Source organism: Salvia splendens, chromosome 11, assembly GCF_004379255.2.
Source record: "Salvia splendens isolate huo1 chromosome 11, SspV2, whole genome shotgun sequence".
NCBI lineage: Eukaryota > Viridiplantae > Streptophyta > Magnoliopsida > Lamiales > Lamiaceae > Salvia > Salvia splendens.
The window spans coordinates 31,421,701-31,493,021 of NC_056042.1; the positions used below are offsets into that span (position 1 = coordinate 31,421,701).

General features: G+C 39.5%; 6 protein-coding genes, 1 non-coding gene and 1 pseudogene across 7 annotated transcripts; 2 read left to right on the forward strand and 6 right to left on the reverse strand.

Moving 5' to 3' along the window:
• Positions 1–4,678: 4,678 nt before the first annotated feature.
• LOC121756528 (protein CHROMATIN REMODELING 25-like) lies at positions 4,679–12,916 on the reverse strand. The gene is made up of 21 exons (XM_042152093.1): positions 12,689–12,916; positions 12,009–12,383; positions 11,596–11,682; positions 11,244–11,484; positions 11,050–11,175; positions 10,902–10,958; positions 10,739–10,825; positions 10,497–10,592; positions 10,246–10,296; positions 9,869–9,943; positions 9,674–9,760; positions 9,165–9,256; positions 8,945–9,077; positions 7,697–7,816; positions 7,315–7,428; positions 7,127–7,210; positions 6,970–7,041; positions 6,834–6,892; positions 6,144–6,318; positions 5,978–6,076; positions 4,679–5,224 (listed from the first exon to the last, which is right to left on the reverse strand). Exons 1-21 carry the CDS (start codon positions 12,871–12,873, stop codon positions 4,874–4,876), a joined length of 2,766 nt encoding a protein of 921 aa, XP_042008027.1. The 5' UTR covers positions 12,874–12,916; the 3' UTR covers positions 4,679–4,873.
• Positions 12,917–25,650: 12,734 nt separating this feature from the next.
• LOC121755221 (pentatricopeptide repeat-containing protein At2g15690, mitochondrial-like) lies at positions 25,651–27,954 on the forward strand. The gene has a single exon (XM_042150504.1). It carries the CDS (start codon positions 25,703–25,705, stop codon positions 27,704–27,706), a length of 2,004 nt encoding a protein of 667 aa, XP_042006438.1. The 5' UTR covers positions 25,651–25,702; the 3' UTR covers positions 27,707–27,954.
• A 2,287-nt stretch (positions 27,955–30,241) lies between these two features.
• LOC121754806 lies at positions 30,242–33,780 on the reverse strand (annotated as a pseudogene).
• A 127-nt stretch (positions 33,781–33,907) lies between these two features.
• On the reverse strand, positions 33,908–36,775 carry LOC121755222 (probable LRR receptor-like serine/threonine-protein kinase At1g67720). Its single transcript, XM_042150505.1, has 9 exons — positions 36,671–36,775; positions 35,917–36,466; positions 35,320–35,783; positions 35,119–35,254; positions 34,970–35,041; positions 34,494–34,562; positions 34,337–34,408; positions 34,171–34,242; positions 33,908–34,090 (listed from the first exon to the last, which is right to left on the reverse strand). Exons 1-9 carry the CDS (start codon positions 36,741–36,743, stop codon positions 34,081–34,083), a joined length of 1,518 nt encoding a protein of 505 aa, XP_042006439.1. The 5' UTR covers positions 36,744–36,775; the 3' UTR covers positions 33,908–34,080.
• A 722-nt stretch (positions 36,776–37,497) lies between these two features.
• TRNAR-CCU lies at positions 37,498–37,570 on the forward strand. The gene has a single exon. It is a non-coding gene; the product is annotated as a tRNA-Arg (tRNA).
• A 205-nt stretch (positions 37,571–37,775) lies between these two features.
• On the reverse strand, positions 37,776–40,825 carry LOC121755865 (protein CYPRO4-like). The gene is made up of 2 exons (XM_042151284.1): positions 38,963–40,825; positions 37,776–38,364 (listed from the first exon to the last, which is right to left on the reverse strand). The coding sequence occupies exons 1-2, from the start codon at positions 40,586–40,588 to the stop codon at positions 38,080–38,082; spliced, it is 1,911 nt and encodes a 636-aa protein (XP_042007218.1). The 5' UTR covers positions 40,589–40,825; the 3' UTR covers positions 37,776–38,079.
• Positions 40,826–44,362: 3,537 nt separating this feature from the next.
• Positions 44,363–45,360, reverse strand: LOC121753954 (ethylene-responsive transcription factor ERF109-like). Its single transcript, XM_042149261.1, has one exon. It carries the CDS (start codon positions 45,328–45,330, stop codon positions 44,530–44,532), a length of 801 nt encoding a protein of 266 aa, XP_042005195.1. The 5' UTR covers positions 45,331–45,360; the 3' UTR covers positions 44,363–44,529.
• Positions 45,361–63,955: 18,595 nt separating this feature from the next.
• Positions 63,956–67,082, reverse strand: LOC121756425 (abscisic acid 8'-hydroxylase 4-like). Its single transcript, XM_042151973.1, has 9 exons — positions 66,731–67,082; positions 66,314–66,638; positions 65,968–66,117; positions 65,627–65,875; positions 65,456–65,545; positions 65,065–65,143; positions 64,718–64,824; positions 64,427–64,545; positions 63,956–64,288 (listed from the first exon to the last, which is right to left on the reverse strand). Exons 1-9 carry the CDS (start codon positions 66,937–66,939, stop codon positions 64,180–64,182), a joined length of 1,437 nt encoding a protein of 478 aa, XP_042007907.1. The 5' UTR covers positions 66,940–67,082; the 3' UTR covers positions 63,956–64,179.
• Between the last annotated feature and the right edge of the window lie 4,239 nt (positions 67,083–71,321).

A 71,321-nucleotide genomic window follows, 5' to 3' on the forward strand; every position in this document is an offset into this window, starting at 1 on the left:
AATTTTCTTGTAAAATATAAATCATTTTATTAAGTGAACCTGCCTTATAAGAAAATTGGATAATGTACTGAAATTTCTTGTAAAATAAGTATCCTGTGTTTATTAAGAGAACCTCCAAAATAATTAAGAGAAAGGTAAATTTATAAATCCCTAAATTCTTATTTAAATGTACAATCTGAACTTTTATTACAATAAAAATACTTAGTATAATAAAATAACTTAAATAATCAACTAGTATCTAGTACAGAAGAGGCTAAAAGAGAGGAAAATCCAACAAGATCTATAATAAATTTACTTCACAGAGAAACCTAAACACAAAAAGGCAGCAATGTATAACAGAAATCTTTGAACAATATTGCATCCACCTGCACTTTGACTTTCACCTGCAACCAAAAATAGCAAACCAAAATTCTAAAGTGGGAAGGAAGTTGAATATAATCATGCAACAGTCCAAGAGAATCTAAGGAGAAGCAGACAGCAAAACAACAGATCTAAAACAAAATTCTTTATAATGACATAATTTCTTCCTTTTTCTTGGTAAAATATACAGGGAACATATTTTACATCTGACCTATAAAATCAAATTTTGAAATATACTCCATAAATTAAGAGCTAAAGTAGTGTAGAGCTCCCTTCAATCCAAACAAGGATCAAACATGGGTAACAGAAGCTCCTGACATATGCAATCCACAAATCAATCCAATTATATTTTGGATAGGGCTGAGGAATCCATAGATTAGCAGCTTTTTTTCACCAGCAAGATCCTTTTATTGGACTTAAGAGAGCTCCACTCACATGCCTCAAATCAACACAAGTCAACCCTTGAGGGTGGGAAAGAAATAACAGTAACTAAAATCAATCAGAATATGTACTAACAGATAAACCAGATCTATAAAAATAAGAAGAAATTAAAGCAGCATAGCATATAGAAAGTCTGGCAAAGATTAGTGGTTTCTGCTGTGTAGAAACCCTAAATTTTTGGAGAAACCCTAGTGAGAAGAGAAGAGAGAGCTTGAGATGGATGGATATGAACACTGTGAAGCCAATTTATAAAGTGTTGAGATATGGTAAATAGGTTAAAAAAAATGAAAAGTGGTTGGGGGTGTAGTTTTCCAGGTTACTGTTATTTTTACAGATAGACAGCGGTACAAATCTGTAAAGTCTGTCTAATTGAATAGATTCCATTTTAAAATCACATGCATTTGTCTTTCTAAAAGTTAACGGTAAGCCATCATCTTTAGAGCACCCACAACCATGCTCTTGCCAGCGGCACGGTTGTGGGCCCGGACGGTACTATTCATGTCTGCTCTCTGGCAAGAGCACAACACCCACAACTGTGTTCTTCCGCAAGGACGAGCACAATTAATATAAAATTCAATTACACAAAAACATTTTCATAATACTAAAATTCATTAAAAAAACCACAATAAAAATTACAAATTACAAATAAAATAAAAAGACATAATTAAAATCATAAAAATTAAAAATTACATAATTAAAATACTAAAAATTAAAAATTACATAATTAAACTCCTAAAAATTAAAAATTACATAATTATTGGCTAATATTACCCGAGGAAGACTACGCATCCGGCGGCACCAACCCCAATTGTTTTTGGAGACCCAATATCATGGACTCGTGCGTTTGAAGTTGCGTGGGGGTCATAGTTGACCTATCGGCCATATTGAGTTGGGCCAAAAGGGTCGGGAGCGAGGGCAGATGGAGTCGCGGCGCGACGGCGTTCGGCCACCGCCTTCTTCCTTCCTTGCTGTCGGCGTCGGGAACCGCTTGGTCCGGCGTCGGGGCTACCCAAGTTAGCTTCGGCGAGTTGGCTAGCCACTTCTTCGCCGGCGTCGGATAGGGATGCCGACCGTGAGCGTTTGGAGGAGCCGCTAGAGGAGGATGTTACGCCTCCCAGATACTTCGGGTGCGTCCTCGTTTCCTGCCAAACATTAAGGTACTTGAACGACTTACCGTTCATGGATTGGTAGGTGCTCAGCGCGGCAGTGATGATGTCGACCTCGCTCCGCCCGCTCCCGGCATTCCGCGACTCCTGGAGGAAATAGCCGTTGAACTTGCCAATTTCGTCGTTGACTCGGCCGATGCAGTTGCGCACCATACTCTCGTTGCGCTCGATCGTTCCCGGCGGCCGGTTTGCATTGTACCGCCGAGAGACGCGCCACCAAAAGTGATCGCCGGATTGGTTCGTGCCAACCACCGCATCTTCGGAGATTTCCAAGTACGACTTGAACAATCTATCCATCTCAGCCGGTGAGTACGGTGTGCGGACACCGGCGCGAGATGGAGGAGTCTGCGTTTGGGAAGGGACGGGAGGCCTAGGCTCCGGAGTCCACCCGTATCGCCCATCGGAGCCACCTTGGTCGTCGACCGGGTATGGCCGGTAGCCACCCGGAACGCCCGAATCTTGGGTTTGAGGAGGGGCCGAATATTCCGTATCCGGACTAGGAAACGGTTGCGAACCGAACTATTCGGGGTTCCAACCGTGGGAGCCGCTTGGGTTGTCGTCGTGACCGGACATAGTGGTGTTGTAGGGTGTGAGAGGAAGATGAAAATGGATATGAGAGATTGAAGATGAGAATGGAGATGAGAGAATGATGATGAGAATTGTGTAGTGAAAGTGTGAATTTTTGGGAGTGAAATTGGGGGTATTTATAGATGAAAGTGTGTATTTTTGGGGTAAAAAAAATGAAAAAAAAATTAAAAAGGTGTAAAAAACGGTTATAAACGGATATATTTTTTTGGGGAAGTGAAATTTTTTTTTATCGGTTTTTTTAATTAAAAAACCTATTTTTTTAAAAAATAAAATAAAATTTTTTTAAACTCAACGGCTATGCCGTTGACGAATGGGAGGGCGACACGTGTGCGTCCGCTGGCACGGACGTGCTCGATACATCGAGCAGCGCCGTGCCAGCGGCGCGGCTGCAGCGGCGGCGGTCCTTCGCCTTGCGGACGGCGGTGGCGACTTTCGCCACCGCTGCGGATGCTCTTAGCCACTGATGATCGCCACGTGTCCATACACCCATTTTTCATTTTGAGCAAATGGATTATTAAATGACTGAAAAATATATAGATTAATATTTAAAAAATGTATCACCACGATGTGAGGATGCAACGCCAAAAAAATGGAGGAACTTTGAAAAAAGATCTTCTCCCGCTGCGCTCCAAGATTGGAAACGGCAGTCATTGACAAGTGCGAAGTTGCAGTTTTAGGAATAATATAGCAAGGAGAAAATTTTGATGTTATAAAATACTACTACTAAAGAGTGATGAGCAACTTTGAAAATGCTAGAGAAAAACTGAAAATGTAGACATGTAGTGAGTAGAGAAGCTTGATCGAAAATTCTTGAATATTTTCGTTTGGAAATTTAAAAATCGACTGCATTTTTGAATTACTACTTATATAAATTGAAATTTAAAAATCTGATGATAAACTCCAGTAGATACCAAGATAAATGAATGAAATCCAAAATTATAGTTTGAAATAGTCCGGCCCAAATCTCATTTTGTTGGCAATCAGAATTTGTAGTCAGCCCGAATCTCATTTTGTTAGCTGTCAGAATTTGTCTTTGAAAAGCAAGTCAGCCAATAATATTTAACTGCCCATTTACATCTCTATAGAATCACAATTGTTTATTCAAATTGGATTGTTTATGGAGAATTGGCTTCAGTCTATTTGTGGTTCCCACCTTTCAAGTACAACAATATTCACACAATGAGAATTTTTACTAGAATAATTGATACTAGTATGTTTTATAGAAAGTTCACTAGGAACTTCATTTGCTGCAAAAAAGCAATGAGATAAAAAATTTGATATTCAAAATTGGACTAATAGTTGAATGAATGATTAGTCAGATGTTAATTGAAATGGGGTACATAAGATATTTATCAATTGCATTTCACATCACTAATCTTAATAGATTCAGCAATAATTTGTGCAGTAAACGTAGTTGACAAGTCTTACCACATGTGATATAGCTGTCTAAAATCTTAAACTAGTGTTGTATAAATTCAGCAAGATTCACCGCCCACTATCATGGGAGACTCAAATAATACAGATGTCACATTATATTATTTACTTATTTTCTACCTCAGTACTCCTAAGTAGCAAAAGTTGAGAGAAAAAAAAATCAATTATAAAGCACCATATGCACGTAAAAGTTCACAATGGTTTGTTTTGGGATGAAAATTATTCAAATCCTGTTATGTGCTAAGGATTTTAACAGCATAACTATATAATTCAGCCACAATGAACATACCTGGTTAATGGAGAAGAAACTAAACAAACAGATAAAAATTGGTACTTGAGCATGTGTATTCATAGCATTGATTCAAATCATAGAAACATGCAGGGCACAGAAACATGCCAAGCATGCTGTACTTATTTTCAAGTTTCTTATGATCTTTGGAGTTATAGGTAATAAGTCGAAGAGCAGAATCCGATCATAAGATAGAGATCGCAACCGGAACATTAATATATTTCAAACTTCAGAGGGCCTTCTATGTAAACTGGCTGCTTAGAATTACACAAGTAACTGAATATGTTTGACATACTCCCAAGATTCTAACTCTAAAAGTCATATAGGTAGTTGACTTCAGCAGTTAACTTAAGCAGTCAACAAAAAGAAAAGTTAGAAAGGAGTTATACAATTTCAAAAGTTTATCCAAAGAACAAAGAATTTATTTACTTTATTCATGTTTCCTTCTGTAAGACAACATTCTGTTGCTCATGAGAATTCTGTGTATCCAATGGGAAAATAGTGTGTATCCCAGCCTAAATATGATTACTGTGACTATTTTGTGATAAATTGGGGAAAAGCCTAGAAAAACAAGAGCTAGCAAAATGACTTAAACCTACACAAAATCATCATCACTGGTGCAAGCAGGAGATAACCGATTTGAAGGGTTTTGAAAACTCGCTGAGCTTTTCCGTGACAGCGAGATTTTAGTTTTACCTTCTAAAGTTCGCATTAGTTTTGTGTGTGGCTGAGGCAGAGTATTCAAATTGAATGAGCTTCTTGCATCTTTACTAAAAGGGATTGCTGGAGACATTTCTTTGGTCTTACATGGCAACACTGCTTGTGAGGAGAGGCCTCTTTTTAAAACAGAGAAGCCTTTGCGTTCTACCACCTCTATCTTTGCTCTCACTTTTGATTCAATAGGGGTAAGTTTTCCCTCTATTTGATTTGTAAAAACAAATGAAACCTGATGCAAAGAAAAGAAAAGGTTAATGTCCAAATATCATACAGGGATTACTTCAATTTTAATAACAATTTCATCCTGGGATTACCTTGGTCCAATATCCATAAAAGTCTTGACTTGTGAACGTAATTTTTAGGCTATATAACTTTGTGAAACTATCAAATTGATTTAGGTGAATGCCAGATGAGCAATTTTGGCAGTTGAGAAAATACATTAACTCTGCCTCACGGAAAAGAGGCATAAATTTAAATGATAAAAATTCTAGAGAGCCATAACAAGATAATAAAAACATATAAAGCGGAGACCATTTATAAACTAAGAAAGCATATAAAGAAATCTGAATGACTACTACAATAGGTCTTTCTGCTAACAAGAAATTGTTAACAGCTACAGTTTCGTCACAAACAATACAAAATTTTAGAAAATAAACATATAAAGAGGTTGAAACTATCTTATTTTGAGTTCCACCTCAACTCGTGTTTATGACAAAAACTAGTCAGCAGAACATATCATTTCATGCTTATTCGTGAAAGTTTTTTGATTGGAAGAAAAGTAGGTAATCAAAGAAGATAAATTTGGCAATCTGATTTAAGTTTCTTTATCAACTACAGAAAGACACTTCTAAATATTTGTAATTTTCTAGTCTCAGTCTCAGATATTATTAACTCTCCGACCCTGTCGTGCTAAAAATATGATGACAAGTAATTTTTGTTTTAACCAAATAAAACCAGAAACTGTTTCACTAAAAATCCTCACCTCATCTCCAGCGGAAGCCTGAAGTATGAGATCAGGTACAGATGATGGAGAATGATGATGCCCCCAGCTAGCTAAATCCTCTTCCTTGGGAATCCCAACCTTGAAAAAACGTAGTTTGAGCGAAAGAAGGTGGTCTACTCCCTAGAATATTTTGAACCTAACTTACCTGTTTTTCATGGATTTTCAAACTTCCGGAGCACCCGGCAATGCCTGCAAATCCCCCTATGTCCTCTTCATCAATTTGGCAGCCCCCATTCGTGCACTCAGGTGCGAGATTGCTATCAGCCATCATTTCTTCTTGTCTACAGCGGTTGCAGCACATCTTTTCATGAACTTCCGAACTACAAAAGGTAGACATAAGCAATGTAATTTATTTATTGATGTTATTTCAGTTGCAGTTGCCTGTGAAATCACAAGAAAATGCAGTGCAGGACCATAAAGGCACTTTTCAGAAATCAGCATCCAATTTAATTTTATGGCTAAAAGAATTTGCATCATTGACAACAATGTTATAGATGTGATCCCTTGAACACAAAATTGCTAGAGATTCAACAAGAAGGTAAGATTTTTATAATACAGTTTGCAATAAAGCTTATTATTTGAACCTCAATATCAGTATGCTGCATATAAATCCACAAATGCAGAAAAATCCAGCGTGGGATAATGCAATTCATTTTATTGATGTTATCTTATTTATTTATATATTTGAAGAGAGAGAGGAGGGGGGGTAATTCCCGCCTCAAACTGTTTTATGGAATTCAAGATCATGATAAGAACCCTGTAGCAGAAGTAGATCAGAATATGGGATTTTTGTGAACCTTCTGTGATTGGAAGAGAAGTTAAAACAGTAACACACCTTGTGTTCTCATGAAACGTGAACAGGTCGCGTAGATCTTCCGTTGAAAGTAGATTTCCCTGTGAAGACGAGTTCATAATGTACACACAAGATTACAAACACAAAGGAAAGGAAACAGAAAAATAGGGTATAGTACCATCTCCGAATCTACGTGCTCCTGTTGAATAACTTTTTGAAGACCTTCTTTTGACATCTGACGCTGGTAAACCTGCAGATATATACAGTGTTATGCTATTGATTTGCGAGATGCACATATAGGCAAATGAATGCAACAATAATTTACTGCACAGAACCTTTTCTTCAATGGTGCCAGTACTCAAAAACCTATAGATGTAGACTCTCTTCTTCTGGCCATCCCTCCAGACCCTTGCAGCAGCCTGCAAGAATCAGAGCTCAAGATGTCTTGTTGAACATTCAAAATTTTATTGATACACCCTTGAAGCCAATAAATAATGAACTTTCATACAAAAGGACAAATTACTTGTTTATCATTGGCAGGATTCCAATCAGGATCAAAGAGAACCAGTCGATTTCCACCAATTAAATTGAGGCCACACCCACCAGCTTTGCTACTCAAGAGAAATGCAAACTCATCCTGAAAAGATACGTTAATACAGCCTGATGAAACCAGAAACATAAAGACAAAGATTTTAAGTTTACTGAAAAGAAGAAAACTCATTTTGAATAAAAGAACGATGGTACAGAGATAGATCCACCAAATAAAAACAAGACTACAGCCATTAGAGAGCTAATGAATCTCTAAACAAGTCAGAAACAAAATAGTGCCTTAATCATTATGTCTTTGGATCCACGAGGCTATCCAAAACATGAGGACATATCTCAAAGGAAAAAAAACCATGTACCTTTGAAGGATCATTAAAATGATTAACCAACTTCTGTCTTTTGCTGATTGATGTACTCCCGTCAAGTCGTAGGAATGGGTATCTTCTTTCACGACATAATTGAGCAAAAAGTTCCAATGTCTGAAAAAGTATAATAGAATCTAAATGGCTACACTTCAATGAGACAAAAAAAAACACAAACATATATAAATATAAAGTAGAAGTATTCATGCAACATAAATGACAGCAATCTTCAAAACTGCTTCTATACTGAACTTAAGTCTGTCTAGCAACAGGATCATGTTAAGTTGATCATAGGCCATAAGTCCAAATATCTTTTAGGTCAAGGGTATGGAGAATTTTAAAAGGATTCAAGAGAGCAAAAAGGAATTCGATGTGCAACAACTTAAAGTATAGACAGGTGAAGCTTATGTGGAGCGAAATACTTACGAAATCAAGCACATCTAGAAAGTATAAGAAATTAAAAGTCCATAAGTTTATCACATGCTAGCCCTTTGGAAAATTAAGTTAATCATTAATGTATGGAACTGATTCGGCAAGCCACTAGATACTTTTATACTACTCCCTCCGTCCCAGCTAAGATGACACGTTCCTTTTATTCACGTGTTTTGGAAAAATGATAATAAATAGTTAAAGTAGAGAGAAAATAAAGTAAAAAAGATAATAATATAGAAGATAGTGTCTTCTACGATATTCTCTAACTTACTTTAATTTTTCTCTATTTTAACTATTTATCATCATTTTTTCAAAACAATTGCGAAAAAAAATGTGTCATCTTAGCTGGGACAGAGGGAGTACTATTCTAGATGAGAGAGTAAGCAGTTCCATTGTATAAAGTTATAACCATGTCCAACTTTTGCTAACAAATATCATGTCAAACAGTTGATCAAGTGTTTCTTTGGTCTTAATTGCTTTAAATGTGGAATGCTTAAGGAAGACTGATAAAAGTTTGGCACAAAACTGAAAATAGGATCTAGCTTCTTTATGTGTTTTCTTTGTCCACCAATTACAGAATAATTTCAAGAATGAGTATGGTCCTTTGTAGAAATGAGTAATCAAAACCAGACTGAAATAATCTTTTCAACATCTTCATTTTAATTGCAGTATCCATTTGCTCATCCCAGAAGGCATTTTAATCCAGAAAGTGGTACGCAATTGAAAATCCTCTAGTTAGAACATCAGTAAAATAAGAAGACACATCCCATTATCCATCATAGTATTTGATCACTTAAGGCTAAAACTTGGCACCTGAGTGTAATTTGAAACTAGAACAATCCTATCATCTGTTTTTTGACGAAGCTGAGCCAGTAACCGGGATAATACATGCATTTTTCCGGATAGCTCAACCCATGCCCCATCTCCACCAGTCCAGGATCCAGATCTGAGAGAAAATTAAAAAATCACTTAAATTGGGACCAGGTTAAATCAAGTTCATCAAAAAAAAACAAAATAATCAGACAGAATTTACCTTCCAGAAAACATTGATGGTGGGAAGAAACGCAAACAATCATCAAATCCTGATGTTCCCGGGCTACCACCCTTAATTGTATCATATATTAACTTCAAATAAGAATTTTCTCAGGTTAGAACTACTATATCAACTACATATGATAAAATAACAAAAAACGGAACTTCAAGACAAAATTTATGTCCAACATATGATGGGGTTGAGATTGATGCACTCATAAATCCTGGAAAAGTTTTCAGGGAAAAATGACATTATATGGTCACATGGAATGTGAAGAGACGTATCTGTCAGAAGAAACAAGAATCTCGGTAAACAAGTATATTGGTTCTATGTAAGTGATAGGAAACAATTACTAGTCACTAATTGCAGTAAAAGGTCTTGGTATCACTGGTTTTTAGTGAAAACCTGATACCTACACATTGATAATAGTTACTTTTTGAGAACAATGATACAATTAAATCTAAAGTTTACAATAAATCCAAGATTCATTAGTCCTGAAAACAAGCTACCTTTGGGTGATTGCAGAGCTTCTTAAGAGCAGTTATATATGCTAAGATCTTTGCTTGCTTTGCTTCCTCTGAAATTGCTCTTTTGACCTGAGTTTAAAGCTTGTGGATTTTAGATGCTCTTCTACTATATCTCATGCATTAAAGAAGAATACGCTTATGTTGACTGCACATATTATACAAAGAAAGGATAATTACATTTTTTGATTGGATAAAATGGCTGTAGAGCTGAGATTGGAGTGGCGACATTTTGCAGCACACTACTTCAACTATCTGTGGAAACACAGGGACTACTCTAGTTAACAAGGGCTTATCAGCACATCTGAATCAAGTGATTTAGATATCAAAAGGAAATAAGCTAGTGGACAGCATGAATAACTTTTGATCGGAACATTTATCTCTCAAATATAGTTTGGGAGCTTTCACATACCAATTAATGGATCTATGATAACCAAAACTCAAACAATGATGTGCGATGATTAAAATTTCCCACATAGTCATAAGGATCTTATGGCCTTTGTTCAAATTGTTGCATGAGTTATTCTGCATAAAACACAAACATAAAGTAATAGTACCTTGGGTGGTAGGTGGTTAGATAGTAATGCATTTGTCCTTCGCAATATAAACTGAAACACAAACAAAGACACTGTCAGAAATATCTTAATGTATTCTGTTTACTAAACCATGAATTCTACCCAACAAAAAAAGTTGTAAAAGAGGAGCAAATTTGTATTCTTATGAGATTTAATTGTAGATCTAAGATTCTAAAGTAACAAGTCAAGCTACACAAGTTCCAGGTGCAGGGAATATTGAAGATTATAGATACCTGGTTTACTTTTGCACTTAGTTCTGTAGAGCGCTCTGAGCCAAGTCTCTTTTCTTCTTCAGTAGCTGTTGGCTCTCGACTACAAACAATTGGCATCTACCAAAGTATGGAGCATAAATAGCATTAAGATAAACAAGTGTTTTCTAAAGCCCGGGAACAATCAGATGCCAACAAATTTCAAATCTTTCTTAGGCTCAATAAACATAAAGATGCCTAACTTGGTCCAGAGTTAGTTAGAGTACCTCATAATATCGCCGAAAATATGAAGCGTCACCCAGGACTCCTGGATTTGTGAAATTAACCATGGCATAGAACTCCTCCAGATCATTCTATGTTGAGATAAAATGGATAAGAAAACAAAGGGAACACACTACGAGATTGCAAGGATGCTTAGGAAATCCTTACTTGCATCGGAGTGCCGGAGAGCAAAATGCGGCGTTTGCACGATAGAGAAGCTAGTGCCTGTTCCATGTGGTTATGAAAGTAATCATGAATTCAGAATGTTATCATTCAGGAAAAATAAGGTGAAAGGAGAGAAGGTAATGCATCTTACTCGATTGGTCAATGTTTGGTCATTCTTTAGCCTGTGAGCCTCATCGCATATGAGTAGGTCACAGGATCCATTTTGATTGAATTTTGAAGAATGCATTCGAAATGTCTCATAAGAAATAATCAATACCTGTCAAAACGTGATTTGAGTGAATACTTCAAACATTTGGTGATAAACTAAAAACACCAGAAAAGCACCTGTAAAGGACTTGGGGACCTAGTAAAACTATCAATTCCAGAGATAACATCCTCCCGGGTACTCTCACAAAGAGCAACAAGCTTAACTCTTTCCCCGACCCATTTCTTGATTTCATCCTCCCAGTTGCTCACAAGACTAGTAGGAGTCACAATTATTGCTTTTTTAACCATTGGTTTCCCATCAAATCCTTGACGAAGAAGGGTATACAGAAGTGTGATCGACTGCAAGGTTTTTCCCAACCTGGAGATAAAAACCCCAAATTTAAAACATCAATGAGAAAAGATATAAATTAGAATTTTTTTGTTCTGGTAAACAGAGAAATAAGAGTATCAGTGGTTACTGAACTTTTACCCCATATCATCAGCCAAAATGCATCCATTGATGTTTTCAGCACTGAGCATACCCGAAACACAATCAAACATGAACTGCACACCTTCTCTGCAAATGAAAATCAAATGAGCCTTCACTTGAGCGGTATATAAAATGAAAAGGGTATTTATCCATATTGGGTTTCGCAACTTATTGTTTGATAATGAATTTTAACATGAATCGCTAACCAATAATAAGTATTGAATTAACTAATAAGTATCATGAAGCTACATGCTTATCCTCATTATAAATGCAAAATGATACTTAGATGCTAGTCACAACATATGACATATCTAACAAATCTTAGTGGTGGAAACATTTTGTGTGTTTTAGTTTCACGAACTTACAAATCTTACTCTCACATGTTGAAAACCAGAAAACCAGCTGAGATGTACCTTTGATGGGGTCTGAGAAACTTCACAAGCAGGGGATCTACAATTATAAAAGATTCATCACTTTGGTCCTTGGCCTCTTCTGGCTGCCACAACATCAAGGGTTCAATTTCTGGGGGAAGTGATTCACTTTCCTCGGGATCGTTCTCAACAGTCATGGGAGTACTAAAACTGTTCGTGATGTGGACTAGAACAGGCCTCGTGGACCCCCATGGCACAAACCGCTTGCGAGCAGAAAGCCGGCGTGCCAGCTGCTCTTTGTTCTCAGAGTATCCAAAGGAGGAAGGAGGCTTAAAGGGCTTTCTTATGGTGGCCTCTGAACCCACCACAGAATAAACTCGAGGAAATAGCGACTGCCGATTCACTTCCAGGTTTCCCCTGGTTTAAAGGATATCAGAGACAAAACCATGTAATGTGGTAACTGATTTCAATAAAAAGCATCTCCTCTCAATTGCAAATTACTGCATTTCTAGTTAGGAATTAAACCCCTAAATGAAATACTACCGACGCAACCAAAGAGCATAAATTTGAAATGCAATGTGATAGAACCGATCAAAAACCCTAGCTCCACACAATCCAAATATTCAATCACCTCTACACACTAACAGCCAGCACAACTTACTGCCGATGTAATCTCAGAGCAGTAGCTAATTATCATGAAATTAAGCTAACAGGCTACAAACCTCACGAGGGCCGCTACGTTTTGCGACTTCCGTCGGAGGTTAAGCGGCGGAGCCAAACGGGGAGCCTGAATTTCTTCATCTTCGGTATCACAGTCGGAGCCATTTGATTCGGGGGAGACGTGGTAATCGGGTTCAGATCTTGCAGAGTCGCCGGAATTGTAGATAGTTTCGTCTTCGTGTTCCATCGTTTCTCGATTTCAGCTTCGCTATGTTCCTTGCAGCATACACACACAGACACTGCCCCTATTTTGAATACATAAAATTCTGGCGGTAAAGTTGCATAAATTAAATAAGTTCAATAGTACTATGCACCAATTTTTATTCAAGTTGTCCATTAAAATTATGCTACCTCACCTTTTTTGTTAAAAAAAAGTCACATGTTTTACTTTCGACCATTTACTAAAAAACTTAAAATACATAATTTTAAATTACATATAATTATTTTACAAAGTACTCATGTTACTTTATATTCGTCTCTCATCGTCAACCTATCTCACATGATCATGGTGGAAAAAATCTTGATCAATGATGGGGTACGTACTAAACAAGCCCAATAGCAGTGACGGCCCATCAGCCCAAAGACCAAGGAAGAGTATCAGTTCGGCATTACCAAAGAGTTCGGCCCAGCCTACAGCTCGGTAAAAGCCGACCAATCAAGCTCTACTCTCAGATCGGCAAAAGCTGCTCGGCAATAGTTCAGCAGTTCGGTCTCAGTATTCGACCGAACTGGAAGATAGTCATCTCATGCAGGATAGTGGACCCATGCAGGATCTCCATGACCTCCACGACATTCACAACCATCATTAGTGGTGATGCAAGCCACGATCTTAGTTCAATGTATAAATAGAACTCAGATCAGATAAAGAAGGGTTAAGTTCTCTAGAGATCAAAGATCAAATAGCAAGTCTGTATTGTAAGCTGTAAAAAACAGATCAAGCAATACAACTCTGCCCCCTTTTGCCTCCCGTAGACGTAGATTTACCTCAGTAAATCGAACCACGTAAATCTCTGTGTCGTGATCTGTATTTTCCTGCATTCATCACCATCAAAAATTCGCCAAACCATCACTGGCGCCGTCTGTGGGAAGCAGAGAACCAAATTTGTGATAAAGCGAATTTTTGACCCTTTTTCCACCCCAAAAAAATGCATACCAGATCACATACTACCCGTAATACCGTTCGTGAAAACCATGAGGAAGCTAGTCCAGCCCGCAGGTCCGGAAAACAGCCTCGGGAGACATCTACTTCCAGTTTTCACGATGAAGGAACAAGCCGCTCAAAAGGTCCACACACCGAGTCTTCCCAGCAGCCTGATTTGAATGAGGCTGTCAAGCTGTTCTTGGCTGAGAAGCAGGATGAGTTCTTAGCCTTCCTGCAAAAGAGCCAAGAGCCGAAGACGAAAACGGTGGATTCTCCTTCCTCATCCAGACATGAAAGTCACTACCGCAGTAGTGCCGTGTCTTCCAGGAAGAAGAATCCTCAACCCCGACATGTTCCTGTTCCTCTTCGGTACCGGAATCACAGGAGATCTCCATCTCCTCCATACCGAAGAGATGTCGGGTTCGCCATGTACGGAGCATTGAAGACTCCGTTCTCGGACGATATCACCCGAACTCCCTTGCCACAGAACTACCGAACTCCGTCGATGACTTATGACGGGTTAGTGGATCCTCATGATTTCTTGGGACGCTATCAGTATAACATGGCGAACCAGGGTCTCAATGAGGTCCAAATGTGCAAGCTGTTTCCCGAGCTGCTTATCGGGAACGCAAGAAGGTGGTTCGATAGCCTCCCCCAAGGCAGCATTAGATCTTACCGAGATCTAATGGATGCTTTCCACAGGAGGTTCTTTCAGAAAGCGGAAGCCCGAATCACTTCGGCTCAGCTGCTTTCTATACGTCAAGGTCGCGACGAAAAGATCAGCGACTTTATGACGAGATTCCACAAGGAATGCCTACAAGTAGATGATCTCAATGATCTACTTGTCATTTCGGCATTCCAAATGGAATCCTGCCCGGAGCTCTCTACAGAAAGCTCGTGGAATGCAGTCCGCAAACAGCTCAACAGATGTGGGACATTGCGGACCAGTTCTCCCGTGCCGATGAGGCAGACCGTCGCAAACGGTCTTTAGACAGCTCATCCCGAGGAGACAGGAGGAAGCCCGATCACAGCGATCAGGGACAAACTCGCCGAACTCCTTTTGGCAATCAGGGACATCCTCGCCGAACTCCTTTTGAAAGGATTCAAAGGACTCCGGTGCAAGACCGATTGGGGCCACGTCTCAATTCTGAGAAGCCGCCCGCTCAGTTCGTACCATTGAACAAGTCAAGAGCGGAAATTTTCGAACTGCATTCCGATATGTTCGAAAAACCAAAGCGGATGACGAAATCAGCCGCGCGTCGACCTCAGGATCAATATTGCTCCTTCCATCAAGACCACGGTCACGATACCGAGGAGTGCCGACATTTGGCTGCAGGTATTGATGCTCTTGTGAAAGCAGGGACATTAAAAAAATACCAAAGCAAGCAGCCGAAAAAGAACAAAAAGCAGAGAGGTGCGAACTGCGCTCCTCAGGATCTGAAAAGGCAACAGGATCCCGAAGACGATGACGAGCAGCAATATGATGGAGTAATCCTGACTATTGATGCTCTCCCTGCCGGGAAGACTAGATCGTCCCTGAAGTCAGAGCGCAGAGGCTTCAATCGAGAGGAGCCAACGCATAAAAGGCTGAAGCAGGACGAAGTGATTACATTTTCAGATGCAGATCCCGTCCCGGCCATCTCTCCTCATCAAGACGCTATTGTCATCCAAGCCGGAGTGGCAAACAAACTGATCCACAGAGTGTTTGTGGATACAGGAGCGTCAGTCAGCATTCTTTTTAAAGAATGTTTCGATAAACTAGAAGTGGATCCAGCTCGGCTTAGTCCGACACCACTTCCTCTGAAAAGTTTCGCCCAGGAGGACACCCGCCCTGAAGGTATTATCAGCCTTCCGATCACGGTGGGAAAAGCGCCTACAAGCTCCAGTACGATGATCGAGTTCTTTGTGGTAAAAGCTCGGTCTCCGTACAACATCATCCTGGGAAGAGACTGGCTCAACGCAGTGCGGGCCGTTTGCTCTACTTATCATCTCACCATCAAGCTCCCCACTAAAGGGGGGGTAGCGGTCATCCGAGGTGATCAAAAGAGAGCAAAAGAGTGTCTGCAGATTGCGCTTAAAAGTGCCGAGCAATCAGATCGGCATCATCAAGCATAGCAATCACAACAGCCGGAGTCAGAGGCAAGCGAAATGACCGAAGTCACACCAGAGCCAAACTCAATGACCGTTCAGTTATACGAAGATGATCCATCCAGAACGGTCAAGATCGGTTTCGCGGGAACGCCTCTACTCCGGGAAAAGACCATCCAGCTCCTCAAGGAGTACAAAGATGTCTTTGCATGGTCTCCGTTGGACATGACCGGAGTGCCCTCTGAGGTAATCACTCATCGGTTAAATATTGATCCATCAGTCCGGCCTATAAAACAGAAGCAAAGACTCTTTGCGGCAGAAAGAAATCAAGTCATCCATGACGAAGTCCGCCAATTACTGAAAGCGGATGTATTATTCGAGGTGAAATATCCCTCTTGGGTGGCCAATCCTGTGATGATCAAGAAAAAAGAAGGAGGATGGCGGATGTGCATAGATTTTACCGATCTAAACAAGCACTGTCCTAAAGATTGCTATCCCCTTCCGAACATAGACAAAAAAGTAGAAGCTTTGATCGGCTTCGAAATTTTCTGTTTTCTTGATTTATACAAAGGCTACCACCAAGTCTTAATGGATGAGAATGATGCTCCAAAAACGGCTTTCATTACTGACTTCGGCATCTTTGCTTATAAAAAGATGCCGTTCGGTTTAAAGAATGCCGGAGCCACATATCAAAGGATGGTAGATAAGCTTTTTCGGCATTTGATCGGAAAGGAGGTTGAAGTGTATGTTGACGACATAGTCGTTAAAAGCAGAAGCACTTCGGAGTACGAAGACAATCTCAAGTCCACTCTCGACGTGCTCCGAAAAGCCAACCTCAAACTCAATCCCCAAAAATGTACCTTTTTGGTAGATTCGGGAAAGTTTCTAGGTTGTTGGGTTTCAAAGGAAGGACTCAAGGCAAATCCGCTAAAAGTTCAAGTTGTTCAGAACATGGCAATGCCGAAGTCCATACATGATGTGCAAAGGCTAACTGGATGTCTAGCCGCACTGAATAGATTCCTTTCCCAAGCAGCCGAAAAGCAAATGCCATTCTTCAAAGTGTTAAAGAAGGCACCAAAGTTTGAGTGGGGAGTCGAGCAGAAAAAGGCTTTTGACGAGCTCAAAAGTTATTTAGCCGAGCTTCCTATTCTCTCTGCTCCAACAGATGCTGAAGTGATATTCTTATACTTAGCGGCATCGGATCAGACCATTAGCGCGGTGCTTGTACGAGAAGAAGGCCTAAAGCAGCTTCCCATCTACTTTACAAGCCGAGCATTAAGAGGTCCAGAAACAAGGTATCAACCTCTGGAAAAAATTGCTCTGGCATTAGTAAATGCAGCAAGGAGACTGCGGCCATATTTCTATGCTCACAAGGTATGCGTCTTAACCGATCTTCCACTTCGGCAAGTTTTGACCAAGCCAGAAGCATCAGGCAGAATCGCCAAATGGGCCATAGAGTTGGGAGAACACTCAATCGAATACCTACCTCGGAAAGCCATCAAGGGACAAGCCTTGGCAGATTTTCTTGCAGAAGCAAAGTTCGATCAAGCAATCCCTGTCATTGCCGAACAGAAAAATTCTACCAATGCCGAACTAGCACAGCCTCTGGAATCCGAAGTAGAGCCACCGGACTGCTGGAGCGGATTCGTAGATGGAGCTTCGAATAAAACGGGAAGTGGAGCTGGTATTTTACTTATCGCTCCCGACGGACACGAGGTAACTTACTCACTTCGGTTCTTATTCCCAACTACTAATAATGAAGCCGAATACGAAGCTCTCCTTGCCGGACTCAAGCTAGCGCAAAGTCTATTTATCAAGTCTCTCAAAATCCATTGTGATTCACAAGTCGTAGTGAATCACATGTTGGGTACAAGTGAAGCCCGTGATGAGAGGATGAGGAAATATTGGGACAAAGCGCAAAGCATTAGCCGAAATTTCTCTTATTTTCGGATAATCCGCATTCCCAGAGCGGAAAACAGCCGAGCAGATATTTTAAGTAAGTTAGCCTCATATCCAAGTTCAAAGGTGGAGGAATTGATGCACAGAAGCATTGATGAAGCTGAGGTACTTTCAGTAGCCAGCTCGCCAAACTGGATGACGCCGATCTTACAGTATCTAGATCAAGGACAACTGCCCGAGGATAAGAGAGAAGCTCGGAAAATCACATGCCGAGCCCTTCGGTACGAACTTCATGCAGGAGTCCTATACAGAAAGTCCTACCTTCAGCCGTTATTGCGATGTGTAGGACCAGAAGAGACGGACTACATCCTTAGAGAAGTCCATGAAGGATCTTGCGGTAGCCACATCGGAGCTAGAGCTTTAGCTAAAAAAGTTCTGAGATGGGGATATTATTGGCCAACTTTGGTACAAGACGCAGTGCAGCTCGTCAAGACATGCATGAAGTGCCAAATCCATGCAAATATCCCAAAGATGCCGCAGACCGATCTATATGCTATGCAAAGCCCTTGGCCTTTTATGCAATGGGGCATAGACATAGTGGGACCACTACCACAAGCTCCTCGGCAAATGAAATTCCTTATCGTTGCCGTGGATTACTTTACAAAGTGGGTAGAAGCTGAACCATTAGCTACGATAACGAGCTCGAAGGCATTGGATTTCGTCTGGAAGAACATAGTGTGCCGATTTGGCTTACCCCACATCCTCATTTCGGATAACGGGACTCAGTTCACCGACAAGACATTCAAGAATTGGTGCCAAGAGCTGAATATTCAACAGCGGTTCACTTCGGTCTCCCACCCACAAGCAAACGGACAAACGGAGGTAACAAACCGTATCTTGGTGAAAGGGTTGAAAGCTCGGTTAGAACAAGCCAAAGGACAATGGGTAGAAAATCTCCCTCAAGTCCTATGGTCCTACCGAACTACACCCAAAGCTTCCAACGGTGAAACTCCGTACAGTCTGGTGTACGGCGCTGAAGCCGTGATTCCGGTTGAGATCGGCGTACCCAGTCCCCGAACTCTAAATTTCTCAGCAGAACTGAATGAGGACGGACTGAGAGCCGAGCTAGATCTGGCCGAAGAAAGAAGAGAATTGGCCTGCATAAAAGCAGCCAAGTACAAGGAGCAAGTAGCCCGGTATTATAACCAAAGGGTGAAAAAGCTGCAATTTCAAGTGGGAGATCTTGTCTTGAGAAACAACGAAGTAAGCCGAGCAGAAAAGCTGGGCAAGCTCGAACCCACATGGGAAGGTCCATATCGGGTGTCAGAAGTCCTCGGCAAAGGGTCTTACAAATTGACTCACATGTCAGGAGAACAAGTACCCCGAACATGGCACATTTCCAACCTCAAGAAGTTCCATTTGTAAGAGACAGTCCGGTCAGTCCGTCTTGTGTCTAGTTCGGTCCTAGAGGTATGTGTTTTCTTTGTTTTTTTTACTCTGTCTATGTTGCTTTTTGTTTGTCTATGTGCGTCTCGTTCGTTTATGTGCGTCTTGCTTGTCTAGGTGTGTTTTGTCTGTCTATGTGCGTGTCGTCTCTTACAAATGTTACTGAGGTATCTTGTTCTTCAAAGGCTGATCCCCTTTTTAGAACATATATAAGCCAACGATTGTGAGTCCAAGCTTCTGAAGAAGATACAAGACCACAATTCGGCTTAAAAAACAAGCAGTTCGTCTGAAACGAACTGCAACAATAAGCCAACGATTGTGAGTCCAAGCTTCTGAAGAAGATACAAGACCACAATTCGGCTTAAAAAACAAGCAGTTCGTCTGAAACGAACTGCAACAAATGGATAGTCCGATCCACGCGATAAAACTCGCCGAATTAGGACAAGGGAAAGTCTGATCCAAGCGATAAAACTCGCCAAATTAAGACACAAGCTTAGTCCGGTCAAAGAAATTTATTTCATCAGACCAAAGACGAGTCCGGTCAAAGATGTTTATTTCATCAGACCAAAGACGAGTCCGGTCAAAGATGTTTATTTCATCAGACCAAAGACGAGTCCGGTCAAACAAGTTTATTTCATAAGACCAAGGACCAAGTCCGGTCAAAGAAGTTTACTTCATAAGACCGAGGACAAGTACGATGAAATTTTTTCGCTAAGCTGTAAATACACAGTGTTAGAAGCGAAAACAAAATTTCATTTTTCAAATCTTGTTCGGCACACAACTCCGCTACCCTACGAGATGGCGTTACGCTATTACAAAGGACTATTCTACTGTCCAGGGTTGCTAAAGTTGAGCCATCTATTCACAAAATCCTCGTGAAGCCGAGTTCGGGCGTTCTCGGCAACTGAAGAATAAGCAGGTCGACGAGATGCTCTAATCGACCTACCGCCTCTTCCCTGAGCCCGAGAAGCTCTAGCACCTCGGCGGCGAAGAGTCTCTTCACGAAGCATTTGTTGATCTTGCTCACTCATAATCACAGCTCCTCTACGAACTTCAGTCCGTCCTTGTCTTGACGTTTCCGGTTGCTCCTGAGTCCGTTCTCGTCTTGACGTTTCCGGCTGTTCCTGAGTTCGTTGCTGACTTGGAGTAAGGTTTTGAGCAAGTGAATCAGGGGTTTGAGCTGGAGTGTGACCATCTGTTGACGGGAAATGCCTAAGGAATCTCTCGATTGAGGGACGCCGGGAAAGAATGATGTCGTACCGAGAAGCCCAGCGCCGCAATGATTTCACGACTTGTTGGCAAGCCGAGCTCTCCAGCGCATTGTTCCTCCGGAGTACATGATATTCCTCCCACAGTTCGTCAACTCGTTCCTGAACTTCAGAGATGGTCATTCCCCCGCGCCTGCAGATGAAATCCTCATACGCAGTCCTCTCAGCGACGGCGGTATTCAGCTCGGCCTCCAGATCTTTCTTTTCGGACTCTAAGTCCTTATTGTCGGCCTCCAGCTTCACTGAACGAGCCAAGAGTTCGTCATTCTTCACCTGGTCAGCTATGGCTCTTTTCTCAGCTTCGTCTAAAGCCGAAGAGTACAGCCGCTTCCAGTGAAGTACCTCCAGCTCCTTAAGAGTTCAGAATATAGAGCAGCTATGTCAGTTCGGCATTTCAGATTACTCAGCAGGTAGTAAACCACAACAGGAGTAAAAGAGAGTACGAAAGGCTATACGAAGACACAAGAGCAGAAAGAAGAATTTTTTCATTCATAAGAAAAAATTTTTTCTACACAAGGGCTTCAAGGCCGTTTTACAAGAAGGAAGAAACTAAACTAAGAGAAGGGAGACGAAATCATACTCCGCCAGCTTCGTCTCCGCCTTCTCGGTGAGGTTCAGCTTCCTTCTCCTTGTCTGCTTCAGCTTCAGCCTCGGCCTCCCTGTTCTCCCCAGCCTGCTCGGCGCCACCGTAGCCGATCTGCTGCGCCTCCTGCTCGGCCTGCTCATCGCCGGTCTGCCGCTCATGCTGCTCGGTCTCACCCTCTCCATGGAAAATTAGAGCGGGTGAAACTGACCCTATGGAGGCAAAGATAGCCTCCATGTTCTCATCGCGGTCAGCTCGGCAACTACGAACTTGGTCTGCAGAAAGCAGGACCGAGGACGAAGCAAGCTCCTCAAGCACCGGCAGACTCTGAAGCCGAGCTGCTATCTCTCGGCCGTACAGCGGCAGGATGACTTCGGGACCCTGCTCGGCTTTATCGGTCATCAGTTTCGGCAGATCACCGACAAAGGCTGAAAATTGGTTGCTCAGAAAGAGTTTCTCCGCGAAAGCACGGAGAACCTCCCCTTGGGCAACCACGGCGGCAGCATCCCTCCGTTTCGTCTGCTCTCGCTGGATGACGAGCTGGTTTTTGGCAAACTGAGCTTCATCCTGGGCCGAAATCCTAGCAGCTCTGGCTTTCTCAAAGTTTGCCTCAGCCTGCTCGGCCCGGTGACAAGCAGCCGCCAACTTCCTCTGCATCTCAGCATAGTCGTTGGACGCTTTGGAGAGTTCAACGGCGACGAGCTTGGAGAGCATATCGTTCCTCTGAAAATGGAAAAAGCAAAAAGTCAACAGAGGAGCCACAAAAAATACAGAAAAAAAAAGCAAGGCCAGAAAATCAAGAAGAGAATTCACCTCGGCGAAGTCCGTGGGCCATAAAAAGGGCTCACAGATATGTTCCGAAGGAGGCGCCAAGACCACGTCTTTCTCTGGCGCTCTCGGGGGCTTCTGGGCCTTCCCCTTCCCCTTTGCCGAAGTCGACTCCGGCTTCTTCGGATCCGAAGAGGTTTTTTGCCTCTTCGGAGTCCTCTCGGCATCAGACGCCGAGCTGGTGGTTTTCGGCCTCTCCGGCTCCTTGGACTCCGAAGATTTGCGGCTCAGCTTATTCAATATGTTCACTACCGAAAAACAAGGAAACAAGGTTAGTTTTCGCCGCTAAAGCAGTAAGGCAAAAAAAAAAAAAAAAGAAATCCTCACCCTCAGTCTCTTCGTCCGAAGACGAGATATTGAACACGAGGTCGCCCTTGACGAGCTCAGTTTCCGAGTATTGTTTCCTAATCATAGGAATCTTATTGAGCTCGCCCTCGAGCTCGGCCAACGGTTCTAACCGAGGATGGGGAATCACGGACTTCGGCCCTCTCCAAGGAAAGCCCGGAGCCGAAGTCCTATTATAAAAAAAGAAACGGTTTTGCCATTTCGGCCACTTGGTTTTGCAGAAGGCCCTAAAAGGCTGTAAGGGGATCAAGTAAAACCAAGATCCCTTCCTTTTAAACTGGAAAAAATTAAGGATTGCCCACAGAGACAGATCCTTATCTAGCCTACGGAGTTCGGCAGCAAAAGCCGACAAGTGCCTCCAAGGGGTACGTACTAAACAAGCCCAATAGCAGTGACGGCCCATCAGCCCAAAGACCAAGGAAGAGTATCAGTTCGGCATTACCAAAGAGTTCGGCCCAGCCTACAGCTCGGTAAAAGCCGACCAATCAAGCTCTACTCTCAGATCGGCAAAAGCTGCTCGGCAATAGTTCAGCAATTCGGTCTCAGTATTCGACCGAACTGGAAGATAGTCATCTCATGCAGGATAGTGGACCCATGCAGGATCTCCATGACCTCCACGACATTCACAACCATCATTAGTGGTGATGCAAGCCACGATCTTAGTTCAATGTATAAATAGAACTCAGATCAGATAAAGAAGGGTTAAGTTCTCTAGAGATCAAAGATCAAATAGCAAGTCTGTATTGTAAGCTGTAAAAAACAGATCAAGCAATACAACTCTGCCCCTTTTTGCCTCCCGTAGACGTAGATTTACCTCAGTAAATCGAACCACGTAAATCTCTGTGTCGTGATCTGTATTTTCCTGCATTCATCACCATCAAAAATTCGCCAAACCATCAATCAACATTGTATCCCCAATTTTGAGAGTTTGGGTAATTCAGTGCGTTGTAGCCTCTCCCTTCGCCTTCATATTGACCACTTTATTTCTTATTGGACGTCTTTCAAATGCAACCAATGCTTGCGCAAATGGTTGTAATCCCAATTAAGTGTTCGTGATGGTTCAACTCGTTGTAATATGTAGTGACCTTCCGTAAATTCAGATCATTTGTTGATTGTTGATGATCGAGTTTTTCAACAAAATTGCAATTTCGGTGCCCTAAAATCCAATCGTGGCATGTTTCCCTTTTAAGAGCATCCGCAATAACAGATATCAACACGGACCAGCCATAGGCTAGCGGGAAGGGCGTAGGGATGTCCGCTATTGCATTAGGCTAACGCGACGGACGTCCCGAAGATGGACGAGCTCTCATCCGCGGACTAGCACCGTTAGCCGATCGCTAGTCCGTTATTGCGCGGACAAGCGATCCCGATTTTTTTATTTTATTTAATTTTTTTTAAAAATTTATACTCTATATTTACAACTCATTGTACTTTATTTTTTTAATATTTGATAAACACCAACAATTAAAATGAATTAATCGTATTTGTCAAGTTATTTGCTTGGCTAGGGCGTCGGCTAGTCCTAGTGCTAAAGTCCTAATGATGTGGCAGGTTGTAGGAAGTCCTAGTGACGTGGCATGAAGTGTTTTTGGATAGTCCTAGTGCTAGGCTATTGACTAAGGCGTCTAATGCACTATTTTTTAGCACTACAACTATTTGCAAGTATACAAGGCAGGAATAGTATAAATAAAGGTCAGTACCGGGATATCGAACTCAGGGAATATAATTGCAAGTTGCTATCATATACTACGCGTCATATACTATTTAGAGAAACAAAGTTTTGGATATAAAAACATAAATGAATAAAGAAACAAAGCTAAAAATATATAATTAGGCAAATAGAGAAATTTCAAGGATAATGATTTCACTAACTCTTTAGTTATTCTAATTAGTTCTACGTTCATCCGACTCAAGTTTTACCATGATTTCTCTCTGTCATGCATCAATACTCATGTCACAATTATTGTATGAACATATAAGATAAATCAATCTAAGCTATCACCGATCAAAGATTGACAATAATCAAGGTAACGACCAATTAGTCGAACAAAAGCTCAAGAAAAATTAAGTGGAAACGAGTTCTGAACATTAAACATAAAAAGAACTACATAAAAGTTAAATACTATCAAACCTCAAAATTCTATTGTTTAGCAATCCATAGACAGATGAACTAAAACAATAATTAAAGTACGAGACATGAAATAAACAAACAAAACCCAAAGTTGAATCTTGATGTCTCCCTGCTCATCTTGCATTGCTTCAATCTCCAAGAATGATGGAGAATTAGGTTATGGAGAATGGAGGGAGGAGCCTTGGAGGCTCCCCTTTTGGGGGCTATGGATGGGTCCATTTTATGAATTAGGTTATGGGATATATATAGGCTTGAAACATGGTAAAAGGTGTCCTCCAAGTAATAGGAAAGATGGAATTTTCGTGCCTCATAGGTAAAGGAAAAGATTTGGCTTAACAAGGTAATAGTTTATTCCCTTCGTTAAATTTTTGCCAGCACTTGACAACATTGCACAGTTTTCGTAGAATGGACATAACTTTTTCCACATAACTCCGGTTGAGATGATCTTGGTACCAACGCGAAGACCTTTCAAAGATGAAGAGAATGGTATGTAGCACGCCCTGATCTGACATCAGAATCACTAGAAAAATAAGTTTGAACACAGGTTGTCGTGCGCGACCGGGCCCAGCGGGCTGCTGGGTTGCGCTTCAGTTCCAGCTTCCGAATTTTGACCTTTTTATGCTCTTTTTCTGCTTTATTTTGCACATTTTTCACAAAACACGTCAAAATACAAAAATGGATAAAATATGCAAATAATGGACATGTAATGCAATTTTGACACTCAAAACAAATCAAATAAAACAGTGCAAAATCTGAGAGTATCAGCGTCCTATGGTGGATGCTCTAAAGTATAACTTACATTTACATCTCTTTTTGTTTCAAATTACTCACATGTCTAAGAGTCTCATTCGTGAACAAAAGTTTTAATGAGAAATTGATAAAATAAGAGAAAAAAATGGTTAAAACGAGAGGGAGGAAAAATAGATAAAATATGAAAAAAAAAATCCATTTTTAAAAATAAAACTATTTTTTATGAACACACCAAAATGACAAAATTAGACTATTTAATCATTGTTTAATTATCAAAACAAAGTTTCTAACTTTGAAAAATAAACACGAAGTCCCAACTCCCAAGTCAGTTTTCAATCCCAAATTCGGGCCCAAAAATCCAATCTAAATCTAGGGCCTGCAGATTTACCAACCCAGCTCGGTTAGCAAAGGCCCATTGGGTGAATAACCCTGACCCGAATTAGACCGAAACAGTTCTTCATCCATGGTTTTTCAGTAGGGTTTATCACTCTATCTCCTATCTCTCTTTCTCTCTCTAACAAAAATCTGTACTAGGAAATGGCGTCGCCGTTATCTTCCATTTTCCGAGCTCGATTCTCCTTTACTGCCACTTATTCTATCTACATGGTACGCCCTTCTCCGCCCTTCATTTCAATTTCCAAAACCCTAATCCGGCACCCAGCAATCAGAGCTCTCTCCACCTCCGCCTGTCCCAGCGATTTCCACCTTCCAGACGTTCAGTCATCTGCTCCCTCGTTCAATTTCAATCAAAATCCTGGCAATCAGAGCGCGCCACAGAATAATGATTTCGGTAACCACCCTGGTGGTCAGAGGAACAATAATTTTCAGAATACTCAGGGTTATGACGCTGGTTACGGTAATATGAATGGAGGAGTGAGCCGAGGTTATCCAAATCAAGGGAGTTTCAGTCCGAGTCAAGGAGGAAACCCCAGACCTAACTTTCCAGATCAGGGGTTTCAGCAGAACCAGAGGTACCCGCCGAATCAAGGATATGTTCCGAACTCGGGAACGAATTTGGGGAGGGATAACGTAAATCAGTGGGGAAATAACCAGAATCAAGGACTTAGGCTGAATTCGAATGGTCAGAATCTAGGATATGCGCCGAGTTCGAACCCAAATTTGGTGAGAGATAACGTTAACCAGCACCAGCGGAACAACAGTCTGAATCAAGCATATGCAGCGAATCCCACTCCGAATTTCGAGAGGGGTTATCCTCAGCAAGGAGGATTTCAGAACCAGGGTTATCCACAAAACTCGAATCGGGTACAGAATTACCCCAGTGGTGTTAATCAAGGGGGAAATAGGTATAACGCTCAACCTCAACAGCAACACCAGAACCAGCTGGGATCACATGGGCAAGCTGTGGCTAGTGATAACCGAGTTCCAGCCATGAGAGATCAGGCAGCCAGCGCAGTTATGACACCAGTTGTCGACTTGCTTAGTTTGTGCAGAGAGGGTAAGGTTAAGGAAGCAATTGACCACATGGATCAAGGGGTGCTTGCAGATGCCAAGTGTTTTAGCTTGCTTTTCCAGGCGTGTGGGAACTCGAATAAGTTTGAGGAGGCAAAGAAAGTGCACGACTACTTCTTGAGGTCGGTGCATAGGGGTGTTCTTGAATTAACTAATAAGGTTCTTGATATGTACTCAAAGTGTGGAAGTATGACAGATGCACGCAGAGTTTTTGATCATATGGTTGATAGAAATATGGATTCTTGGCACTTGATGATTAATGGGTATGCAGTGAATGGCCTTGGTGATGATGGTTTGGCATTGTTTGAGCAGATGAAGACAACTGGCTTGACTCCGAATGGGGAGACTTTTCTTACTGTTTTAGAAGCTTGTGCTAATGCTGATGCTATTGAAGAGGGGTTCATATATTTTAATTCTATGAAGACTGAATATGGGATTTCTCCTGGAATCGAACATTATGTGGGACTTTTAGGTGTTCTTGGTAAGTCGGGACATCTTGCTGAGGCTCAGGGGTATATAGACTCTCTTCCATTTGAACCTACAGCTGAATTTTGGGAGGCATTGATGAACTATGCTCGTATACATGGAGATATTGAGCTTGAAGATCATGCTGAGGAGTTGTTGGTTAGTCTCGACCCTTCAAAGGCTGTCAAAAACAAGATCCCTACTCCTCCCCCAAAGAAGCACTCCCGTCTCAACATGCTCGTGGGGAGAAACAGGATACTGGAGTTCCGTAATCCCACTCTCTACAAGGACGAGGAGAAGATAATGGCTGCGAACAAACCTCAAGCATACGTGCCTGACACAAGATACGTTCTTCACGACATTGATCAGGAAGCCAAGGAGCAGGCATTGCTCTACCATAGTGAGCGCCTTGCAATTGCGTATGGTCTGATCAGCACTCCAGCAAGGCAAACTCTTCGGATTATCAAGAACCTTCGTGTCTGTGGTGACTGTCACAATGCTATCAAGATCATGTCCAGAGTTGTCGGGAGGGAGTTGATTGTGAGAGACAACAAGCGGTTCCATCATTTCAAGGATGGCAAATGCTCTTGCAATGACTACTGGTAAGTTGTTCCCCACTGATCAATGCTGGTGGAGTTTGGCTTGATGATCATGCTTAGATTTACATAGAAACAACGAATCTCTTTGGCTTGTCGAATGTAGTTTCATTTATCTATGTTCAATTCAAAATGAAATTCAAATGTCACTGGCAGTCTGTAGGTGGCTTGAGTAGTGAGATGAATTGATATGTGATGTGCTGTAGGAAGGGTTTCTAGTTACTACCCGTGCATATATTCAAGTAAAATTTGAAGTTAGTTCTCTCTGTTATTTTTGTGCAAGTTATGCCACAGTTGAAATCATTTTGTTGGTTATGTTTGATTTGTAATCAATATTTTCAATAGTCGTATGATATTATTCTGGGCTGAAAGCCACTCAAGGCGTTCAAACTCGTTAGCTAAATGAACCAAGCTCGAGTATGGTAATAAACAGCTCCTTCACTTGTGAACCAGCTCGTTAAGTGAACTAATTCGATACTAAGAGCGTCCACTATAAGGTGGACGCGGCTATAGCCGCGAGCGGGGCGGAAGCGGGGCGGTAGGCGCGGCTATTATAGTGGAGGGGGTGTCCGCCGCGAGGGTGGACGCGGCTGGTGGGGGGAGGGCGGCGGACGAGGCTTCGCCGCGAGTGGGGCGAGGACGCGGCGGGGTGGCTATAGCCGCGCCTATAGTGCCACGAAGATTAGCCGCGGCGGTTGCGATTAGCCGCATGGTTTGAAATTTTTTTTTTTTTCGTTTTTCATATCTATATAAATACCACTCTCCCTCCTCCCCCACTCCCATTTTCACAACATCCATACACCCACTTTCTACAAAAACACTCTCTACAAAATGCACCGAGGAGACGACGAATCACCCGACACTGAGGAATCGGGATATGACAGCAATCCATCTCAGCCGTCGGGTTTTGCCGGATATGCTTCTCAGCCGTCGGGATTTGGCGGATATGCGGTTCCGTCACAGTCTTGGAGTTGGAATCAATCACCACCACCGTGGGCATCGAGTCCACCCCTTCCTCCATCTCAGTCGTGGAGATCCTCACCAACGCCGCCCGCTTTACAACGGAATCTGAGTCGTTCCGCTTTTGGAGATTACCGACCCAACCTAGACGCGCTTCACCTGGCGCGGCCGGGTTCCCCTTTTCAAGCCAGCCAATCTCCAATCACCGAAGCAGATCAAGACGCATTTGATACTATGTTGGGTCTGCTCAGTACCGGCATCCCAGATACGCCGGTAGCGCGGGTGGAAACACCCGTTCCGACCCGAGGAGGTGGCGGCAGCCGGGGCTCTGGTGGCAGTAGGGGCAGAGGCCCTAGGGGCGGAGGCGGCAGTCGTGGCACCGGCAACGTCGGTGGACACTCGGGCAGCTCCCCCGGCATTGCGAGTAGCGAGGGCAGTGGCCCCGGCGGTAGCGGTGATCAGCCCGAGGGGTCCAGCCGCGGCAAGCCATACAACAAAGACGAGAGCATTGCCGTGGCGAAGGCGTGGGATGCTATCACTTCGGACCCCGTGGTTGGTACCGATCAGGAGTCGGGGAGCTTTTGGAGGCGCGTCATGATGGCATACGAGGAATTGAAGCCCGACGGCGCCGAGAAGCGCGACCCAGAACAGATCCGAAAAAAGTTCGGTAGGATATTGCGGGCTACCAAGCTGTTCGCGTCCATATACGAGAACAACCTTCGCCACGCCGAGAGTGGCAGAAGCGCAGAAGATGTGAAGACCCTGTCGGAGGGCCAATACCGCAAGACGGGCCAGCCGAAGTTCACCTTGTGGGAGGAGTATCTTGTCCTCGCGGATTGTCCGAAATTCAGGTCGATCGTGGCGAACGAGGTGGAAACAGCCGGTGGCTCGAAGCGCACAAGGCACAACCTTGCCGGGGAATACAGCAGTGGGAGCGGCTCGCACGAGTTCGAGCAGTCCGACGAGCAAGTCGAAGAGCCAGCCGCGACTCACATTAGGCGACGACGGCCCATGGGACAACAAGCCTCTATCCGCAGAGCCAGAGGAGGTAGAAGTGCTTCCCGCCAAACGGCGGCCGCGTCCGGATCGCGCATCCCCCAGTCTGCCCCAATCCCACAGCCCACGGTGCAACCCCACGAGGTATTGGCCAATAGCATAGACGTAACGTTGATGCAACAACTGCAAGACGTATGCAGGTCATACGCAGGGGAAACTGACCCGTACGTCAAGAACGTCTACAAGAGGCTCATCAATCGGCTTGAGAGTCGACTGGGGTTGGTTGATAATGCGCCTGGGGATACCGCGGCCGGCAGCAGCGAGAGAGGAGGAGGAGAAGAAGAAGAAGAGGAAGACGAGGAAGCCGACTCCGACACCGAGTAGACGGTGCCGGAGTTTTGTTGTTGTATTTTATTTTCATTATTCGTTGTATAATTTTACCGGTATGCAATACAACGAATATTCGGCCTAATTACCTCGTATTCTAGTTATTTACACTGCGATTATTTAAATTACACTTGATTGAAACTAAAAAATATTTAAAAATGAAAATTGATTATAAAATTTTGGAGCTATTGGAGTTGTCCACTATAGTGGCGGAAATAGAATTTTGGGGCTATGGACAAAAAATTGGGGCTATGGACAAAAAACTGGGGCGGGGCTATTGGGCGTGTCCACCTTATAGTGGACACCCTAAACGAACCAAGCTTGAGCATAACATAATTCGAATACACATAAGGGTATTTCCTAATCGATGAAATAAAACACAAATGCTAGAAATCATATCACCAAGGGGAAATAACAAATCTAGTATCTAATCATGGTGCGAGTCATCATTGTGATGAACTCATCCGAGTCGATCACACCATCACCATTGGCATCGACAGCTTGCACCATTTTCTGGCAGTCTTGCAGGCTGCATCGCTCTCCCAGCCTCCGCAGCAGCTCATACACCTCCTGCACCGTGATCTTCCCGTCGTTATCCTTGTCGAAGGCTTGGAAGGCCCGATGCAGATCCACCGTCTTCACCCCACCTTCCTTCTTTTGCATCTCCACAAACTCGTTGTAGTCAATGAAACCGTCACCATCCAAATCTGCAACCTCAAATATCTTCTGCACTTCGTTCCTCACCAGATTCCTCTTTCCCAATGCCTTCAATATAGCCTGATATTCCTCTGGAGATATCTTCCCATCCCGGTTGGAATCGAACTTGTTGAAAACTTGCTTTAGCTCTGCTTCATTCGGCATGTAAACGGGAGCTAGGCTGGACGTCTGCCTGTCTCGAGAGAACAGCCTCGAAGGCTTCTTCAGGAACTTCTTCGACAGATTGTACTGCAGGTCGAGGAAACTGAAACTGGACATCGTTCTCGTTTGGGTCAAGAAACGCTCTTGAGATGGATGAGATATGAGATAATCCAAGAGACTCATCGGTATTTATATATATATGCGCAATATATATGTAAGCATATGGTTAGAGTTATTCTGATGCTTGAATGGTAACACAGAACAACTTTATTCATGGATTACTTAGAAAACACACAATCAAGATGCTTATGTACAAATAAGACACAGAAAGAGGGTAATTTCAAAAGGAGAAGAATATAATCTTATTCGGTGGCTCTATGTGTTTACTTGATTCTATCTTTCTACAATATCCCTTTTCTTGCAAGTTTATCCTTCTAAATAAAATACATATTCTGTGACTTTTCAAAAAGTTGTGAAAAAATAGGTAGAATACAATAATGACCTATGATGATTCGAAAAACTGAAATAATGGTGCATCTTTAAGAATCTCTCTGGTAGGCAACTCTGGGATTAGGCAAAAGTGGTGTATGTGGTCATATCAATCAAGATGGCCTTCCGTTGTCCAAGTCCTCCATCACATCAATATCATCCCGCCCCGTTATCTTCTGCACATATCCTGCTAAGATGAAAGAAAAGATCAGGTTTCTGATCCTTCAATGAGTTAAAAGAGATGCTCGCTCCGCATATGAAAAGTTGAGAAAACAGTGCAATTTACGTTCTCCTCACGCTGACAGAAGATCTGCATTAGATAGCACCTAAAGCAGATAGACACATCAAACATGCATAATATCAATTAAGTAGTGCATTATGACTTTTATTTGTGGAAGCATTATTGATTAGCATGTAAACAAAATGTGGACGGAAAACTTAAAGAATGTCCCCTTAGTTTGAAATAAAGATGTTACTGGTAAAAGATCTAACCGAAATAACACAAGCAAAACATGATATGACTTCCCAATCTAGGAAGTGATGTGACGTGTATTCTATGAAAATTTAAGCATAATAAATATAGTACGGAGTAGTACTATAGGATATGGCAATCATAGCATTGAGGGGTAACTAAGGTAGCCGATGAAACTGAGTAATCTCATTGTAAAAAATTGTATCCATTGCACATGAGAAAGGGAAACATTTTGGATAGGTGACAATGAAGCATCTGGTGTGCACTTCTAATAGTTTTACCACCATACTCCTTTCAGAATTACATGGAGCTAATACAATCAATACCTTGTGTTCTAAACAAACCTTTTCTCTAATTTTCTTACCAAATGTGTATTAGCATTTGCTAAACCTATATTTGCTTTTACTCAAGTACAAGGAAATGGAGTACAAAAGTGTGTATAACATGAGTATTCTCATAGCTAGTATGTAAAAAATCCTAACCAATTGCTGGTCACAGTAAATGGACAGCAAGGCATAGAGATTCAATGCTTCACATTTTCCTCTAAGAATGATTCTATGATACCGCAATTTAGACTAAACCAAGTTTACCACACAGAAGAACAAAAAAAAAAGAAAAGCTAACTTGAAGGAGGGATGAGAAACAATAAAATAGTACCGATCCCAAGACAAGGTATGCATTTGCAGATAGTTTCTTTTCCTCTTCTGTTATAGTAGCTCACAAATCCAGATCCCTGGCAACTACGACACTTTCCAGTCCATTCGTAGACCATTGGCTTGCAATCCTGTAATTCCAGAATACATGTTAAATAATTCTAGCCAGCAGAAGTTTGGTTTATCCACTATAGTAAAAATGAAAAAGTAATAAACCAACTTTCCTTGTCAAGACACCAGAAACGGAAAGATAAAAGGAAAATATGAAGGTAAAAGTAAACTGCTCGCCATAAAGTAGTTGCAAGCAATCAAATTCGCAACGTTTCATCTAACTTACGTTATTAATTCTAACAAATCAAAATCATTTTGAAGCAGCAAGTGAGAGCAAAGCTGGAGAGGAAATCCCCCTTTTCCTGAACTATGAAAAACATTTTTCAACGTATTTATTCAAAATACAGGGTGAAATTAAATCACAACGAACAGATTTCAAGAAATTCTACTCCACCAAATTTGACAGTGAACATTGAACCCTCCACATGATGTTATTGACAAATACAGCTTCTGCTTCAGTAAACATCAGTGTGATAAAATCCATACTCAAATTAGCATCAATTTCATCAAATTAGCCGTGCTTTCACGGTCAAACCCACCCTCAGGAACAGTGTCATACTCCAAATCATAATTCGCACTCAATAGAAACAAACATTACGACATTAAACACCGTTTGAAGCAGTAATTCCCCACAGCCAGGATTTTTCAAAAAATTTACCTCTATCTCAGGATCACAACTGAGCCTCTTATCGATTTCCTCGGGCGACACGGGGGAGGAATCCGGATGAGTCATGGGGAGCGGCAGCGCGTCGTCGGCGTCGGTCATGTAGCTCTCCCGATCTCGCGCCCATCTCTCTTTCGAATTAGCCTTGGCGCTCTTACTGCCACTGCTCCCACTAGCAGCGCCCGAGCCTAGGTTATCCGGAAAACTATTCCCGATTCCGACTGCGGCGGCGTCCGAAGCTGCGGCTGTACTGAACCAGGAGCGCAGGAAACCGCTGTCGGCGGCGGCTCGGCAGCGGAAGGCAGAAGGGGAGAGAAATTTCGGAAATGAGAGAATCGGAGGGTTGGAAAGGAGAAGAATTGAGGTAGGGTTTATCGGCAACATTCCACATAAATATGTCAGAGGAAGATAGCATAACAGATTTTGTAGAGAGAGAGAGAGAGAAAAGTGTTGAAAGTGGACGGTTGAGTTGAATGATTATTGGTGAAATAAAGTATTGTAAAGTTTTAATTATGCCACGACATTCTTCATTTTCATTTTTGGCATATTATTTTTTTCAGCTCAACGTTGACTTTGAAAATAATGAAGGAATTATATTTCGATTATGGTATAAATATAATATAAGTAATAAAGATAAGCAGGTTGTCAATAATTGATGAAGTTGTAAAAATAGTAAACAAATATATATTCACACACTGTTACATATCTCCATTCCGACAGAGTTAAAACAAGAATCCCCCCCTCTTGATTTCACCTCAGCTCATCATCACATCTCCTTGAAGTGCTGCATTTTCCTAGGCTAGTCTGATCATCAAATCATGAGACCATATGCATTACATTTCTGCAAATTAATCACCAATTCTAGAGAGAAAAGAGAGAATTACCGAACACTTAGACCGTCTCTTTTGGTGAGAGGTTCTGGAACGCTACTATCCAGCTTGTTGTGCTGGAGAAACCTGTACCCAAAACAATTTATGTCGAATAAGAAATGTTCCACTTTAAGCGAGTAACAAATAATAGGATAATGAATGAAGATGAGAAGATTATTACACTTCGTGAAGATTCGGCAGCTGTCCCAAGGAAGGAGGAACCGGTCCTTCAAACTGATTATTCTCCAAATGCCTTTTTCCATAATTAATTTTTGTCACAATTTGCATAAACACAAACAATTAAATCACCATTTCATGAATTAATTTCCACAACTCACAGAGTTTCTAGAGCTTTCAAGGGGCTCATATCAGGCATCACACCATGAAACTTGTTGTCTCCAAGCCAACTGCACACTCACCAAAACCTCCGAATCACGGAAAAAGGTCATTAAATGGAAAAAAATCATGAAATTTGATTAAATTATGGTCGGTCAAGTAACTTTCGAAATCAATTAAAAAATCACAAAGTTTAACATTGTTCGCAATAGTCCAATGAGCTTTGATTTGAGTGAAATCGTATATAAATTGACAGCCGAGATTTGGGATTATATCTTTGTCAATTTGACAACAACTTATCACCTACTCAACCACATCATCAATTTGAGACAAATATGTCCTATACATAGGCCTCCTGAATATTTCACCGTGCAATAATTGCGAACAATGTTAAACTTGGTGGTTTTCTCGACCAATTTTTAAATTACGCAACTAGCCAGGACTTGATCAAACTTCACGATTTTGTTATAAAACTTACATGTGCCGGATTGCAGTTAATCTAGATATACTCGGGGACAACTTCCCAGACAATCCATAACCGGTTAGATTCCTACATCCACACTTGGTCAAAATCCTTTACAATTTAACAACATTCATTCAATATTGTGAATTGAAACTCAAACTTACAAAGACACAACACGAAAGGGTTCGGTGCCGGTGCAATGAACGCCGCCCCATGAATGCCCCACCGGCATGCAAGGATCCGCCGCCCAATCCTCCGGCGGATTCACCAACTCCTTCCTCAAATCCTCCATCGCCGCCGCTGACATTCATAGTTCCAAATCATCACACTTCACCAAAATCAAAAAGTTTCACTAAAAAACATACCATCTCTAGTGAGAGTCTTGTTTCCATAGGGCAGGAGCTGGAGGATCTCGGCGGCGTTGATGAGCGGCCCCACCGGAGCACTCGGGGATGGAGAGAGGGTGATTACCACCTTCCCGGAAAGAGGCCAGTTGGTTCCGACCACGCCCTGCCCGGTCTCCGTGACGTTCATTTGTTGGAAGAAGAAGTGGCCGTTGATTTGAACGTCGAAGACTCTCCAGCTGTACGGGCTCGGGCTTCGGCTGTCTTGGAAGTAGAGCGCGATGTAGTAGAGCCCGCTTGTTAACGGAAAATCTGGCCAGTTCAGCGTTAGCGTCTTTCCCCGGCTCATTGTCAGGGCCGACGCAAACGCCTTTTGCGGTGGGATGTTCCAAAACAACGTCGTTGTCACGTTCGAGTGGCTCGTCACGAACGGGCTTTCGTCCTTGTATGGCTCCCAGAACCGGTTAAAAATATCGTCTGGGTAACTGCAAAGTCCTCAAAGACTTTAATCTATTAGTCAAAGCAGAAACGTTTTACCAATTAAGCTGTCAGATGTTTACATGACAGTTATGATCTTTGATTTGGTATAATTTACTTATCACCTAAAATTAAAAGTACCTAATGATGACATCGTCATGCGAGCCAAACCTACTTCTGGCAACTGTCATCAACATCGCTTTGTCGAAGTTGGTGGAGTTGTAGACAGAGCTCTCGAGGTAATGCACCTCGAGAGACGAGATAAAAGGGCTGGAGCCAGCAGGGGTCTGCTGGTTCCTAGCCAGGCATATGCTCAGGATCTTGTTCTGGGCGGCGACGACGGCCTCGTAGAACGACGATCCCCCGCCAGCGAAATCCTCCGTCGTGTTGACGGTGCTCCACTTGGTGCCGTCAATGATCTGGTCGAACACTGGCGGTGCGCTTCCTCCGTCGAAACCCCCATAGAAGTATACGGTCTTGATGAGATACCTGGCGCCCCTAACCACCGGGAAACTGTAGCAATGCTTTGTGGCATGGGCGTTTGGGAAGAATCGAAGGGTTTGCAGCCGAGGGAAGATGTCGGAGCGTTGTAAGGTTGTCGTGTTGCCACTAGAGATGAAGTCGTTGTCGGGGATGTATGTAAGAGCCCCTTCTTTAATTTCGGTTGTAGCGCCGCAACTTATGAGGTAATCTATGTGTAGAATTGAACAAGATTTGGATCAAATTTGTGAACGTGGATGTATTGTATATACATGCATGCAGGGGTGGACGCAGAATTGTTTTTTATGTGGGCTATATTCTCTAAAATTCGTATTCGAAATGTTGAAAGGAAATTATTTTATGATTTATTTTGATGACAGATGTTTTTGCATACAAAAAGGTCTAAAGAACGAACCTCGAGGTTGTCGTGCAGCCTGGATTAAGAGGGGGATGCTGACGAGCCATAGGAGGAAGACGCCGGCAGACATGGCAGCAGAGATGGAGGAAGTTTCCGGCGAGGGAGGGGAGAGAGGGAGGTTGGAGAGAGAAAAATGGTGGAATATGGAATGGGGAAGTTGGACATGGATTTAGGGGGGATGGTGTGCATGAGGGGCTATGCTTGAAGATAGATTTCTATAACAATTGACTAAGCCTTGAGCTTTAGTTAAATCCCATTTTTCTCCTTCCCCAGTTTAATATTTTGGGGTAGTTTTAATGTTGCGTCGAGGTGAAGTATAATGAATAAATAACGAGTTGATTTATGTGAAAATTTGTATGCTAGTCTAGTGTAATTATGCATTGTGTCATTTCATATTTCAGTATTCATCTAAGCTATTTGTAATGCTTGTTTTCAGATGATTCAACGAACATAGTTTCTTTACTTAAAGTTTATTGAACTTTGAATACATAGGCTCAAAAGGCCTTCCTTTATGAAAAACATTCAAACAGACATGGCGCAAATGCATCAAAGTATCCAATTACGACAATAACGAGTTTGACATATATATAAGATACTAGTAAAGAGTTTTTTAGCCGTTAAAATGCTCTTATTTTAATCGTTTTTATGGGCCACAATCAAAATGATCATATTTTTCCATATTTTCAATTTTTTTCCCTTCCTTTTTTCATTCCTATTAAACTCTCCAGCTCAAAAAAATTCCTTCCAAGAAGAAATACTAGAATTAGTAATATCTCTAATGTAACTTGCTACAATTAATAAAGATTTAATATTACTAACAACAAGCGCCTGTAGCTCAGTGGATAGAGCGTCTGTTTCCTAAGCAGAAAGTCGTAGGTTCGACCCCTACCTGGCGCGAACAATGGTATATTGTTTTATTTGACATTTCACATTTTCTAAATTTCTAGAATTATTTATTTATTTTATTATCCTCATTTCTATATTTTATTTACTTATTTTGGCTTAATTTGGGTTACATATTTGAAATTTCCACTATCATTTCAAATTCTTGCATGGTCTGTTGAGATACACATGTTTCTTGTCAAATGAGGCAACAGCTATGTAACTCAAACATACAAATTATACTTCTCCTAATACTCCAATTTGCATAGTTTGGACTCTGGAAATACACAGAAACAAATAGTGAAGAATCAAATCAATCCCAAATTTGATGCTAGTAGTTGGGATTGGGAAATACACAGAAACAAATGGTGAAGAATCAAGTCAATCCCCTATACAAGAAAAAAAATACTCTAGATACCCCACAACGAAATGAAAATAAAACCACATCTCCATCTCTACACACCAAAACATATACTTAGAATGGAGCAGGCAAATAAAACAACCAACCAAGCCAAACAACATCCTCATCTTCGTTTCCCAGACATGCTGAAGGAAGTTACTTTCATCGGAGTCGCCACAACCAGCGGAGCTTCAGGGGAACTCCCCACTGCAAATTTGTCGTGCATGAACCGGCTCTCAATTATGGATTCGTCCTTCAATACTATCTTGTAGCAGTAGCAGCTCTTGAGCCCTTGCTGCTTCTCGTAGCAGTGATGCACGCTGTTCTTCACCTGCTGAAAGTTCCATATCACGCTGAACTTCCCCACCGTAGCAACCAGATGCTTTTCTTGCTTACCACTCTCCGTAACCTGACAAATTCGACAAGTTCGCATTTAATTCAAAGGACATAATCAAAACTAAAACTCCAACACTGCATTCAGTCACATGATAAGATGAAGAAATATAAGCATTACTTAGTTTGCAATCTCTAAAGGAACACAACTGCAGGGTAGAAGACACACACATATATTTAACAAGTGGTTGATATGGTTAACTTTGATTATCATAGCTATAATATCAAAATTCACAAACGAATAAACGACATGCTTACTGAGAATTTGACAAAAGGCTTCCCTGGAAGGTAGATTTTATGTGCACAATTAAGCAGTGTGGACAAGGTCTATCAACCAGGGCATCCGTGTGCACTACCAATATGAATCATAACAAGCAAAAACAACTACTCATGAAGAAGATTCAAGTCCAACAGATCAACTACTATAAATGTAATAACGCAAAAGGATTATACGGGAATACACAGCACATTAACATAACAAACAAAAATAGCATATGAAAGGATTGAATGGCTATGCCTATTTGCAAGCAGATACATACTCAAGCATGTAAGTCATACACATGCATTTATAGTCAAAAGGGTTAAAAGGTATTATATCTGCAAGAGTAACTTACCCAAGAGAAATGACCAGCATGGAATTTATTACCATCTCCTGCCAGATGTGCATCAACAGGAGTGAGCTTCAGCAACCTCGGAGCTGGAATCTTGTTTCCCATCCGACCAGAAAAGCCAGTTTTCGTCTTACCATCCTTGTCCGTGAACAAAGTGCATATCAAGATCAAATATGTATCTGTGGTGCCCAACACCCACTTCCCATCATAAGTAACATCAACCGATGTTATGGGCAAACCAAGGCCAGGGAATGCAGTTTTCGCCTGCCTCATGGAGGTCCTTGAGTACAATCTAATCTTACCATCAAGCGACCCAACAACAATGGAACCATCTCCAGCCGTTGCAAAACATTGAAAGTTGGTCCCTCTTGAGAACATGTGACCTTGAGTCCAATGCAGCACCGGCGGATTGGCATCTGCAATCTTCTGAACCACTCCCTTCCTGTCACGCATATCCCACTGACACAGATTGTTGTTATCCAGACCCAAGAAAGTCGACTCCGAAGGGTCCAACTGTGATCCCTTTGAATCACTAGTGATATCTTTCATAGTGATATCAACCCCATCTTTTGCAAACTTCCACTCTGTGACAATCTTCCCTGTCTCAATATCCAACTGGCGAAGCCCAGTTGTAGGTGACTTCCCTCCCTTCAATGGACTCATCAGCATCATGTTCGTCTCTCCCCTCATTAAAAGCCCCTTCTTTGGAGTTGCAGAGTTACCAGAACTCGATCCCAAGTTATTGTCATCAAACTTGACATAAACTCCTTTCCCATGAATCCCATGACTGAAGTTCTTGACAACCTGAACTCCTGAATCACTAACCAAGAAACTGTTATCCAATGCCCCCAAAGCCAAGCTCTGAATCCCTCCACCCGTTGCAGCCTCCTCAAACTCCTCCAACAAATCCTGGCTCTCCCTCTCCGGAAAATCCACCGGCCTCTTATCCGGAGCCTTCCATTCACCATCATCTGCATCCTCCCACATTGCATCATCCGATTCCTCCGGCTTCACCCAACCTATAAACTCCTTCCCATATATCTTCAATTTGTTCTCCTCCGTGGCTCTCAATCCATAAACATTCTCAAACAAAAAATCCTGAAATTTAGTCACAAAACCCCTATACTCCTCATCCACGAAAAATTTCAACGCCCAAACGCCTCTATCCACAAAATCAACCCTCCTCTGCTCACCGAAGAACTTCATCTGCAAATCCGAGGAAACCCTAACACTGATCTTCTCCCCGATTTTCAATACCCAAAATCCTTCCCCACGACGCAATTCGTCTTCCTCATACTCGTCCTCGTCGTCGATTTTCAACTTCTTAACAAATTTATAATAACTAAGCTTCTCAGAGACCACCCACTTCGCTTTGGGCGTGTTGCCGCCGATGTGAAGGTAAAGCTTAACGGCGTTCCTTAAGTCAACTTTAGGTTTCTGAGGCGAAGGAGACGCATTACTCGGGTACTTCAGCTTTAAAGCCTGCAGCCTCGAATCGACTTCGTCTAGGGTTTTTGCACTGACCTGTGGGGAACGATCCTCTGCGTGCTCCTGGCTTTCCTCTTTCTCCTCATCGGAATATTCTGAATCGGAAAGTTCGAGCCCTTCGCGACTCTGTGAACCGCCCATGGTGGTGGCGCTCCGCCTCCGGAAAATTACAGTCAAACAAAAAAATCAGTAGTACAATTGTTGGAGAATTCACAACGTTTTTCCCCCGAAAAACAATCTCAACCAGGAGCTGAGATTTGATTTCGAATTTGAGTATACAATCTGAATCAGGAGCTGAAAATTTTATTTTGAATTATGGATAATTTAGCGGTGATTTTGAGGAGATTTGGGAATGAAATTGGAAAGAGCCAAAGAGGCAAAGTGTGGGACACGGTGGCTTTTATATAACAAAAGAAATAAAGTCGGAGTTGAGATGGCGACACGTGTGAGCATTGCTTAGTTGCGAAGCAACTGTCAGTGTTTAGGCCGCGGATAAATCGTGTTCGTTAGTTTGAAATTTGAATCTTTATCTTATTAATTAACTTTGATTGGTCTTTTTATAGCATGAGTTTAGAATTTTTTTAAAATATAATTCAAATTTAAGATGATTTTCTTATTCATGCATGGATATAATTAATCATGTTTAAACCAAGATTTTTGACGTATCTAATTGAGTATTGAGTACAACTTTTGGTGAATGTCTGTCTCCACTAGTCAATCAAAATATGTCAATTATTTCATCTAAATCTTTACTTTATCAAAACTAACAAGTTTATGCATCAATTAACCGAATCTTGTATACGATCGAATATTGGGGGGTAATATTTGTCATTATTGACTATAATTGAATTTTTTTTATTAAAGGTCAAGCTATAGTAGCAACTAAATTGAATAGATTAAAATTTGCCAAAATTTGGTTTGGAAGTTTGAATAAATATTACAAATATTTACTTATCTCTATGTTGTGGGTGTAAATACATAACTCATACAAAATGTATCACGTTTGTTTTATATTAGTACAAAAAATTTGAAGTTGACATAAATCATTCAAAGAGTTTATTTCATGTTTCAATTTAGTACATTCCGTTATACTATGTGTTTAAAAGACGTTAACTCTTTGTCTACGTGAAGTACAAAATGTTTCATCATTGTTTCATGTTGGTACAAAAGTTTTATGGTTGTTTCATATTGATACAAAAAAATTTATAATTGTTTTATGGTTTGTACGTTATATAAGTAAAAAGTTAACACCGTTTAAACACATATAACAGAATATACTAAATTAAATACGAAAGAAACTTTTGTCAACTTCAAACTTTTTATACTGATATGAAACAAAGGTGATGTATTTACCCGGTGTTGTTCGTTTAATAATTCTGAGTAAAAAATCAATCAATTAAAGTTAACATGCATTTTAGAAAGCTGATTTCGCAATATTATCTTTTTTTATCGGTAAATACACCACCGTTATTTACATCTAAATCCGCTCTCGGTGAGAGACATCATATTATCAATTAGTAGTCAAAACTTAATTTGACCCGGTCTATATGCTTAACATTTAGCAACGATGATAAGTAGAAGTGATTTTATAACACCATAATGCCATATAGTATGTGGATACCACTATCACATACTCTAACCAATATTTTTCACATTACTTTCATTAACATTCACTACAAATGACATGTACAATTTATATAAAATAGTCAATTGACATGTTTCACATGTGCATCTACAGATAAACTTTAAAGTAAAATATATGCCATGTATTTCATTGATTTGAGATATTTAATTAAGAAATATACACCCATCAATAGAGAGTAGTATTCCCTATGTTCTGTGGTAGTGGAGACATTTATTTTCGGCACGTGATTTAATAAAAAAATGTGTTAAATAAATTAAGTAAGAAAAGAATATAGTTATAAAATTGAAAACGATAGAGAGATGAAGAGAATAAAAATAAGAGTGTAAAATAAGTAAGAAAAAATGTGTTAACTTTTACATACTATTACAGAACGTACAAAAATGGAAAAATAACTTTATTACTATGGAACAGATTGAGTAGTATTTTATTTATAGTGGAATTTACAATGCCACATTTGAATAGCCCAATAATGTCATTTTATAAAGCTGGGTTGTTTTCCTTACTATTTTCTATGTTGTTGATGCCCAAAATTCCCAATATTCTAAAATTATTGTTTCCGAATTAATTATACTCCATCGGTCTCATAATAGGAGTTATATTGGGTGTGGACATGAGTTTTAAGAAATGTAAAAAATAGTGGATTGGAAAAGTTAGTGAAATATGAAGTTACTTTTTTATATTAATTTTATACTCCCTCCATCCCTAAAGAATATGCACTTTGGGTTTGACACAGATTTTAATGCAAAATTGGGAAAATAAGAGAGAGGTAGAAAGAAAAAGTAATTAAAATATTGTTAGTGGAGAATGGGTCCCACCTTATCAGAGTGAAAAAAGTTTCCAAAATTAGAAAGTGCATATTCTTGTGAGACGGACTAAAAAAGAAAGAGTACATATTTTTTTGGGACGGTGGGAGTAATAAAATGTGAGTGAATGTAGGACGTACTTACCATTTATGGTAAAAGTGAAATGTGACTCTTATTGTGGGATGGATTGAAATGACAAAATATGACTTTTATGAGACAGACTGAAATAAAAAAATATGACTTTTATTGTGGAACGGAGGTAGTAGTTTTTTATTTGGATGAAGATAATAATATTTCTTACTTTAACACTAAGCAGGTGTTTGATTAAGCATAACTTTATACGGTTGTAAAATGTTTCATGAATTTTTACTTCCTCGATTTCAACTTAAATGATTTGTATTATTTTTAGAACTTTCCAAGTTAAATAATTTTCTTCATCTTTTGATAAAAAACAAACCAACATTGGTGTAAACCCCCCCCCCCCCCCCCCCAAATTCTCTCTTCTCTATCCTACTTAATTATAGTAGTATCTTTTTATTTAACTTATAAACATGTTTATCTCAATTCTTATGTCAAAATAAAACGTCTCACTTAGATCAGGATTGATAGAGCAATAAGTAAGGTTTAAAAATCTTATAAGTGGCAATAGAATTTGAAAAAGACTTGCATGGGCACACCCGTTCGATTTCTTCTTCCTCGCTCCTTCTCCCTCGATTAAAACCGGTGTTCCCAAAATTATTTTCGGTTGGTTTGATATAGCAAATGTTCAATTTGGACACAAGAAATTGTTTGCTCCACATGTCTTGATTGAGGGAGTTATTCTTCGAACTTTTCATTAGATGTTCGAACTTTTCATTAGATGACAACAAACTATACCGTTTTGGATTGGCTTACAAGTTACAAAAACAGTGCTTGGGATATATACTTGCTTTTTGATCACGTGTTAAATGTGGTCTCCTTTTTTTCTATTGAGTTCAGCAGTTCAGCTCACTCTAATTAAGCACATGACTCCATTTTAGCAAGTTAAACTATTGCCTTTTTTGGAAAACGTGTGAATTCCAAATAGTCTTTTCGTGGGAATAAAGTGTCTAATTAAGGCTGACATGTTGTCATATGGAATATCCATCCATCGTTGTTCGATTGCTTGTCCTACTCGTTTTCAACTTTTCAACTGAATTTTCACATTTTAAATTTCAATTGATAATGGGGAAAATATACTCCTATTATAGTGTGTTTCAACTTTGAACAGAATAAGCATTTTGAAAAGTTCATATTTATACTTTTAAAATTGCGCTATTTGAAACATGTTGATAAATAAAATGTTGTTTACGGTTTCAAGTCGACATATACTAGTAGTACAACTTTTTTTAGCTTTTATTTATGTTAATGGTAATAATCGTGAAGAGAGATGTTTATATTTGTTGTGTTTTGCATGGGTTAAGGAAATATTTGGTGGTGACAAACTAATTAAATCAATATATTTAACTATTCAATAGCAGTTTACACAACTATTAGTAGATAAAAGAAAAATATAGGAACCGTTTGAATAAAAAAATCTTCAAACCAGCTATCTAATTATTTAAACTTAATTAGCAAAAAATAAACATTTCTACTCTCTATATTCAACAATATCACTACACGCATTGAACATTCCCGGCATTAGCAGAATCCGAGGAATCGCCATTGTTGAAATCCATCATAAACATCCACGGCTCCATCTCTTCTTCCCCAATCGTCAAATCCCAAATATTACCACTATGATTTTTGCTGCTCGATTCCGTTTCCCGAATCCCCCCATTCCCCTGTTTACTAATCTTCTTCGGAGGGGCCTCAACCGCCCTTTCCGCTTTCCGCTTCTGCTGCTGAGAGCTCATCGCAGCAGCAGAAGCAGAGGATCCCGCGGCCGCGGTGTAGTCCGAGAACGGGAAATTGACCTTGGCCCGCGGCCCCCGGAACTCAATCGCCGCCCTATCATACGCCCGCGCCGCGTCCTCGGCCGTCTCGAACGTCCCCAGCCACACGCGCACTGCCCTCCGCGGGTCCCGTATCTCCGCCGCCCATTTCCCCCACGGCCGCTGCCGCACTCCTCTGTAGTTCTTCTTCTTCCTCTTCTTCCCCGCCGGCGCATTGATCGCCTTCTTCTCCTCACTAAACAAATTACACCCCAAGCACCCTTTAATCCCGCAGAATCCGCACGTCTCCATATCGCCGGAAACACAGAAGATCCCGTCGGCACCGCCGCCGGAGTACAGAAATCTGAAATCGTTAGCCGCGCTTGAGAGCGCCGCTTCTCCAGTAATAACATTCTTCAACGCCGCCACCATTACCGAGGCTTCTTCTTCGTAAGAGAGGCGCTGCGGCGGCGGCGCAAACATGGAGATAGAAGCGGCGGTGTTGTTTCGCTCTTGCTTGATCCTCTTGTTTGTAATCTGCATGTATCTTAGGATGTCTGAGAATTGTGGGAATGGTTTTGAATGAGGAAAATAAGTCAAAGGGGCAGATGGGTATATATATGTATGTGGTTGATGGAGAAGGTGCGCTTTTGCCAGCTCACAGTCTCCAACGCTAGTTTTACACGGACTAGAATCAAACTCAAGATAGATTATTGTTTATGTTGGCACGTGTGGTAGGGCGATCCGATTGGGTTGACAGCTTCTTCTAGAGTGTTCACACGGTAATAATGTTGACTCTATAGGTGGACCAAACGTGACCTAATTAATTACGTTTACTAAAGAAGCTGATGACTGACTGCTTTGTTGTTTTCACCCAAACTCATTTCCTTTTAAAAGTGTTTTTTTTTTCATTTTTAATAACGCTAGTCCGACTATAATTTTTTTTAATACTGGTTAACTTTATCTTTAACTTGTATACAAGATATGAGCATCCACAATATCGGCGAGCGGACCGGCTAGCCGATTCCCGGCGCTGGCCTGTCCGCTTGCCAAACCATTGCAGCCGACGAGCGGCAAATCGGCGAGAAAAACGGCGAGCGCACGTCGATTTGCGGGCGCTAGCCGATCGGCTGGCCGCCATTGCAGGCTCCCGATCGGCGAGCGATCGGCCAACCGATTTTTTTTTAAAATTTTTTATTTAGTGTTGGCCGGTTTTAAATATTGTAATTTGGTCCTTCAATTATCGGAAATTACATTATCGGGGGCAGCTCGACCCCAGCCAGGGCTATGCCCCTTGGACCCCGCTCTCGGGGGCGTTGCCCCCGAACTCCCGTCCAATCATAAAGAATTCAAACAAGTGTGCACTCCGCACTTCCAACTTATTTGATGTCTCATTATGATCATATTGATCAATCAAGTTAATCCAATTACGCTAAAATATCCAACACCGGATAGCGGCGACGACGGCGAGGAGTGAGGCGGAGGCGGGGGGCTTGTGTGTGGAAGAAGAGTTTTTTTTAATCAATGTAATTTTTTTAATTAATGTACTTTGTTTTAATTAATGAACTTTTTAAAATTTTAATATTATTATTGATTTTCCCATATTTGTGTCGTACATTTAATTCCGTATTTTGTGTGATTGTTAATTATTTATTTTTATAATTTTGTTTATTGTGGCTAGGCTATAGCTGGACTATTGCTTGTCTAGTTGTTTGTCCTGATGATGTGGCAGAAGGAGTTTTTAGTGCTGCTGATGTGGCAAGAGAAGTTTGTGGCTAGGCTATGGCTGAGCTATTTCTATTGGAGATGCTCTAAGAGTATCCACTATAAGCCGGACACTTCCAATAGTCCCGCCACTTTTTTTATCCACGACCCAATTTATTTGTCCGCGTTCACAAAAAAAAGGTGTCCGCAGCTATAGTTGACACTTTTTAGCCACTTTTCACTTTAATATTTTCATTATATTTTAATTTAATTATAATAAAAATTATCGGACTACACATAATTAGAGAAAAAATGGCTATAATTCAATAAATTAAAATTGATTACTAAATTTTCGTCGTATTAAAGTAATGAAAAAATTATACAACGAAAATTTAATCGACAGAAAATCACACCACTTCTTCACGCTGCGCCCCCTCCCTTACGTGCCCATACCTCTTCAATCAAATCGGCCTGGAGTGTGGTATGTGCTGTGCTCCTGCGCATATCAGTGAAACGTTGGAGCAAATATTCATTACTACGTGGTACACCCATCTGTATCGGCACGGAGGCAACATCGTGACTTGAACTTGCAACATCGTCCGGTGCCCAACGCTCCGCAGCAAAGCCTTCATCTTCTATTATCATATTGTGCAATATAGTACATGTTAACATAATATTCGCGACATCATCTTCTTGCCAAACTCGTGACGGGCACCGTATAATGGCCCATCGCGCTTGGAGCACACCAAAAGCTCGCTCAATATCCTTCCGAGCAGCCTCTTGTTTTCGCGCAAAATATTGTTTCTTCGGTCCAACCGGTTGGCGAACTGTCTTGACGAATACGGGCCAACGAGGGTATATCCCATCTGACAAATAGTATCCCCTGCGGTACTGCGTTCCGTTGGCTACGAAGCTGACTTATGGACCCTCCCCCGACTCTCATAATTGAAGAGGGACGATGACTGCAGAACGTTGATGTCGTTGTTCGACCCAGCAACACTGAAATACGCATGCCAGATTCGCAAGCGGTAGTCAGCAACGGCTTCCAGAATCATCGATGGACCTTTGCTTTTGAAACCAGTAGTGAACTGGCCTTTTCACGCCACCAAGCAGTTTCTCCACTCCCAATGCATGCAATCGATGCTCCCTAACATCCCTGGTTAAATTGATGCTCCCTAACACCGAAAAATATTTTTGAAATCAACATTTACTAAAGCTCCTTCAAATGTTTTCGATCGAAATTGCTAAATATTTTTGTACTAGTTAATTTGTATCCATACGATAAATCCCTTGCAATTTGTTAAATTGTACTCCCTCCGTCGCGAATAGGAGTCTCATTCCTATTCGATACGGTTTTTAATAAATGTGAAAAAAGTGGTTGAAAGAAAGTTAGTAGAATATAGTATTAGTTTTAAATGATATTTGAGTGGAATGTGTGGCTTCTTTATATTTATGGTAATTATGAACCGGAACTCTTATTCATGGATGAGCCAAAATGGAAAAATGAGACTTTTATTCACGGACGAAGGGAGTAACTGACAACTCAGTTATAAATTTAATTTTGTGGCATCGTAACCTTCGCAAAAGGAAAGCAAATACTCCGTACTCCATTTAATACGAATGGACTTTTCAAATTAATATTATAAGTATCTGAAATTCAAGACTATATGAATGGTGTAAATGGGCAATATAGAGTTTGGCAATGGTTAGAGTGTCCCCTATAAGACAGACACTTTTAATAGCCCCGTCCCTTTTTTTGTCCACAACCCCAGTTTATTTGTCCGCACCCACAAAAAAAGTTGCATGTCCCTATAGGTTGACACTTCCAATAGCCTCAATTTTTTTCGTTTATTTTAATTCAGTTATAATTAAAATTGTCGGACTATACGTAATTAGAAAAAAATGGCTATAAATGAAGAAATTAAAATTAAACACTAAATTTTCGTCGTATTAAAGTATTGAAAAAATTATACAACGAAAATTTAATCTATTGAAAATAACAATGGTGTTCACACTGCACCACCTCCCCTACGCGCCCAAACTTCTTCAATCAAATCGGCCTGGAGTGTGGTATGTGCTGTGCTCCTACGCATATCAGTGAAACGTTGGAGCAAATATTCATTGCTCCGTGGTACGCCCATCTCGATCGGCGCGGAGGCAACACTGTTACTTGTACTTGCACCATCTTCCGGTGCCCAGCGCTCTGCAGCAAATCCTTCATCTTCTATTATCATATTATGCAATATGATACATGCTAACATAATATTCGCGACATCATCTTCGTGCCAAACTCGTGCCGGGCACCGTATAATGGCCCATCGCGCTTGGAGGACACCAAAAGCTCGCTCAACATCCTTCCTGACAACCTCTTGTTTTCGCGCAAAATATTATTTCTTCGGTCCAATCGGTTGGCGAATTGTCTTGACGAATACGGGCCACCGAGGATATATCTCATCTGCCAAATAGTATCCCCTACTGTACTGCGTGCCGTTGGCTACGAAGCTGATTTCTGGACCTTCCCCCGGCACTCATCATTGAAGAGAGGCGATGACTGAAGAACATTGATGTCGTTGTTCGAACCTGCAACACCGAAATACGCATGCCAGATCTGCAAACGGTAGTCAGCAATGGCTTCCAGAATCATCGATGGACCTTTGCTTTTGAAACCAGTAGTGAACTGGCCTTTCCACGCCACCGGGCAGTTTCTCCACTCCCAATGCATGCAATCGATGCATCCTAACATTCCTGGGAAACCGTGAACCGAACCGTGCATATCTAGCAGTCTCTGGCACTCATCAGGGGTGGGATTTCGTAGGAACTCCCGACCAAATATTTCCCGGATCCCCTTACAAAACTGCCTTAGAACCGTTAGGCTAGTCGTCTCACCCATCTGTAGGTATTCGTCGAACATATCAGCTGGTCCGACATAGGCAAGTTGCCGGATTGCAGCGGTGCACTTCTGAAGAGTAGACAACCCGATCTGGCCAGTGCATTCACTCCGGAGGGTGTAGCACCGGTACCGCTCCGCTAAATTCGTCGCTATATGGTTGAAGAGCCGTTGCGATATTCTGAATCGCCGACGGAAAATCTCGGGTGGATAATGGGGGTTATCCACAAAGTAGTCCGCCATTAGACGCTGGTGCGCTCCGCTATGGTCTCGTGTCATGTCGACGAGTAATCGCATGAGGGATCGCGGCCTCCGCCACTTCCGCCGCGTGCGCCGCATCCTCCTCGTCGGCATGGTGTTGCACCTCTTGAATCAGGGAATTCCACGCGTCGTTCCACAAATCGTCCATGTCAATCCACAAATTTTAGTGAGAGAAAGTATGAGTGAAGAGTTGGAATGGTGTGAAAATAATGAAGGGAATGAAGTGTATTTATAGGTAAATTAAATTGAATTAAAAAAAACAAAAAAATTCGTCCGCCCCAAAACCGCTGCACCTCGCACCGCCCCACTATAGGCCGGCCCGCCTATCGCCTCGGGGCAGTCAGTCCGGCGCGTCCTTGCACAAAACTCGTCGGAGGGCCTTCCGCCCCAAAAATGGCGTCCGCCTCGGGGCGGTCGGTCCCTCTCTCTACTATAGCAAGGCGGGGCGGAGGCCGGATGGGGGCGGCCGGCGCTCCGCTCCTATAGTGGACACCCTTAGAGTTTAATAGGAGTAGTATGATACTTTGGTAATGAGTTGTGAGTATTTAACTAGTATAAACTAGACCTAATCAATTTATGTGGCTGTACGAGAATGTTTGTGGTGATTGATTTTGCTTTAATTTAACTTGTATAAATATTGGCGCGTATGGTTTAAATCATGTCATATTTCACAAATGGTCGTAATGTAGAAAAAAATCGTAAAAGTTCACGAAAAGCCATCAGTTATAACTTTATAAGTTTTATTTGGTCATCAATACTCAACATGAATCATGCATGATTTTGGTATGATACTTGACACGAGTATTAAATTACGAAAATTTGATACCCCATCCGTCCATGAAAATATTATTCAAGTTTGACTTGACACGGGTTTTAAGAAATGAGAAAAAAATGAGTTGAAAAAGTCAGTGGAATATAGGTCTCACATTTATATATTATTTTTATAATAGAATTTGAGTGTAATGAGTTAGTTGAGAGTGGAGTCCGTTTACCAAAAATAAAAAAAAAAGTAAAATAGACAACATTTTGCTGACGGACTGAAATAGCAAAACTGGACAACATTGCACGGACTTAGGGAGTACTCCAGTACCATTTTATTTTTAGTCCTTACAACAATCATATTGCAGTATACCAAATATTCAATAGATAATTTTTGGGTCAACAATATTATACTCCCTCCGTCCCCGATTAAGAGTCACTCTTTTCCATTTCGGTCCGTCCCCGATTAAGAGTCACTCTTCCTACTTACTATATTTGGACATAAAAAATACCTTAAAAGTCAAAGAGGTCTCACATTCCACTACCTAACTCAATTTATTACACCACACATTCAAACACTTCCTTAAAACCCGTGCCCGGTCAAAAAGTGACTCCTAATTAGGGACGGATGGAGTAGGATTTATAGTTTCGGTCGAATGAAAACATGAACACATTTCATGATTCTCACAATCTTTTCGCTATAGTGAACTTCGCTCGTAGTTCCAACCACTACTTGTAACAATCTTGACAAAATAAAAGTACTACATGCATGCAATAAAATTATTGGGATGTCACATTCTAAATGAAATAGAAATATCACTCGATCTACTTTTTACCCCTCTCTTACTTTTTTCCACTCTCTCAATTTAACTCATAAAACAACACTACATAAAATCCCGTGCCGAAATAGAAAGGCTCCACTTAGAGTTGGACAGAGGAAGTATGAGAGAACAGTCACCACCACATCATTTTCAAAAAGGATATTGATCCATAAAATCACAAACTTTAGTCCAAATTTGGTTTATCCTACGAACTTTATTGTTTGTTTTAGGTGGAGCCAATTCCGCATGGATTTATTTTTGGATCACTAATTGGAGTTGGATTTCACTTTTTTATAACTTCCAACCTCTCTCACTCATCCGATATGAAATGAGTTTGTAACACAACAAAATAAATGTAATATTTGTGATACTTTAGATTATTTTAAAAATTATACTCCCTCAATTCCTAAAGAATATGTACTTTGGGTTCGGCACAAGTTTTGATGTAAAATTGGGAAAGTAAGAGAGATGTAGAGAGAAAAAGTAATTAAAATATTGTTAGTGGAGAATGAGCTCCACCTCATTAGAGTGAAAAGAGTTTCTAAAATTGAAAAGTGCATATTCTTGTGGGACAGACTAAAAAGGAAAGAGTGCATATTCTTATGGGACGGAGGGATTATGAAATACCAGAATTAAACCAAAGTTAAAATCAGGATCAATATCTTTTTTTATTAAAAAAACATAATGAATATAAAAAAGTTTAAGAAATGGTATCCACTTTTACAATAGAGTATAGTAAAACACTAAAACTTTTACCATAATTGTTTTCACCTTTCCAATAATTGTTAATGAAACTCAAAACTTTTGCTTGTGAGTTGAGTAATTTTTTTCTTTTGAATTATTGAAATCCTCATAATGAAATTATTGGCTTCAACAAAAAAGCCTTTCTTCTTTATTTTTACCATCGACACACCCGAAAGGAACAAGTGGACCCGACCCACATTTTCTCGTCGTTAGTCTTCTAGAAATATCTACAATACCACTAAAGTAGTGGAGTAACTATATTTGGACATTGAATAAGTCTTGCAAGAGTATATTTGGATAAAATCAAATGTTATATAATGGGTGTAGGTCCCCCATTTTGAGAATGAAATAAATGTGTTTACACACCCAATAACAAAAAATATCTTGAATTGGTACACAACACTTATCGGAAATAGTGGTAAGGTAAACTTAGACATGCCATTGACCCACAATTAGTCCAATCCATAAAAACCACACGGAAAATATACGTACCGTTACGTGATACTCAAATTGTCGGAAAATACCCAAATTATATTAAGTTATGAATCTATTATGTAGGTTCGCCCTACGTTTCAACATCAACGTTGTACTTACTAACAGGAAGATATTTTCGAACTGATAATTCCAACATTTCTTTTCCCATTATTTCATAAAAATACAATGAAGAACTTTTGGTTTAAAAGTGCAAGTAAATTATGAACTTTCTATTTTAGATTTTTTTCAATCTAATGAATTAAGACTCATTTTATGTCTTTCTTACTTTATCAATTATGCATTAAAACACATGTACTACAAAATTTTATATTTTCAAGGATTGAAAGAAGTACTCCTATTATATATCAAAATCCTTTTAATTAAGGAAGATTAAAACGACAAAGCAGAATATTTACTTTGCGGACCCAGCCCACCCCCTAAATGTCGTTCGCCCCAACCACCTTGAGGTGATTTTGGTGGAGCCTCGGACACCCCTAGATACGTTCTTATATCTAGTCGTCATCTTCTGGGTCAATGCAAGAAAATATAAGTGTTAGTGAAGGAAGCTTTATATACGCAGAGTTACAAATCCATGAAGACGTAATTTGTAGGATTTGTGCTACCAAATGTGAGGTCCATGATTGCACGAAAGACTGAATTCGATAGAATTTCTTGAAGTTGGAGAAACATAGAATTTTCTGAAGTTGGAAATACAGTGGTACGAGTTTTAATGTGTAATTAGTAAAATAAAAGAGATAAGGAAAAGTAGGAGAAAGGAAAAAAATATAGTGGAAAGAGCTTTAGTGAATTGTGGGGTTAATATTATAAATGATGTGTAGAATTATTATCTTTTGAAAAACTTTTCATATTTAAACTTTTTCTAATATCGGGAGACTATCCAAAATGACAAAACTATTCTATTTTTTTTTTGGGAACGGTAATACAATTCCATGTGAAACCTTCCCTATTATAGTTTTTGCATGGAAAACCTCATCAAAATAAGGAGAGTCTCATTGAGCCAAAATGAAAAATCTTGGTTTGGACCCATATAGTTTTTGCAATTGGGTACGACTCTAACCCATTTGGGTACGAACTAATGGATACCACGTCATTTATTTCAATCAGGCACAACTTCTTTAAATACTCCGCATTAATTATAGTAATATAGTAAATTTTAAGGAGTTATTTTTGCAGTTATAGTCAATGTTCGTGCTGACGTGCTGATATGGATAGTCGGGAAATTTATGTGGAAAAGGAATTCGACGCAATGGCATCATTTTATTTATCACCGATTTCTTGCATATCCATTTGAGCACATTAATCATTTACCAGAATACTTTATGTTCAAAAAAAATTAATAATTAAATAATTTATTGAATTCTTTCAAAGTTGATGTACAAAAAATTGAAGTAAGTTTAGCAATTTAAGGTAACTAATTAATTTTCGAAATATATACACCACAAGGAGGAGAGTGATCAATTGTCAACTCATCATTTAATTGCTAACTATAACTAATTTAAGACCATATGATTTTAGAAAACTTGTGGTCTACAATTTGCCATGTGTAATTTTTATTTTTATTAATTAAATCGAAAAAGATAAAAAAACTACCAAATTAGGGTTTTGGATGAAAATGTCAATATAGTGTTTCGAAAATATCAACACAATGCTTTTAGAATGTCAACACAATGCTTTGAGAATATTAACACATTACTTATATTGATATTCTACATGTATTATATTGACATATTTTATATATCATGTTGATATTTGTTATTGTACAAAAAAATTGAAAATTTTCGAAATTTTTTTCAAGTTTTGACATCGGAATATATGCAAGTGAGATCTCGTTAGAATCCTTATGAAATTATCTTTAATTTGATATATGTTGTGCGAAAAAATAATTTAAATCGAAAAAGTTATATGTGTTTTAAAGTTATAGGATATTTTTCAAAAGTTAGATACAACTAATTTGTTATAAATTGACCTTAATACCCTTATTGACGTTTTTTGTATTGACATTGCGGAGCTAATGATCTAGGCTCTTAATTTAAATATCTAATGATTATTATTTCGTTATAGTTAGCAATTAAGTATTGAGTTAACAATATAAAACTCCCCCACCACAACAATACTATAATTTACTTTAATTGTAACATTAAATTCAAAACTCAAAATCTCATTTTAAGAGGCTTAACTTTTTCCACCCTTGTTCTGGCCCATAAACTAAAGTACAGTATGTTTCTCTAGTCTAGACCAGCCCGATAGTTGTTTGGGCCTATTTTGACAGACCAGCCCAGCTTGATGATTCGAGTCCGAATATGAGTAACTCTCTTTGAATATATTTACATGTTTTTAACAAAAAAACATTTAGAGCCAAAATTAGTGACCAATATTACAAAAATAACTCATAACAAAATAATAACAAAACAACACTGAAATCAGTGTATTAACAAGTACGTATTCTATCCTAAATCATTATAGAAAAAAATAGCAGACAAGCATAAGAAAACAGAACCTAATAGAGCACCACTACACATTATGTCGTTATCTATCAACCTTATCAATCAAAGATAAGTGATCTCACAACAAATCTAAGTCGACTGAGAAATTTCATGCAAACATACCCCAAAACACTCATCAGCCAAACAAATTAAAAGGAAAAAAATCAGGAATGCAAAACACAAGAGATTGAAAAATGGAAGACTTGATCGATCTCATTTAAGCTCCTTCAACAAGGAAAAAACAAACCATATTGTTGTTTTGCAGTGGTAATTAATAAGAGAGGGTTACGTGACATTAATATTTTTAGACGTAGTTCACTTTTCCTACCATTTAGTCTACAGAAAAGTCGTATTATGCTGACTTTAATAATGTAAATTATGTAATCATGTGAAATTTAGCCACACTATTTTTTCCGTCCCTCAAAATCATGTATTTTTGCAAAATAATAGGTATGGTTGCATGCTTAAACGTATTTTATAGAAATATCAAGTATAGTGTCCAACAAGCTCATATTTCAGATTCTACATATCCTGGGACAATATAAATTATTTAGGGTAGTAAAAAGAATATAGCAAAATGAGACTATATGTGTGGAGGAAGAAAATTCATGATTTTTTATATATACATATATTCGATTTTTTAAACAAATAATTACCCAAAATATACTAAAAAACAGTACAGAATATTTTTTAACACAATTAAGAATACTAGTAATTTATATTTATAATTAATAATTTATATTTATAATTAAATATACCACCAACCAAACCTTTAAAAAACATCTTCAGTTTTTATGTACCAATTAAAATTAGAGCATGCAAATGGAAGTGTTATAGACTCTTAGAAAACCAAAAGATTAATATTATACCGACGGGTCGTAGTGCAGTTGGTAGCGCAGAGCTGTGGTGGCCTTGAGGTCACGGATTCAAACCCCGCCACCCACTATGAGACTTTCGGCCTTAATCCACAGACTCGGTCGAGCAGGACTAGTCAAATTATGCCAAAGACAATGTTCGGTACATATGTGGTCAAACAAAAAATAGATTAATATTATAATTTTCCTCAACGTTGGTGAGATTTCTTTTGCCTTCCTAGACTATTTTTCAACGCAAGTAAGGGTGTCCCTATTTTTATGTTCGGTTAGTTTTTTATATTAGTATGTACTATTCCATAATATTTTAATACTATCATATACACGTAATTAAGTCACGCTCAATGAAAATGTTACATATCTCATGACTTTCTAGCCTAGAGATACCCAAGGTTTTCGGTTCCAGCGATTAACCGCGGAATCGTAACCGTCGGTTCCAGTTTCGAACCGGAACCGTGACTTTTTTCTTGAACCGGAACCGCCATATTTTGAACCGCGGGCCGGTTCCAGTTCCAAATTTTACGAAGCGAAACCGTGCCGAAACCGCCGGTTCTTGACGGTTCCGGTTGACGGTTCCAAACCGGAACCGTAAAAAACCATCGGAAAACCGTGAAATCTAGCCGGAACCACGAAAAATCACCAAAAACCGGCGGTTCAAAACCGTGAAAAACCGTAAAAAACCGCCGAAAAACCGGCGGTTCGGAACCGGAACCGGAACCACCGGTTTTCGAACCGAAACCGGAACCGTGAAATAGCCTCATGGTTCGGTTCCAGTTCCACATTTCTCAAAACCGGAACCGGCGGTTCCGAACCGAAACTGCGGTTTACGAACCGTGGGCATGTCTATTCTAGCCTCATAATGTCATCTAATTCACTAATTGTCACGACTTTTGATTTTCATTTTAATTCCACTTTTTAAGCGAATGGATCATAGTCCTTGGCTAACATACCCAAAATTTTCATTTTTAATAACTAAACTTATTACTTTTACTCGGAATAACTGTTTTTTTATAGAGCAATACTTCCTCTTTTTTAAAATAAATATATAAATTTGTTAAGGGTGTTTCCCTTAACAAGCACCGGCGGCGAGTTCGCTTGGCGGTGGAGATAAATTTCCGACGATTGTAGAGTTTCTGTGCGCGGGAGTCGCTCTCGTCGGGCAGATAACTCGGCGATTGGTAGAATACTCCGGCGACCAATTAGGCTCGGCGGAGGGAATCCAAAATTAGGATTGGAAAACACACGTTATCTTTAGGGGAGAAAATATTTCATTAATTGAATGAATGCATAAAATGATAACAATAGATCCTATTTATAATACTAGAACTACTACCCTAGCTTATTGAATAAGAAAACAAAGATATGAAAAAGATATGATGAATCTAAATAATTGAGATTTCCTAGGGTATGGGGATCGTATCAACTCCCCCACAGTTGAAATCCACATTGTCCTCAAGGTGAAAACCACAAACCAACGACGAGAGTAGAAAGCAGAAACGAGAGTAGAAAGCAGAAGCTTTAGCTAGGCGTCTCCTCCTGGATCAAACACATATCGAGCAGCTGAATGTCTCCCTTTATCACCTCCAAGAATGCTCAAATATGGCGTGTCATTGCACGGAGGGATGAATCGTGTATCGACGTCGAGTGATGTTGAACGATGAACAATCCTTGGAACATTGCCATCAAAGAAATCCACATCGAAATAGGATGTTATCCTTACACCCGTGCAAGCACTTCCCCTTTTAAACCTACAATTCGTAACATCCTTCGATGACATTTGAGCAACATTGAACGATGCGATTATCTTATCCACTTCACCAATAGAACCATCCTCCTCTTTATCTTCTAGCAATGTCTCCTGAAGCAAAATCCCAACGTCATCCTTTATCTCCAATTCCCTGTGTGATGGAACAACAAGATCACCAATCTTATCATCATATGCCATGGTGAGCACGTGCGGTGACTCATTTTCGTTCTTGACAATCCCTTCGTTCCTGACGAACTCTTCAGGGGACTCGTTATTTGGAACATCAAGAGAAGCGCCATCATTGTGAACATCGGTAGTGTCATTGGGAACATCATCACCGAATACTATCGTGGGAGTATTGGGTAGACCATGCTGCTTCCCCGACAATAAACTTGCTGGACTGTTGTGGCCGATGCGTGAAGCCGGACCGTGGCGGGGCAACGACAGTCAACGGAGCTGTGCCGTGACTCAAAAATCAGTCGGACTGTGGTGACTGGTATGTAGGCTGCTCGGCGCGGCCATTATGAAGATGTTGGTGTCGCCTTGGATACTTCTCAATCTTCTCGAAGCGACGATCTGTGGCGTCTCTCCAAGCATCGAATTTGTCCAATCTGTCCAAAACGCGATCTAGTTTACTGGGAACGGGTTCATAATCCGAGTATCCTTGCGATGCACGGTGGGGCGGTGGTTCCCAACACGAAGGCTGCCTTGACTGTGGTGGGTCATAAGGTTGGAAACTCGGTAGTGGTCGGGTACCGGGAAGATCCCAACAGGTGGGGCGGCGTGTCTGAATAGACCCCATTTGGTGAGGTTGCGGCGGACCGTAGGGTTCACGCCTGTACTTGGGTGGCGGCTGATCATAGGGCGGAATACCCGGTGGATCGCGGCTCCCCGGAGGGTCCCAGCAGGTTGCACGTCGTGATCGGATCGGCTGGTAAGGATGTAACTGCTGCGCGACCTGAAGAGGGTCGTATTGACGACGGTGATAGTCGTATGACATGTTGACGGACTGAGGCGTGGCTGTGGTGGATGATGATCGGCTGACTTCGACGCGGCACGCGGGAATCCTTCCCGTCGGGCATTGCAGAAGTAGAGTTGTCCGGCGGCTAGAGCTCGGCGGACAGGCGGGACTCGACAACCAAAGCAGTTGCTGTGCGCGGAACGTTTTCCTTCGGGCAGCTGTGTAGCTTCGGTTCGAGATGGTGGGAGGGTGAGATCTCGATGAAAGCACCAGTTGTTAAGGGTGTTTCCCTTAACAAGCACCGGCGGCGAGTTCGCTCGGCGGTGGAGATAAATTTACGGCGACCAACAGGCTCGGCGGACGATTGCAGAGTTTTTGTGCGCGCGAGTCGCTCCCGTCGGGCAGATAACTCGGCGATTGATAGAATACTCCGTCGTCCAATTAGGATCGGCGGAGGGAATCCAAAATTAGGATTGGAAAACACACGTTATCTTTGGGGGAGAAAATATTTCATTAATTGATTGAATGCATAAAATGATAATAATAGATCCTATTTATAATACTAGAACTACTACCCTAACTTATTGAATAAGAAAACAAAGATATGGAAAAGATATGATGAATCTAAATAATTGAGATTTCCTAGAGTATGGGGATCGTATCAAAATTTTTTTTAAATTGACATTTTAATCATTCAACCATGTACTCAATTTTTTTTTTTATATAAATGCTAAATTCAAGTCTAATGGAGAGATTTGAGGGCGGCAAATGAAGATTAAGACAAAACATCATCCATGGCACGAAACATGTAGACAGTTCTCGAAAAAAAATAATTTCCCCAAATAGAAAGCAGATTAGTACAGAATTATTCCTCAAATTCTTGTAAATCTTGAAGGTTCACGCATGTGTTGATCATGTTCATTGCCCAATTTAGTGATCACCTCCCTCTCTCATCAAATCACTAAAAGTGGTCTTATTAGATACTTCTATTATCTAATTTGTCTTAAACATATATAATTCCGATCACTAATTAATTTTTTTAGAAATAAGTCAATTTGATTGAGTAGAATCGACGTTTATCCGACTCATCTTGATTTTAATAAATATGGACAGTTTAGTACCTGCCCTTGTCAATGTCCTCACTTTGGTTGATACATAAGGTTTTGTTATTTTCATGTCACTATAGCTAAACCGACTTGATTTTGATGGTTGTTGTGTTTATGAAATCAAATTAAAATAATACTTTGAGCAATATAAGTGGTCTAGCTGCTAGGCGATTAAATGATTTCCTTTTCACCAGGTATAATATTTCATATTTAATCAGTAGTTTAGAACTTAATTACTTACAAAAAAGAAAAAAAGATCAAGAATTTAAAAAATGTTTTTATTGATGTACGTACCATACTTGTTATAAGTAGGAATTAGTCCTATAAATAGTTGAATGAAATGGAATAATTAAAATTAAAGATTGTCGTGAGACCATTTCACCATTTTCAGTAGTATTTATGTAAATAAGTATATTCACAGTAATTCTAGTGCTTTCTTGACGTTATAGTATTATTGTTACATTTTGCTAGATATCATAAACTTGTACTTGCTCGAAACGTGGGCATATATCATTTGTTACATAAATTCTGTACCTTTTTGTGATTGTCTATGTTTGCCTAACAGTAGATATTAGTGTTATTCTAAGGTGATATCTCTAGCTGATAGAATAATTAATTAATAATGAATTAATACTAGATACATATAATACATATTCAGTTTGTAAGATTGTATTTGGAGATTAAATATGTAGTATGTTTGATTAATGAGATTGAGTCTCATAACCTAATCCAGGATGATTAATCATGTGATCATTAGTCATGATCAACCTCTTCCAACTAAAATAATCTCTCAACTTAATCGTAGATTATATCTTGTTATTATTTTATCTAGCAAGTCGAACACCGTCATACAGTTTTAGTTAATTCAAAATGATTAACTAATTAATTATTCAAACCTCAATTATATAATATTTAATCAATTTATCATAGTATTTGAATTTATTTGTGTATCATCTTAAATTTTTCTGATGGGAATTTCTCAACTATACAAAGGATTCACATATATAACGACATTGCATGTTATTGTGACACATGTCATGCGTAACTCATGCATCCTACCTTCTTTTAAATGTACTTTTTGTATATTTGTGAAGCTCGATCGTTAATTCGAGATGAAGTATCAAATTTTAGAAAAGATCCAATCTAACACCACCACATCATTTCGAATTGCATTGTTTTAAGATGTTTGACCTTGATTTGGACACCTTGTAATTCTCAATAATATACTCCATCTGTCCCACTATGTCTACAAGTGAGACGTTTTTTTCAGCACTCGTTTTGGAAACATTATATTATATATTTGTATTTAATCTCTCCACTTAAACTATTAATATATTTTTTTGAAAAATAAGTGTTTAATTTATGGCGGAACGCAGCAAGTAGTAGACTACTACTATTTACATTTTTAAAAATTGTCGGAGAGAGATAATCTCGTTTTTAATTCAATGATTTTTTAATGATCATGATTTTAAAATTTCAATAATCTCAAATAATTCTGTCGAAGCCGTCAAAGAAAAATAGGTTCGGAATTCTTTCATATAAAAAGATCGTAATAGTAATTTAAAAGAAATTTTAGAACCATAAACGGATTTACTTGGATTTCATGTCTAAATTTATAACATGATATTTGGACACATGTCATGCGTAACTAATGCATCTTAACTTCTTTTTAATGTACATTTTGTATATTAGTGAAGCTTGATCGTTAATTCGAGAGTATGTATGATCATGTTTGTAGAAAAGGTCCAATCTTACACTACATCAATCTATTATGATGTTTGCCCTTGATTTGGACACCTTCAAATTCTCAATAGTATTATTTACAATTTTTAATTGTACGAGAGAGATCATTACATTTTTCAGTAATCATTTAGTAATAATGACTTTAAAGTTTGAATAATCTCAAATAATTCTTTCATTTGTTCGAAATTCTTTCACTTGTAAAAATGGTGATTCTGACCCATGAGGCGTGGTTGAGTGATATAGATTCATCCATCAATATATATTAGGGGGTTGATCTTGACTTTGGGCATGATCACTTTAAATCATTAGACTAAGTTTCTCACAACTTTAAGTATGAATTTTTAAAAATAAATATTTAATTTATAGTATATTTTATTTGAACCAATTTTAAAAAAATCATATAGAGGCAGGCATGATGCATATATGGCCATTCAAATTGGGAAAGAAATCTAGAGATATTTTTATGGAGCCATGATACTAGCTCGTTTTTTTATCTTTCACTTTATATTTTTATTGCCATTAATGATACTACTATAGAGTTTTCAATATAAAACCAAGTGAAAGGAATTAATGTGGGTTTGAAACATCACGTGGTGGCGGTGGATGTACAAAGGCTCCGAAAAATCAAGACGAAAATGGTGGTCACAATTTGCAATACCTATTTTGTGGGACTCACCAATACTTTATGCATTTACTCAAAATAAACTTCCCTTGGACCCAAGGCACTTGGTTTTTTTTTTTACATCAACCCAATTTTTTAACCAATTCAATGATTGCTTGCTATAGATTCTTGGTTAACCGTGAACCGGTTGTTACAGTTTTTGAATCGAAACCAGCACTCACGGTTTGAATATACGGTTCGATTTTAGTTTCAACTTTTTTGCGTTGTGAACCCATGGTTTTGATATTAGATCGGCCAAACGACAGAAAATAATACTCCCTTCGTCTCAACTAAGTTGAGTCACTTCTTTTTTGCACTCGTTTTGAAAAAATCGTAATAAATAGTTAAAATGTACTCCCTCTGTCCCATTAGAAATGAAACGTTTTCCTTTTTGGTCTGTCCCATTAAAAATGAAACGTTTCTAAAAATGGAAATAATACTCTCTCTACTTTTTCTTCTCTCTTACTTTATTCTCTCTTCATTAACTCATAAAACAACACTACATAAAATCCCGTGTCAAAAAGCAAATGTTGCATATTTAATGGGACGGAGGGAGTATATAGTAAAGTAAAAGCGAGAATAATATAAAGAAGAGTTTTATCTATATTATTTTCGCTTTTATTTATTATATATCCCCTTTAACTAATTTTACGACTTTTTAAAAACGAGTGCGAAAAGAAGTGACCCAATTTAGTTGGGCCAGAGGAAGCATAGAATTCTTGGCAAAGCCAGATAAATCGTATAAAAACATTGAATGTTCAAATTGGTAGTAAGTGTACATATTTTCCTATTTTACGACTGATGATGATTATTTAGTGACGTGCATGTGATGTGAAGTAAATTATTATAATACGTACAATATGATTTCTTCACGCTTAATAACGTATACTGTGATTTCTCCATGCTTAAATAATTAACAACAATAGTTTCGGATTGTTCCGATAGAAAGTTCATGTAATTTATTAACTTTATTATATGGTTATTCACTAGGGATCATGGACATATGATTAAATAATTGAGAGATAGAATAGTGATAAAATCAAACTCTAAACTATGATCTGAATTGTTATAAAATAACAATAGATGACAAAATAACATCAAGAAAATATCAATACGATGTCAACTGTTAACACTGTCTTGACATTTTCTGTTGATGTTATTTTGTCATATGTTGACATATTTTAATAATATATAATAATTTGGAGTTTATAAAATATTTAAAGTTTACATATTCTAACAACATATATAATAGTTTGGAGTTTATAAAATATTTAAAGTTTACATTTGATTACCTTCTCTAAAAGATGTTACTCATGGAATAACACGGTTAAATGACAATTTTATTAGGGTAAAGTCATGAAAAAAAAAGTAGGAGTAACACGTAATCAAGAAAATAATAAAAACATGAGGTGGGATTGTTAACTGTTCTTATCTATGTTTAAAACAATGTTAAACTATGATCTTCGTTACACAATATACTAATAATATTGAAGTAAACATCTGTCAAATTAAACCCTAAATCCCTAATCCTAAACCATTAGTATCCATCTAGGCCTAAATTTAAAAATATTCCCCCCCCCCCTAATTTCATCAATCTGGATCAAGCTCAGGAATTCACAATCGAACAATACTAATTTGAATTTCGTTGAAAATATAGGTTGTGAAATTGTGTTTTCCATATCAATTATATTTAAAGGTGAGTTTGGATCACATAATTTATAATTTGGATCATATCTTCACCCACATAGATATACACTTTTGGGGATGGTAATTTGACGAAAAATATATCATATACTTGTGACACGACTTGAAGGAGTTAAATTCGAATTTTGTTTGGATGTATATGTATATGATGTTTTATTGCACAAGTAACGCGAACTCACGAGCTACATACAATTCAAAATAATCAATGACATAACTCGACTTGCGCTAAAAAAAATTAATCCCTCTTATGATATAATTGTTTTCACATAAATATCGCGTACAAATAATAAGTACAAGACCCCATATCATAATAATACATTAATATTGAACCCTTTGTAAATTCTAAAAAAATACATAGGGTTCTGGGGTACATAGATTGGTAACACATTTAATTTGTTAGGTGCTATCTTTTGTACTACTTGCCTAAATTCTAACTTCTAGATCTTAATTTTCTTGAGTATTGGGCTCCCACCAAAATCTGGCTTGAAGCCCGTTTTGAGGAACCGGAAACGGGCTATATTCCACCATATCTTGTGGGCCTACCACTTCCCACCTGAACCCAATAAATAAGATAAATTAATTAATTTAATACTGCACATTTTACTTTTGTACTAGTACTACTTAATATTCTTTGATTTATAGTAGAAAAGTTAAACTTGGTGGAAAAAAAATGAATTGAAATTTATCTTACCTCAATTCGTTGACCAGATGATGAATCAAAATCAAAATTTCAAGCTTTGCCAGCTCATTTCCCGGACAGGAGTGGGCCCCGGTGCCAAATGGCAGAAATGTATTGGGTTTCGGAGCAACCTGCATCCCATGTCCACCACAAGAAAGTTTTAATATAACTCCACCTCAAAATAATTAAAAGAAAAGGACTTCCACATTTATGTCACTCATCTAGAAACGTATGGAATTTTTGTCGACAAACATATATATATAAATTAATTTGCTATTTTAAATGGAGTATCTGTTTTCATACCTCAAATCTGTAAGGGTCAAAATTTTGTGGTTCATCGAAAAATTCAGGATTGTGATGAATATTTCTGAATAATGGCATCACCTTCCACCCTTTTGGAATTAGATAACCTGCCAAAATAATCGTCACTATTATTCTTCGAAACATCCTCATATTTGTAACCCCACAAAAATTAATTATTTTAAAACATAAAAACAAGAATATATATAAATATAAAATGACACGTGGCACCAATCTAACCGTCGGATGACAAAATAGTGGGGCTGAGATTAAAAAGAACAAAGAACAAAAGATAAAAAAAGAAATAAATACATCCATATATATATACACATATTCCAATAAAATCTTACCGTTATATACTACATCAACCATAGCCTCCCTAAAAGTAAAAGACACAATGCTTGCCATCCTTAAGCTCTCCAAAATCACCTATAAAAGTAAATATTAGTTAAATATATTTCATCAAATCAATCAATATCATCCACTAAACATACATTCATGCCTGATCACGCAGCATAATAATACGTTCTTTGTCCATGAAATAAAGTCTCATTTTCCTTATTCTTTTTTGGTTAGTGGGCCCCAAATTCATCGTACTCAAATTTCATTAATACTATATGAAAGTGTGATTCATATATTGCGGATGAATGGAGTAATATTATATTTCATCAAGTGTAACATCTACGGGAGTATTGTATTTGTATGGAGAAATACTATAGATTATATAAATAAATGGAGTACCTTATATGTAAGTGGCATACTTCTTGTTTGAGTCCATGTCAAGCCCTTGTTGCCCTTTTCATTAGCCAGATAGATTTCTTTCTGTTCAGACTGTACATATAGATATTAAGAAAACATTAGTAACTAGAAGATACTAGAACCTTAATTAATTACAGAAATAGTAAGTAATACCTTAACAGCTTGTAATAGTTTGGGATGGTCGGTAAGGTATTTGACAATCCATGTTAATGCACTAGCGGTTGTGTCCTGAGCAGCAAACAATATTCCGATGATGTTGTCTGCGATCTGATCGTCGCTTAGCGTCTGCCCTTCCTCGTTCTTGAAGTTGAGAAGATGACCCAACAAATCATTGTCCAACAACTTCTTCTCCTTCCTCTCGCTCATTATCTCCTCCAGTATTTGGCTCAGTCTCCTTCTTGCCTTCGTTCATCATTTTCTTGGTTAGTTGAACCATTTATGGAAGTAATATTGCATCTTTTTTGTGTTGTTTAAGTGTGTGTTTTTGTTCTTACCATCAAGGCCTTGTGATATGCTGTTCCAGGTAGGTTTGTGGGGAAGGAGTTGTAGCCTTTATCCACTATGCAATAGTTCTTCTTCAACTCTTCTTTCTTCTCTCTCTCCAACTCCCCGAAGATCGCTAAAATCCCCACTTCAAATGAGAACTACAAAAAGGGTTGTTACTGTCAGCAGTGGCGGAGCCAGAAATTATTATTTTAATCATCACAACAAAAATATGTATTGGGAAATTTTAAAAAAATAACTCGAGTAGTTTCTTGAAAACTTGCTTCAGATATAAGACGCGTGCATGGAAAAAAAAAGAAAGAAAGAAAAAAGAGAAGAGTATATATATGTATATACCTTTTTCATTTGTTGGAAGGTGTTGATGGGGTGTGGACAAGAAGCCCAAGAATCGATAGCGGAGATGGCTAAGGCTTGAATCCCAGGAATGAATCTCTTGATGGATTGAGGGGAGAGAGAGTTGACAACAAGCCTTCTAATTTGGGAATGGTATTGGCCTTGGTGGAAGAAGAGGGCGGAGGGGCCGATCATCTTCTCCTTGCTCTTCGGGTAGGTAGGCTTGAACAAATCAACGTTCGTCACCAACACGAATCGTGCTGCTTCCGGCCCACCCAGCATCACGCACGGGCACCCCAATATGTGTGTTTTGAATATCTCCCCATACCTATATTTAGTTAATAGTATCATGTTATACAAAGAGAGAGAGAGAGAAAAGAGAAACAAAGATATGGAGTATATTTCTATGTATAGTAGTACCTTTTTTGCTTGTCGGAGAAGAAGATGTTGGGGTCTTTGTAGTATAATTGAAGTGTTTCTCCGACGTAAGGCCATCCCATTGAGCCAGGTGGTAGTTTTGGTGTCAATTTGTGCTTCTTGGTGTGTTTTTTGGAGAAGATGTAATACAATAGAGTAGCTAGAAAGAGTAGGATGTAGATGATTGTGGGAGGGGATTTGTCCATTTGCATCAAGATTATGAGGCTTCTTTCTTAATAAATCACTTGTTTCTTAATAAGGGGGAATGAGTGGGGAGTTTGGTTTGTTTTTGTGTGGGCTTTCTCTCTCTACTCTCTAAATGCAACCTTGGGAATGAGTGGGGAGTTTGGTTTGTTTTTATAGGCACAATGAGAGGGAGGGGATTGATAGTGATTGATCATCTTCTTGAGTTAGGGAGTTTAATTACCCAAACCTTACCCACATTTATGTGGTAATTTCATGCATATCAATGTTGATGTGGACCACTTTTACTTATAAGGCCGAGTTTCGTGTCTCATTGAGATAGTAACTTTTATTCCATGACTCATACACTATGCATAAGAGATAGGTAGTGTTCAATTTTTATGTATTAGATATAATTGAGCTTGGTATTTGGATGTTACACGATAGACTTGGTATTTCGTACGCTCGCTAATTTATCTTTCTAATCAGGCAATGACCTGCCTTCACTCACCAAAAAAAAATGTAGTTTAATCACATAGATATGATCGGTTATTTAATCTCGGGATAATATTATGTATATAAAATTAGTTTTGACCTTTTACAGTGTTAATATAAATATTTATTATTGACTGTGTTTGGTAGTAAATCTTTGGTTAAATGTATAATTTGATATTATCTCCCTTAAATATTTATATGATTGTAAACTAGATATATACGAGAGTGGAATTGAATCAAATGAAGATAAATGAAATCCATGGGATGGTGACGGGAGGTCAATCAAAATATATAGTGTGATAATAAAATCAATTATATAGAAGGGAAATATGTTAACTTTTTTATCTAGTCTTGAATAATCTAGAGTCATAATTTTGAATTTTATCATGTGTGTCTATGCATGGTGGAGTTTGACTTTTAGTAGTAGTGTATTAAATTAAATGACGGTTACTATAGTCGCCTCATTCAAAAAGTTTTCCGGTTTCTTCTTTGAATTCAATATGTCGATTCATGTCAAAAGAGTTTATATTCATCTAATTTAATATTTTAAATGTCGATTTCTCAATAATATCGTATGTATGAACATTACATTATATACTCAATGACATTGCCATACATTTTTTTTGTAAATAGCTATTTTGAAACAAAATATGAAAATGTGAAAACATCAAACTTCAGTATGGTTAATTAAGAGTACTTTTTAGCAATATATTGATTGAAGTAACTTCGCATTTTGATTTAGATGTTATAATAACATGAAATATAAAATTCATTCTTAAGGTTTTAATTATCCACTGATTTTATTTTATTTTCGTAATAACTAAATGCTGTAATATCATTGTCACTAATTTTCTAGCTAGGGCACTAATTTCTTGAAGCTCCTAGCAAAAATCCAATTTCTTGAAGCTAGGGCACTAATTTAATTTCTTGAAGATCCTAGCAAAGGTCCAATTTTCCCCCTCTGTAATTTACAGGTGGATTGACTTTACACAAGTTTCATTTACTAAACGATGAATCGAATGTCATAGAATATTGTTATTTAATTTCTTTTTAAAACTTATTGTATCTTAGAAAACTCTAGTTTATAGAAGGTCGTTAAATAGAATTTCTTAAACTACATTTTTAATGTTTACTTATAATATTTGAAGATGAATTAATTATATATCTGTCTATTTTATAGAGGCAAATTACTGCACCGATAGCATCATCAATGGATCGATGCTCTGTTATCACATTATTTATTCTTGTTCTTTATTATTTTACATTATAAATTTTGTTTCCCTTGTTACTTATCTAATTTTACCCTATATAATTATGTCACATTGTTTAAATATTAATTTATGTTTCACTTCTTATTCATTTATTCATTTGTTTTTTTAGTCAATAATGATTTACTAATTATTTGTCTTGTTTTTGTTGGCAATTGAAACTAAAATTTGGACGCCCATTGTAAAAATAATGACATTGGTTCTAAATTTCATAGAATTCTATTTTTAGATGAGTTATCTACCCTACCAAACTTGCATTTACATGTACACCAACACAAACTATATTGGATGTGCAATGTAATGTTGTAGCACTAGAATAGTTTATGTTCAATTACTGCAGTTTGTAGTTAATTCAAACCATCCTTTTATTTTCATTTTTGTTAATAATATTTTTATAAAAGAAAATCTAATGAGAGAAACAATTTAATTTAAAATCATGAAACATATGATTCTAGATGATCATATTTGTATCATATGATATTCCGCATTATCTTTTTCGATATCAATTTTCAATGACGGTTCACCTACGTTGATACTCCATATCTTGCATAGATTCAATTCATCACAATTTATATATCTGATCATAACTCACAGGGATGCTACATGGTTAAGACTTAAGTTCAAATCAATCTAGAATATATGAGTAAATGTTTATAACTTTTTTCTTTTATCTCGTGGATTAAATATTTAACTAAAAAGTTTGGGTGAGAATGACAATTGTACAATAGAAATTAAAATTATTTTTAACTATCTCATTATAAAGAGCTGTAATTAGAAAACAATTGTATGTTCTAAAAATATGTAAATTAAGAGATAATTGTATTTAAAGAATTGTAGCTAGTACGTACTCCGTACTAAAAATTATAGCTGTGTACTAAATAAATCCATGACATTACACACACTAAAAATATAGCTGGTTACTAAATAATGTTTATATATATTTTTTGTTTTTTCTTAGGCCATCCACAATAGGCGCCCAGCGACCGCCCAGCCGAGCGCCGGCGCTGGGCGGTTCGCTGGGCGATCTATTGCAGCCGCCCAGCGGGCGATTGGAGAGAGAAACCGCACAGCGCTGGGCGGTCGCGTGGCGCTGGGCGGTCCGTTCGGCGCTATTGCAGCGCCCGGATCGCCCAGCGCACTGCCTAGCGCGAAAAAATAAAATTTTTTTTCGAAACACTATATATACGCGCTTTGTTCGTCATTTTCATTCGCACCACTTGTTTTAACGAGTACTCTCTCTATCTTAATTTCTGTTCAAGATCAACAACGCAAAATGAGTAATGCTGGTGGTAGTAGTGGTGGTAGCGGAGGGGATGCTGAGGAGTACGAACGTCGAATGGCCGAGGCGTTGGACGCCTATACGACCAACGCGATAAACCAATGGATGGAAAGGGCCTTGCAGCCGGCGATACCTCGACATCCCCCAGTGGTCCACCGCCGCAGTGTGATTGATCGGGATCACGTAGCTGCACATCAGCGCTTATACGAAGACTACTTCGCACAGGAGCCTCGGTTCAACGCCAACATTTTCAGGCGTCGTTTTAGGATGACCAGGAACCTGTTTATGCGTATTGTCAACTCTTTGGAGTCTCGATATCTGTATTTCCGCTTCAGACACGATGCGTCTGGCAGACCCGGCCACACACCTATTCAAAAGTGCACTGCGGCAATCCGGCAGTTGGCCTACGGAGGCGCGGCAGACATGTGGGACGAGTATCTCCACATCGGTGAGACGACTGCCTTGCAATGTCTGAAGAATTTCTGTCTGGGAGTGATAGAAGTATTCGGTGATCAGTATCTGCGAAAGCCTACCCCCGAAGACTGCCAAGATCTGTTGCGGATGCACGGGAGTCAGCATGGGTTCCCGGGTATGTTAGGCAGCATAGATTGTATGCATTGGGACTGGAAGAACTGTCCCGCAGCCTGGAAGGGGTTCTACACGTCCGGCTACAAGGGAAAGAATCCCACGATGATCCTGGAGGCCGTAGCTGATTACCGGCTTTGGATTTGGCATGCGTATTTTGGGATAGCTGGTTCGAACAACGACCTCAACGTCCTCAACTCGTCGCCACTTTTCAACGAGCAGTGTCATGGCGTCGGTCCGGCCATCAGTTTTGTCGCCAACGGCAACCAACATGATATGGGCTACTACTTGGCGGATGGGATATACCCTAGGTGGCCCGTTTTTGTGAAGACGATCCGATGCCCAGGAGATGCGAAGAAGGCCTACTTTGCGGCACGGCAGGAGTCGGCGCGCAAGGACGTGGAGCGCGCATTTGGTGTGCTCCAGTCTCGATGGGCGGCAATTAAGGGTCCAACGCGTTTGTGGGATGTCCAATGCATTGCTGATATCATGTACGCATGTATTATCATGCACAACATGATTGTCGAAGATGAAGGTGCCGAACTGACCAATTGGGTCAACGACGATAATGAAGCCGGTCCAAGCCACGGCGTGGCCGCCCCCAACGTACGGAGTGGGGTACCTCACGATGAAGCCGGCCTCTTACAAGCACACGCCGACATGCGCCAAACGGCGGCTCATATTCGACTCCAAAAGGATTTAATTGAAGAGTTATGGGCACGGAGGATTGACCGCCGTTAGTTTTTTTTAATTATGTAATTTTTTTAATTAATGTACTTTTTAT

Excerpts from the sequence above, each read along its gene's own strand:
- LOC121756528 (XM_042152093.1), bottom strand. The coding sequence starts at position 12,873 with ATGGAACACGAAGACGAAACTATCTACAATTCCGGCGACTCTGCAAGA. Across the intron at positions 11,485-11,595 it reads ATTTTGGCTGATGATATGGG|GTTGGGAAAAACCTTGCAGT; the intron begins GTAAAAGTTCAG and ends TTTTATCTCCAG. Across the intron at positions 6,077-6,143 it reads TGAAAATCCATGAAAAACAG|GTTGGGATTCCCAAGGAAGA; the intron begins GTAAGTTAGGTT and ends CGTTTTTTCAAG.
- LOC121755221 (XM_042150504.1), top strand. The coding sequence starts at position 25,703 with ATGGCGTCGCCGTTATCTTCCATTTTCCGAGCTCGATTCTCCTTTACT.
- LOC121755222 (XM_042150505.1), bottom strand. The coding sequence starts at position 36,743 with ATGTCTGCCGGCGTCTTCCTCCTATGGCTCGTCAGCATCCCCCTCTTA. Across the intron at positions 36,467-36,670 it reads GGCTGCACGACAACCTCGAG|ATTACCTCATAAGTTGCGGC; the intron begins GTTCGTTCTTTA and ends TTCTACACATAG. Across the intron at positions 34,563-34,969 it reads TTAACTGCAATCCGGCACAT|TTGGCTTGGAGACAACAAGT; the intron begins GTAAGTTTTATA and ends GTGAGTGTGCAG.
- LOC121755865 (XM_042151284.1), bottom strand. The coding sequence starts at position 40,588 with ATGGGCGGTTCACAGAGTCGCGAAGGGCTCGAACTTTCCGATTCAGAA. Across the intron at positions 38,365-38,962 it reads ATGCTGGTCATTTCTCTTGG|GTTACGGAGAGTGGTAAGCA; the intron begins GTAAGTTACTCT and ends CGAATTTGTCAG.
- LOC121753954 (XM_042149261.1), bottom strand. The coding sequence starts at position 45,330 with ATGCAGATTACAAACAAGAGGATCAAGCAAGAGCGAAACAACACCGCC.
- LOC121756425 (XM_042151973.1), bottom strand. The coding sequence starts at position 66,939 with ATGCAAATGGACAAATCCCCTCCCACAATCATCTACATCCTACTCTTT. Across the intron at positions 65,546-65,626 it reads AACTATTACAAGCTGTTAAG|TCTGAACAGAAAGAAATCTA; the intron begins GTATTACTTACT and ends CTATATGTACAG. Across the intron at positions 64,546-64,717 it reads TTGACCCTTACAGATTTGAG|GTTGCTCCGAAACCCAATAC; the intron begins GTATGAAAACAG and ends CATGGGATGCAG.